This window comes from Rattus norvegicus, chromosome 17, assembly GCF_021556685.1.
Source record: "Rattus norvegicus strain SHRSP/BbbUtx chromosome 17, alternate assembly SHRSP_T2T, whole genome shotgun sequence".
Classification (NCBI taxonomy): Eukaryota; Metazoa; Chordata; class Mammalia; order Rodentia; family Muridae; genus Rattus; species Rattus norvegicus.
The window spans coordinates 3421690-3493778 of record NC_141550.1 but is presented as its reverse complement, the minus strand read 5'-3'; the positions used below and the strand labels follow the sequence as shown (position 1 = coordinate 3493778).

General features: G+C 37.9%; 2 protein-coding genes and 1 non-coding gene across 3 annotated transcripts in view; 1 reads left to right on the top strand and 2 right to left on the bottom strand.

Annotated features, from left to right (window-relative positions):
• Positions 1 to 10759, bottom strand: part of Cts8 (cathepsin 8) — a 12172-nt gene extending 1413 nt beyond the window's left edge. The window contains exons 1-5 of the mRNA NM_001128216.1: positions 10634 to 10759; positions 10241 to 10363; positions 10003 to 10149; positions 7800 to 8024; positions 7203 to 7365 (exon numbers count right to left, since the gene is read on the bottom strand). Coding sequence (NP_001121688.1) covers positions 7203 to 7365; positions 7800 to 8024; positions 10003 to 10149; positions 10241 to 10363; positions 10634 to 10759 — 784 coding nt within the window. The remainder of the gene's footprint in view (positions 1 to 7202; positions 7366 to 7799; positions 8025 to 10002; positions 10150 to 10240; positions 10364 to 10633) is intronic.
• A 16021-nt stretch (positions 10760 to 26780) lies between these two features.
• Cts8l1 (cathepsin 8-like 1) lies at positions 26781 to 34420 on the bottom strand. The gene is given in 8 exon segments (XM_087591637.1): positions 26781 to 26880; positions 27836 to 27953; positions 29374 to 29536; positions 29971 to 30195; positions 33651 to 33745; positions 33748 to 33796; positions 33889 to 34011; positions 34295 to 34420. Coding segments are annotated over 8 exon segments (999 nt in total).
• Positions 34421 to 49136: 14716 nt separating this feature from the next.
• On the top strand, positions 49137 to 49243 carry LOC120098046 (U6 spliceosomal RNA). Its single transcript, XR_015642082.1, has one exon. It is a non-coding gene; the product is annotated as a U6 spliceosomal RNA (small nuclear RNA).
• The last annotated feature ends 22846 nt before the right edge of the window (positions 49244 to 72089 follow it).

Below are 72089 nucleotides of genomic sequence, written 5' to 3'. Positions count from 1 at the left end.
CCCACAGGAACAGCTGAAGACTAGTAGACAGGAACAACTACACCACTGAAAGCAGAACACTCTGTCTTCATAACTGGCTGAAAAAAAAAACAGGAAAGCAGGACTACAGCACCCCTAACACACGGGCATATAGGATGGTCGAACAACTGTCAGAAAAGAACAGAACAAGGTAACACCAGAGACAACCTGATGGCAAGAGGCAAGTGCAGGAACCCAAGCAACAGAAACCAAGACTACATGGCATCATTCTCCCACAAAGCAAACACTGAATATCCAAACACACCAGAAAAGCAAGATCTATATTTAAAATCACATTTGATGTTGAAGGACTTCAAGAAAGACATAAAGAACTCTCTTAGAGAAATGCAGGAAACCAGAAATAAACAAGCAGAAGCCTATAGAGAGGAAACACAAAAATCCCTGAAAGAATTACAGGAAAACACAATCAAACAGGTGAAGGAATTAAAACTGGAAATAGAAGCAATAAAGAAAGCACAAAGGAATATTGAAAACAAAGGGAAGAGACAAGGAACTATAGATAAAAGCATCACCAACAGAATACAAGAGATAGAAGAGAGAATCTCAGGAGCAGAAGATTCCATAGAAAAATCAACAAAACTGTAAAAGATAATGTAAACAGAAAAAGCTACTGGCCCAAACATACAGGAAATCCAGGACTCAATGAGAAGACCAAACCTAAGGATAATGGGTATAAAAGAGAGTGAAGACTCCCAACTCAAAGGACCAGTAAATTTCTTCAATAAAATCATTCAAGAAAAGTTCCGTAACATAAAGAAAGAGATGCCCATAAACACAAGATGCCTACAGAACTCCGAACAGATTGGACCAGAAAAGGAACTCCTCCCATCACATAATACTCAAAACACCAAATGGAAAAAACAAAGAAAAATATTAAAATCGGTAAAGGAAAAAGGTCAAGTAACATATAAAGGCAGACCTATCAGAATTACACCAGACTTCTCACCAGAGACTTTAAAAACCAGAAGATCCTGGACAGATGTCATACAGGCCCTAAGAGAACACAAATGCCAGCCCAGGATACTGTATCCAGCAAAACTATCAATTAACATAGATGGAGAAATCAAGATATTCCATGACAAAACCAAATTTACACAACATCTTTCTACAAATCCAGACTACAAAGGATAATAAATGGTAAAGCCCAACACAAGGAGGCGAGCTACAACATAGAAAAAGCAAGAAACTAATCATTTTGCAACAAAACAAAGAGAAGACAAGCACACGAACATAATCTGACATCCAAACACGAATATAACAGGAAGCAACAATCACTATTCCTTAATATCTCTCAACATCAATGGATTCAATTCCCCAATAAAAAGGCACAGATTAACAAACTGGATACGCAATGAGGACCCAACATTTTGCTGCCTACAGGAAACACACTTCAGAGAAAAAGACAGACACTACCTCAGAATAAAAGGCTGGAAAACAACTTTCCAAGCAAATGGTCTGGAGAAGAAAGCTGGAGTAGCCATTCTACTATCAAATGAAATCGATTTTCCACCAAAAGTCATCACAAAAGATAAGGAAGGACACATCAAAGGAAAAATTCATCGAAGGAAAAATCCACCAAGATGAACTATCAATCCTAAATATCTATGCTCCAAATACAAGGGCACCTACATACATAAAAGAAACCTTACTAAAGCTCAAAGCACACATTGCACCTCACACAATAGTAGTAGGAGATTTCAACACTACACTCTCATCAGTGGACAGATCATGGAAACAGAAATTAAACAGAGACATAGACTAAGAGAAGTCATGAACCAAATGGACATAACAGATATTTATAGAACATTCTCTCCTAAAACAAAAAGATATACCTTCTTCTCACGACCTCATGGTACTTTCTCAAAAATTGACCATATATTTGGTCATAAAACAGGCCTCAACAGATATAGAAGGTAGAAATAATCCCAAGCATCCTGTCAAACCACCACAGGCTAAAGCTGGTCTTCAATTACAATATGGAAAGAATGTCCACATATACATGGAAGTTGAACAATGCTCTACTCAATGATAACCTGCTCGAGAAAGAAATAAAGAATGAAATTAAAGACTTCTTAGAATTTAATGAAAATGAAGGTAAAACATACCAAAACTTATGGGACACAATGAAACCTGTGCTAAGAGAAAAACTCATAGCTCTGAGTGCCTGCAGAAAGAAACAGGAGAGAACATATATCAGCAGCTTGACAGCACACCTAAAAGTTCTAGAACAAAAAGAAGCAAATACACCAAGGAGGAGTAGAAGTCAGGAATTAATCAGATTCAGAGCTGAAAACACCCAAGTAGAAACAAAAAGGACTATACAAAGAAACAACAGAACCAAAAGTTGGTTCTTTGAGAAAATCAACAAGATAGATAAACCATTAGCCACCCTAACCAGAGGACACAGAGAGTGTGTCCAAATTAATGAAATCAGATATGAAAAGGGAAACATAACAACAGAATCAGAGGAAATTCAAGAAATCATCAGATCTTACTACAAAAGCCTATATTCAAAAATACTTGAAAATGTGGAGGAAATGGAAATTTCCTAGACAGATACCAGTTACCAATGTTAAATCAGGAACAGATGAACCATTTAAACAACCCCATAACTCCTAAAGAAATATAAGCAGCCATTAAAAGTCTCCCAACCTAAAGGAGCCCAGGTCCAGATGGGTTCAGTGCAGAATTCTATTAGACTGTCATAGAAGATCTCATACCAATACTGTCCAAAATATTTCATAATATTGAAACAGATGAAGTGCAACTGAATTCCCTCTATGAAGCCACAATTACTCTTATACCTATACAACACAAAGGCCCAACAAAGAAAGAGAACTTCAGACCAATTTCCCATAAGAATATCAACACAAAAATACTCAATAAAATTCTGGCAAACTGAATCCAAGAGAACATCAAAACAATCATCCAACACAATCAAGTAGGCTTCATCCCACGCATGCAGGGATAGTTTAATATATGGAAAATAATCAACGTTATCCATTATATAAACAAACTGAAAGATAAAAACCACATGATTATTTCATTAGATGCTGAGAAAGCATTTGACAAAATTCAACACCCCTTCATCATGAGAGTCCTGGAAAGATCAGGAATTCAAGGCCCATACCTAAACATAGTAAAATCCAAATACAGCAAACCAGTTACTAACATTAAACTAAATGGAGAGAAACTTGAAGCAATCCCACTAAAATCAGGGACTAGACAAGGATGCCCACTCTCTCCCTACTGATTCAATATAGTTCGCAAAGTTCTAGCCAGATCAATCAGACAACAAAAGGAGATCAAATGGATACAGATTGGAAAGGAAGAAGTCAAAATGTCACTATTTGCAGATGATATGATAGTATATTTAAATGATCCTAAAAGTTCCACCAGAGAAATATTAAACCTGATAAACACCTTCAGCAAAGTGGCTGGGTATAAAATTAAGTCAAATAAATCAGTAGCCTTCCTCTACACAAAAGAAGAATAAGCCGAGAAAGAAATTAGGGAAATGACACCCTTCATAATAGTCCCAAATAATATAAAATACCTAGGTACGACTTCAACCAAGCAAGTGAAAGATCTGTTTGATAAGAACTTCAGGCCTCTGAAAAAAGAAATTGAAAATCTCAGAAGATGGAAAGATCTCCCATGCTCATGGATTGGCAGGATTAATATAGTAAAAATGGCCATTTTACCAACAGTCATCTACAGATTCAATGCAATCCCATCATAATTCCAATGCAATACTTCATAGAGTTAGACAGAACAATTTGCAAATTTATCTGAAATAACAAAAAACCCAGGATAGCTAAAACTATCCTCAACAATAAAAGGACTTCTGGGGGAATCACTATCCCTGAACTCAAGCAGTATTACAAAGCAATAGTGATAAAAACTGCATGGTATTTGTACAAAGACAGACAGATAGACCAGTGGAATAGAATTGAAGACCCAGAAATGAACCCACACACCTATGGTCACTTGATTTTTGACAAAGGAGCCAACACCATCCAATGGAAAAAAGATAGCATTTTCAGCAAATGGTGCTGGTTCAACTGGAGGTCAGTATGTAGAAGAATACAGATAGATCCATTCTTATCACCCTGTAAAAAGCTTAATTACAAGTGGATCAAGGACCTCCATATCAAACTAGATACAATCAAACTAATGGAAGAAAAAGTGGGGAAGAAACTCGAACACATTGGTACTGGAGAAAACTTCCTGAACAAAACAGCAATGGCTTATACTCTAAGATCAAGAATCGACAAATGGGATCTCATAAAACTGCAAAGCTTCTGTAAGGCAAAGGACACTGTTGTTAGGACAAAATGGCAACCAACAGATTGGGAAAAGATCTTTACCAATCCTACAACAGATAGAGGGCTTATATCCAAAATATACAAAGAACTCAAGAAGTTAGACTGCAGGGAGACAAATAACCCTATTAAAAATGGGGTTCATGGGGGCTGGGGATTTAGCTCAGTGGTAGAGCGCTTACCTAGGAAGCACAAGGCCCTGGGTTCGGTCCCCAGCTCCGAAAAAAAGAACCAAAAAAAATGGGGTTCATGAGAGTAGGACCCCATTGAAGGAATCAGAGAAAGAACTGGAAGAGCTCGAAGGGGCTCGAGACCCCTTATGAACAACAATGCTAAGCAACCAGAGCTTCCAGGGACTAAGTCACTACCTAAAGACTATACATGGACTGACCCTGGATTCTGACCTCATAGGAAGCAATGAATATCCTAGTAAGAGCACCAGTGGAAGGGGAAGCCCTGGGTCCTGCTAAGATTGAACCCCCAGTGAACTAGATTGTTGGGGGGAGGGCGGCAATGGGGGGAGGATGGGAAGGGGAACACCCATGAAGAAGGGGAGGGGGAGGGATTAGGGGGATGTTTGCCCGGAAACCGGGAAAGGGAATAACACTCGAAATGTAAATAAGAAATACTCAAGTTAATAAAAAAAATAAAAATTAAAAAATTAAAAAATTTTTAAAAATGGGGTTCAGAGCTAAACAAAGAATTCACAGCTGAGGAATGCCGAATGGCTGAGAAACACCTAAAGAAATGTTCAACATCTTTAGTCATAAGGGAAATGCAAATCAAAACAACCCTGAGATTCCACCTCACACCAGTGAGAATGGCTAAGTTCAAAATCTCTGGTGACAGCAGATGCTGGCGAGGATGTGGAGAAAAGGAACACTCCTCCACTGTTGGTGGGATTGCAGACTGGTACAACCATTCTGGAATTCAGTCTTGAAGTTCCTCAGAAAATTGGACATTGAACTACCTGAGGACCTAGCTATACCTCTCTTGGGCATATACCCATAAGATGCCCCAACATATAACAAAGACACATGCTCCACTATGTTCATTGCAGCCTTATTTATAATATCCAGAAGCTGGAAAGAACCCAGATGCCCTTCAACAGAGGAATGGATACAGAAAATTTGGTACATTTACACAGTGGACTACTACTCAGGTATCAAAAACAATGGCTTTATGAAGTTCATAGGCAAATGGATGGAACTGGAAAATATCATCCTAAGTGAGGTAACCCAATCACAGAAAAATACACATGGTATGCACCCATTGATAAGTGGACATTACCCCAAATGCTCGATTTACCCTAAATGCACAGAACACGTGAAACTCAAGGATGACCAAAATGCTCATGCTTCACTCCTTCTTTTAAAGGGGAACCAGAATACCCTTGGGAGGGAATAGAGAGACAAAGTTTAGAACAGAGGCTGAAGGGACGCCCATTCAGAACTTGCCCCACATGTGACCCATACATATACAGCCACCAAACTGGATAAGATGGATGAAGTAAAGAAGTGCAGGCTGACAGAGACCGGATGTAGATCTCTCCTGAGAGACACAGCCAGAATAAGGCAAATACATAGGCGAATGTCAGCAGCAAACCATGGAACTGAGAATGGTATTCCTTTTGAAGGATTCCGAGAAAGGTCTGAAAGAGCTTGAAGGGGCTTGAGACCCCATTTGAACAACAATGCCAACCAACCAGATCTTCCAGGACTAATCCACTACGCCAAGACTATACATTGACTGACCCTGGGCTCCAACTGCATAGGTAGCAATGAATAGCCTAGTAAGGGCACCAGTGGAAGGGGAACCACTTGGTCCTGCCAAGACTGAACCCCCAGTGAACGGGATTGTTGGGGAGAGGGTGGTAATGGGGGAGGATGTGGAGGGGAACACCCATAGAGAAGGGGAGGCGAAGGGGTTAGAAGGATGTTGGCCTCCAAACCGGGAAGGGGAATAACATTTGAAATGTAAATAAGAAATACCCAATTTAATAATGATGGAGGAAAAAAAGTGTGAGAGGTACCGGGAACCTAGTAATGATCATGGCCAATAGAAAAATGTAAGGCATTTTCTAATTGTAGAAAGAAATATCCAGTCAAAATAGTACCTATTTTTGATAGGAATCCTGATACAGGTTTTTCATCCAAATGCAAAGAGATACAACAAATATGAATTTGTTAGTAAACACTTCTCTACATACATACAAATTCTCTTCTTCTTCATTTTTACTGAGAACCCCATTTCAAGAACTGAACATAAATATTCAAGTCAAAGTACTCTTTAGAATTTAGTTCTAGAAAGACATTTTTTCCATGATTTAAGAAACATCTAGTGGAGGGAAGTTGAACAATTTAAGCATAATATTAATTATATATTATGAACTACTCACTTGCATGTAAATAACATGTCTCCCAATTTATTTCAATTTCTCAGATGATTGGGGGATGCTCAGTGAAAGTGCTCACATGTATGCGAACATATTATTACTACCTATTCATTAGTTACTTACATCAAATGTTATTGCTTATTATATCAAATATTATACACATTACCCTAGCAGAGGTGGCACAGGCATTCTTAATTATATTTAGAAGAGTGAATAACAGCAATCCTTAGATTCTTTAATATAGTCCTCATATTTTGATGACCTCGGCCATGAAATAATTCTTTATTAATTCATAACTGTAAACTTGCTACCATTATGAATCATAATGTAAATATATGACATGCAGGTTATCTGATATACAACCTCTCTGAAAGTGCCCTTTGACCTCCAATGGTGTTGCAACCTACAGGCAGAAAACCACTGAAGAACAAACACATGCTTACCTCTCCTATAGAACCTGAAAGATACATGTGAAGCATCAATTCCAACAGAGATGGGCCCTATAGTTGCTACAGCATGCATTAAGGCTTCCTCACTTCTTGCTACAGTAGAAAAGCCTGTGACTCTAGCAGCAGAACGTCTTGGGAGGTACCGGCAGGGTCCTTCCTATAAAATGTAAAAAGGAAAGAAAATAAGTTATTTCTGTCTATCTGCAAGGAAGCATCAGTTCAGTAGCTGAGTATCCCCAAGTCTGAGCTGTTACAGAACATCCCAGGAAGTGAAATGAACTGAAAGATTTGGAACAAAATATCAGACCTCATGTCTTTTATGACACCTCATAGTTCTTTCTGTCCATAAGAAACTTTCATAGGAAGAAATATCTATTATATGTGGAATGATTTCCATATTCTGTGTATGCAAAGAAGCAGGAATAGCTACATGGAACCACTGCATCATAAGGGTGTGCACAGGCTGATAATAAAACCTTGATGGTGTGCAGTGTTCTACCTTCCAATGTCAGTTCTTTGAATTGGATTATTTCTACACTATTCTCTTGCTTGAGATGGCTGAAATGAAAATATCATAGAAAATCCACTTACCTTTCCTTCATATGGATAAGTTGACTCAGCCTCCAGACCTCCATTACTCCATACATACTTTAAAGCATAGAGCGTACTGCCCATATGACAGCCATGATTCCCTTCAGGTCTAGAACAGTCCACTAGATTTTGTGGACTCAGTGAGACCAGTCTGCCAGTCTTCCGGAACATCTGTCCTTCTATGGCACCAGCCACAGAAAAAGCCCAACAAGAATTACATGTGCCCTAAGTACAGAAGAACAGTCATACACAAACAAGTCACAACCCCAAATCAGACAGCTAAATACTGTGACAAAGAATGAACTCTTAGCAGGCTATTCATATCAAGGGAGAAAGTTTCATTCTTCTTGGGACCTGGCTGTCTCCAACTTGCTTGTAACCAAATGAATAACTACATACACGTGCACATGTATGTGCATAAACATATGGGCAGGGCATGAAATTATCTGACTGCAATTACCAACAATAAATATGACACATATCTGGAGAGGGACTGGATAGAGTCCACTAGGTAGAGGTAGATAATTGTGGATGGACATGATCCATACACATTTTAAAACATCTGAAACATTCAAAATTTTAAAAATATATTATTAAAAGTGAATTGTGGTTATTATGAATAAAGCTGCTATGAACATAGTTGAGCAATTCTCTTTGTGAGATGTTGGAACATCTTTTTGGTATATGCCTGTAGGATGATGTCACAGGTGAGGCAGGTACAGGATAGAAGGAGGCCTGTCATTGGAGGAGAAAGAAGGATGGGCGGGAGAGAAGTTTGAAGGAAGAGGAGGAGACTAAGGGAGAGGAGAGGAGAAGAGGAGATGGAGAGAGGGGAGAATCCATGGCAGGTGATGTTAAGATTCTGCTCTGTGTATTTACAGGTTGTTATTAATGTTCTCAAGGGATTGATGGTACTGGGCTTTGTATGTTTAAGTGGGCAATTATATCTTACCAATTGGATCTAAGATTATTGTGTTGTGTGTTCTTTTATGTGAGGGTTTGAGTGTAGGAAAGTGTGCGGCTGGGCTGTGTTTCCGCCAAGATATCTAGCAGATATCTTGGGACAAAGAGGTGTGGACCTAGCGGGGTAAAAGACAATTACTCCCTTCTGTTTTATATATTTTTACAACAACATATGCCCAAGAGTGATATAGCTGGGTCTTAAGGTAGAGATATTCCAGTTTAATAAGAAAATGCCAAGTTCATTTCCAAAGTGGTTGTATTAGTTTGCACTTCCACCAACAATGAGGAAGTGTTTTCTTTACTCTGCATCCTCTCTAGCATGTGCCATCTCTTTGAGTTTTTTATCTTAGCCATAATGATGGGAGTAAGATGGAATGGCATAGTTGTTTGATTTGCATTTTCATGATGATTAAGGACTTTGAACATTTAAGTGCTTCTCAGCCATTCTAGATTCCTCTATTGAGAATTCTCTGGTTTTATCTCCCACTTTATAATTGGGTTATTTGTGTTGTTCTTGTGTCTAACTCTTTGGGTTATTTGCAATATTGGATATTAGCTCTTTTTCAGATGTATAGTCAGTGAAGATCACTTCCCAATCTGTGGACTCCCTATTTGTACTATTGGCAATGTTGTTTGCCTTATTAAAACTGCAGTTTCACAAGGTCCCATTACTCCAGAGGAAGACCATCTTGAGTCAAATAACCTGGACCCTTAGGCCTCTCAGAGACTGAACTACCAACCAAAGAACACTTGGGCTAGTCCTCAGCCTCCCCATACATATGTAGCAGATGCACAGCTTGACCTTTTTGTGTGTCCTGAACAACTAAACAGGGGCTATCCCAAAAGCTGTTGCCTGTATATGGGATATGTTCTACTAGCTGGACTGCCTTGTCAGGCCTCAATGAGAGAGAAAGTGCCTATCCTCACAGAGACTTAAAGTGCTGGCAAGGGGATATACCCATGGGCCCCCACCTGCTCAGATGAGAAGGGTAGAGAGATAGGAAAAGCATTGTGTGTGAGGTGACCAGGAAGGGAGATGCTGTACTAGATGTAAAGTGAATACACAAAAATTATTAATTAATTAATTAATTAAAGTTGAACAAAAAACAAATTGAATAAGTAAAAAATTAAATTGTTAAAAATAAACTGTGTGTTATTGTACAGTCAATACACACAGAGATATCAATGCTATTTTTTATCCATAGTGACGGAGCAAGACAGTCATGAGATACTGTAATACCTGATTCTTCACAGAAGTCACATAGCCTCTTCTTCTCCAGTCTACAAATTTCGGTAGATAACGAAAAATAGGTTGATGGATACTTTTCTTCTTCCTAAGATTCTGGACTGGGATATTAGTCATCATTTTCCTGAATTCCTCACCAGTCTTCAAGGAAAAGAACATGAACCATTAAAAAGCACAAGATTTCACATAAAGAATTGGGGAAAAAATGTGACCAAGTCTGTGTCAACCTCACCATGTCAGCAAATGCATTGAGTTCCATGGTAAAGTTTTTCTTTTCCTGATCATATTCAATATTATGCTGTTTGACCACTTTCATGTTTTCTTCCCATACTGCTCTCTTCTGTCCTTCTTCCTCCTGGATAAACATAATATGTGACATTTCTTTCTAATTAAACCTGTCAACAAGCTGACAAAGAATACTCACTGCCAGAGTTCATGAGAAAAATATCAGGACACTGCAGAAAAAGCCATACTTCACATACCTAAAACCAGAAACTGTATTTTTGGTGCATGGCATTGGGCAAGTCTTAACAAAAGATGGTCTCTATGACCTCTGTTGTATGCACAAATCTCAATAAGGGTCATTCTCCATGGGGGTCAGCAGAATAGTGTTCGTATTACTAACCAGGCTGTAGTTTTTCTCATACTTTGTCTTCCACTCCTGCCATTCAGAATCCAAACTGGGATCAGATGGTTGAGTAGCTCTGGCTACTCCCAAGCACAGGATGGCCAGCAGGACAACAGGACTCATGCCTCAAGCACGTAGGCAGTGAAGAAGGGAAATAAAGATGGCCAATTGCAACTCTTCCAAAATACCTGTCACTGTTTTCTGAGAAATAAAGACATGTGTTGGATAAAATTCCTTGAAATAACTATTTTCAAATATCTATGCACAGATTATAAAAATGAACAAATATTTACTTGGAGTTAAATATTCCATGGATTGTATTTTGTTGTGCCACCAAAATTCATCCCATGTATCCCAAATTCTAGGAGTAGAAACATCTTGTGTATTGCAAACTTACATTGCCATAAAAATATCCATGAACCTCAAAATTGAAATGTTAGGCAGTCGGTGATACAGGACATGGATTTGTATGAACTTTTGTGGTATCCGATTCTAAGCACAAGGTGACCCTTGGAGCTGTGGCCAATGACTTTCATATCCCTACCTAATAATCGATATGTGGGCTTGTCTTGAAAACTGCCATCTCAAATGAAAATTTTCTAATCTGTTATCCTTTGAAGATATGGAAAATATCAGTACTAATCCTTTGGTTCTGTCTTTGTAACTACACACCATAATCACTACTTTGGTGATAAAAACATCACAAGTAAAAGTCACTGGATACCAGTATAGGTGGGATACAAAAAGGAGCCATACATAGGATTCAAATCATGACTTACTGGGCCTCCTATATGACACTCGCTATAAGACCTAATAAGAGCTTTATCATCTGCTAATACTTTTGCACATGGCAATGAAGAATTGTAATTCACACAGTAATGTGCAAGGGGATGGAAATGATGCCTGAGGCACAAGGGACCAGCTATTGATCTCTGTAAAACCTCAGATTTTTACTTTAAGGGAAAAATGTCAAGTTAACCATATAGAATCTGTTCTTTCCCTTAGTTTTCTACTGTCAACCACCTTCTAACTATAAGACTATAGGTATTGAGAAGATAGTCCCTTTCCTGGAGATTATACCAGATTCTTCCAAGCAGTTTTCTTATCTAGTGTCACTTCCTGTTCTGTCATAGAAGAGATAGGACCTTACCAAGAAGACTTCCAATTCCTTTATGCACTCCACAACTCAAATCTTCAGATGTGGCTGAGATCCCAGGATCTGGGTCTCCTGTATTTCACTCGAGCTTTAAATACAGTTTCAGACCGGAAGTCAGTCTTGCCTTTTTTCTGATTTGCTATGCCGGTGGGTGACTGGGATTAGGCCTCCGGGTTCTTGAACACATAATAAGATCTGATCCCACCTATCCTGAAGGGCTGGGTGTGGAATGTCTCAATAGATGTCATGGAGCTGACCCTGTGGATCTTAACAGAGGAAGTCAGAAAACTAGCATTTCCTCCTCACATGACATTATATTTAATGCTTTCAGTCCTGAGTGGCTTAAGAAAAAAATGTTTCCCTTGTAAAGCTGTATGGAATTTCAGTCTAACAATGTCTTAATGTTATAATTTCTGTGATAAAACACCATGACAAAAAATTTGAGAAAGAAGGGTTCCTTCAATCTACTCTTCTACATTACAGTTCATCACCAAAGGAAGTCAGGACAGGAACTCAGTACTGCCATACCAGGAATGGCATCATCCATAATGGGATAATGCCTAAATCCCAATAAGTCACTTATTATGAATATGCCCTACAGGCTTGCCTACAGTCCAGTCTTATATATAAATGTTCTCAACTGAGCATCCTTCCTCTCTGATGACAAGCTTACGTCAAGTTGACGTAAAACTATCTAATACAAAGTTACTTTACAAAGTTACTTTATATTACAGTGGGATGCTTTGTTTGCCATCCATGGAATGGAATGAGTACGGTCTAGTCTAGTATTTCAAAATTAGTCCATAGCTGCAGGAGGATCCTTTGAGAATATAGACCATGGGATGGGTCTCCCTTTGTCAAGGTGCAATATAATTGTTCTCAAAAGAAGCTTAAGTGTGGGTGGCACAGAAACTGGAAAATGTTGCTCATAGTCAACTCCTAAGAGGGAATTGAATGCCCTGTTCTGGATCTCATGAGACTCTAGTGGTTTTTTTTATTTGAGATTGCATCAGATACTCATCAGCAAGCATAACTTGATGTTTGCATTATGTTGCATGTTTCTTACTTTGTGTGCATACAGTCATGTCCTTAGCTACTTGCCACTTTTTGTGCATCTATTTGCAAGTACCTCTATTAATGGGTTGCCACTTTTGGCAGGAAACTCTGAACTCAATAAACAATAATCCTCTTCTCCTTCCCCCCAGAACTCATCATCTACACTTTTATGTTCTCTGTATAATCTGGACAGCAGCACATGAATCTTGGTTATATAGCATTGGCCATTCTCAACAATCTGGATTCCTACTCTATCAAGCTGGAGGATGATGTACTTGGGTTGATTCCTGAATTCAGAAAAAGTTCTGTAACAATGACACTTTAGAGCCTAATATACACAATAGAAGAAAATCTGCAAGCACTCTTCACTTTTTACTCTATTTTACTGGCAGGTCACCTTCTGGAGAATTTAGGAGGAGACAGGAAATAATATTGCAATCCTTCAAAATGCGGAATAAATTGTAAAATGTGCAATCAAATCCCAGAAAATGTGGTCAATATGAAAGAGATGACTTGCTAGGTAGGTTTGACTCACCAGATGCTAGGATAGGGAGGAGCAAGTTTGATTGCATAATCACACATTATCAGACCTTTACTTTACCTGCAATTCTTGGGCACATCAATGGGACTAAATATTGATACAAATACCTCCTGTGATTAGTGAATATTCCAGGTAGAAAGGATAAAATGCTGAAGTGAGAAGTCATAGAGATTAAGATTTAAGAGGCAGCATGGCTGGTGAAGGAAATGACAGTTTTGTGCTGATGGCCCTTGTTGATCTTGAATCTTTGCTGTGTCAGGCTCTGTGCTGAGAGTCAGCATGAAAAAAATTGTTTTACATTCTGAGATTGAGAACTCACAGTCAGATCAAAGGTGGGGAGTAGAGACTCCCTTGCTGTGAAAAGAGTGTGTATGAATCTCTTCCTGATCATTGTTCTAAAATTCTGGCATGGATGTATTTTGAAGGACCTTGAACATGTCAAAGTTGCACACCACTGTCCCCATTGAAGGTACACTTCATGGAGTCAATCCCTGTTCTCCATCTTTTTTAGAAAATGAACTTGTGTTACTCATCATCTCTATAGACTTATGGCCAAGACTTCCTAGTATATCAATTGCTCATGAGGGGTGAATATTATCTGTTTCTTAGGTCTACCTAAACCATTAGAAAGTCTTATCACAACTCAGTTATTCCTTAAGTGGTCTGAACCTGGTCTTAACTCTCAAAAGGTGACATGCCTTCTGCCTCAGATGTCTGTAATCTAAGAATAGGTGTTGATCTCAAGGATAATAGTTAGGTTTTCATCTGAGAGAATAGGATACAATAGTTTTTCAAACTTGAAATCTTCAAGTTTATCACAGGTCTAACATCAGACTTTGAAGGGCTTTTTCAAAATATAAAATAATCACATTAGCATGTTGGTTATGGGACTTATGTTGTCCACATTAAGAAAGATACTCAAATATAGAATATCATCAAATTATTGAAATGATCTCTGAAATTATGACCTCCTTAATTTGTTCTTTGAGAAATTCATGAAATGTGCTGTTTTAATTGAAAATATTTTTCATAAATATTTTCTTATCATAGAACCCTTTCTCATCACTTCCTACATCCATAATTCCCATTTACCCAACCCCAGGCTGTCTTTCTCTCTTTTAGAAAACAAATAAGGAAATAAGAAAAACAAATCACAATTTAAAAAACAAAGCAAAGAAAAGCGCAAGAAATATACACATACACACACATACTCACAAATCGACACCATAAAAACACAAAATCTGAATTTATAGTCTTCAAGCCAAAGGGCAATAAGTTAAAAAAAATCACAAACTAAGCAATATGAGACAAGATTTCCCAAAACACCATTGAGTTTCCTTTTTCTTCACTACTGGCTTCTGGGCATAAAGCCAATTCTTAAGTATGGTTTATATGCTAAGTAAGACTCAATTAAGAACTATTTTTTCTTTGAAAATAGCCATCTATTAAAGAGGGCTTCTCAATTAGTGATCTGAGCTCATGTATACTTCCCCTACTCAGTGCTAGAACTCTATCGGTCTGAAACTTGTTCAGACCCTATAAATGCTGCCCCTGTATCTGTGAGTTTATATGTGTGTCAGATAACATCTGGAAGACACTCTTTCCTCTGTGTCATCCATTCCCTCTAGCTCTTATAATCATTCTTCTTTCTTTTCTGCAGAGCTTCCGGAGTCCAGAGGGGAAAGCTTTGGTTTAGACAACCCATTTAGAAGTGAGTATTCCAAGGTCTCTCACTCTCTGTTCTTTGTCAAGTTCTGGGCCTCTGTATTAGTCCCATCTCCTATTGGATAAGTTAAGATTTTTGTGATGATATCTGTGATACACAATGACCTATGAGTATAGTGGAATGTTGTTAGGAGGCATTTTAGTGCTATATTCCTTTAGCAGAAGAATAATATTCAGTTTCCCCCTAGACACATGGCCGTCTAGTCTCAGGTTCTTGGGCAGCTGAGCAGTGTCAGACATGAGTTCTATCTCACAGGATAGGTTGGTTTTCAAATTCAATGACATAGTGGTTAGAAACTCCAAAAATGTTTGTGCCACAATTGCACTAGCATATTATTTAGGCATACCAGTGTGGTACATTGAATAGTTTATAGCTGAGTTAGTGGTTACTAGTTTTATCTGCTAATATGTAGTGCACCTTCAAATACCATAAACACTAACCAGTAGGGATGAAGGATCTAGTTAGATGCCAGTTCTTTTCCTCTGTTCAGAGAGATACATGTGTTGTCTTCAGCAATACAGCCTTATCAAAAGTTGGTGCATAGCAACTAACCTTGGGGAATAATTTGAGTTGTTTGTTGGTGTGCTTGGACCCCTTTGGCCAATCACTTAATTAAATGTAATCTATCCCTGACACTGAAGTTTTCACTTATTGGTGAAACATATGTGGTTGACACTTTTCTATTCCATAAATATTTTAGGAAGCAAGGTTTCATACAGGCCCTCAAATGGCCATGAGTCCTGTTAGCTATCCTCCATCGTCCCTCATTTACCCATTTCTTTCATTCTTTCCCCCATTTAATCCTCCCACTATGGACTTCCATTCCATAACAATATTTCTTACTCCCTTTCTTGGTTATGCAAGAACCATATTTGAACCAATCATAATTTTGGACATGAAAAGAAAAGAAAAAAAGAGAAGGGGATGGGAGGGTAAGGAATAGGAGGGGAAAGGAGAGCAGAGAAGAGAAATGAAAAGTGCTAAATACATGGGCAATGAATAGCTACATTGAGAACTGGCACAGTAAATGCTGTCTACTAGGAACGAAATCTAAACCAGGGACATGTTTACATTCTGAACAGAAAGGCCATATGCAATGGGAGTACTCTCAGAAATAAGAGGCCTCTACTATGACACTATCCCATCTGTAAGATGAATAATTAGAATAATTGATGCCATCTACTTTATTCTGTATGATTATAAATGTTCCCATATTAGTGTGTTCAATGCCCATAAAAAGAGCAATTTTTGTTAAGAACCATCAAGCATAGGTTTGTAGGTGATTTTCCTGGAGATGGCCCCCTGTATTTCCAAGGCTTCGATAGGTAAACTCTGAACTTCAGGGCCTTTAGACATCTCATCTCAGTATTGATTTTTATTGGTCATATACATTTCCTGTATTATTATATATTCTAATGATTCCTGCATATTATCCCACACTATTGGGCAGATTTTCTGTAGACCAATAAAGATGTACTCTCTTTTAGCAATGCCATGTAGATAAATTGATGGTTTCATAATTGCTAAAAATAATTTTATAGAATTCATAAATGTATTCAAGTTATTTCCATGTCTTGATAGCATGAACACTGCATTTAGAATTCTATAAACCATCATGTTTCACAGACTAATTGAGCTAGTATAGAAAGGAACTAATTTATGATCAGGGAAAATATTCCTTCTGGGTTATCTGTGAAACCATTATCTGATAACTAAACACCATAAACTGCAAATGAATGATTTACTGTTAAATGCTAGGACAGAAAATAAAATATTTACTGGATTTATGTATAAAAAAGTTCAAAATTAATGAGACACAAGTCTGATGATTTGCCTTTTGAAAAACTGGGCTTATTTGTAACATAAAAATTATTGCTTTAAACTTTTTATGAACTTACAGAGCTAGAAAACAGACAATGAATATTTAGCTAGATACTAATTATAATGAAAACACATGTAAACATTTCTGCTGTAACACTCTGTCATTTTAGAACTAGAAGTAATATCTTAAACTTTGAACTTATGGAATGTAAAGGTACTTGAAAGGCTATGTGGCCTATTTTCCTGAGGAAGTATAAGAGCTGAGAACAACAATAAGGGAGAGGCTTTTTCTAACATAGGATTTGTCTTACTTAGGGGCTTTTTCATACTTTTATGAATATAATGTAGGAACATTTTTTGATTTTGAACAATGAAGTTTGGAGCTACTTTTTCATCCAAAATGAGTGAATTTTTGTTTATTCGTTGGTACATACATATTGGAACTTGAACGTGGTGGCTTTTGATCCATTCACCAAATGTATATATGCATATATATGTATAAATATATGTATGTTATTGGTCATGAACAATTGTGGAGTTGATGAGATAGGTAGTCGGGCCCAAAAAGTGTGTGTGTGTGTGTGTGTGTTTGTGTGTGTGTGTGTGTGTGTGTGTGTGTGTGTGTGCGTGCATTTTGCCTATGTAAAATAATGAATTTTTTGGTTCCTTTCTTCTTTGTTTCACAGAGTTAATGAATTTCGGGTGTCTCAGTGGGCCAGTGAGAAGTCCTTGAGCTTTGAGCAAGCAAGCAAAAAAGAAGTGCTTATTATCACAAAACAGTAAGAATAGTTGCAGTGAAAGAAATAAGTGCCCACTGAAGCCCAAATATTAGGATTACAATTTCATGTATCATTAGGCTTTAGCCTTCATCCAACTCTGTGTTTCTTCTCAGTCAGTTCCCAGCTGGAACAGGCCTCCAGCAAATTATAACAGTAGAATATATGAGTTTATTTGCATGATTGATAACAGAGCTTGACAGAGTGTTCTTTCCCTTTCTCCATGTTTACAGTTTACATGGCCTTGCGACTATATCAGTTTAGTCTCTGAGTTGTTCTTTTTCTTAGCCATTTTCCTAGCCATGGAGAAATCTCCATTTCTGTTTTTTCCAAGGGTTTTTCAATCCTCAACTTATTTTGCTTAACTTTAGTGAGAATTTTAGAGTTTTGGTTTCTTTACAAAACACAGAAATACTGTAAGAATATATTTTCATTTTAATTTCAGATATGGTTATGCTGATGCTTCAGATTGTCCATTGTACCTATGGTTTGGCTCATGCTCTAGCAGAGGCAAGATATTGCCATCTGCCAATACCTTCTGTTGTTATGTGATGTTTGTAATTCTGAGAATTTTTCAAAGGATAGATAAGTGCTAGAGTCCCAAGAGGATCTCTAGTGGCTTGTTGATTAGTTTTTAGTGTTTGTTGGTAGTTGTTCAATGCTATAAGTTGAGGTTTATAAAGTAATCTCGCATAAAAAAATTAAATATCCTGGTAGCAAAGTTCAAACTTTCCCTCAAGAATCTCACTGCCCCTAATCAGTTGCATAACATCTATAGCAGTAGTATAATGTTAATTTAACACCCTTTCCTAACCCTGATTCTATTCACAGAACTCTTTTCTTTCCTTTATAGTCTTTTTTTCTCTTATATCTATGGCTAAGGTGTTGGAAGTGTGGGGAAAGGATGGAGAGGGGTGGAAGGGGGAAGAATCCACAAACTAGCTAAATCCAGCTACTCTAAAGCCTTTCCTAAGTCATGTTGGAATGGATTCCCCTGGAAACAACCTAACCTACTATGCAAATGACTGCCTGTGTGGTTCTACCTAAGGGTATAATTCCTGAGGAAAAGAATACCTTCTTAGTTTCATAGCTGATAGAGGCTATTGTGTCATGGGAAGAGGCTCAAAGCCAAAAATACATATTCAGCCAGGTATTGTGGTTGTTATTTGGCATTGTTAATTTGGTTTGTTCATTCGTTTTTCCATTTTGTTGTTGTTGTTGTTTGGTTTTTTGGTTTTTTGGGGGGTTGTTTGTTTGGGGGTGTTGGGCTTTCTGTTTTTCAGAAAAGGAACTCAAGTATTACAATGAGGACATGAATGATCTCTTTCAGTTTTGCAACTTCTCAACACACTGAAGAAAAGAGAGCATGCTTAAAGTTACAGAATATTATAAATTTTAGATTCCTGGTTAACCATAAATGTCTATGTCTCTTTAACAGCTTCCCAGTGAAATCCAAAACTAAATGGTTCTCTTAAATTGAGTGGCATTTTGGGTTCCAACAGGCTCTCCAAAAATTCACAGAGCCCCTAAGATTTTTGTGAGGGACTTAGCTTCAGATTATTGATAATATATCACAAATGGGGGAAGACTTGAATCTTAAGTTTCACTTGAATCAAATTCTATTATTGTGTTGTCATAATTACTCCATTCAATGAGAGCCTGACACACATTTAAGCATTATAATAGCTGTCACAAATATGTCTGTATCATGGTCAATATGACAAATGTTCCCAAACAAAATCAGCTGTTCATGGTCACAGTCCACTGTAGCCTGGGACACAGTTCAGAAAATTCCCTGCCTCTGGGCCTGTAGAGTTGTAATCATGGAACTTGGAAAATGAAAACATCTCAGCTACTGAAAGTAGCCTGTAAGACATACTTACCATATGAATGGGCCATATCATTGAGGAGTCACATAGTGATACAGACACAGATATCCTCTAGTTAAAGCAGTGGGCATTGCCTTTAAACTTAATGCCCACTGCTTTAACTTTAAATGGGTAGTCTCCAGGTCCTGGCTTCATCAATTTAGTCATAACTGTACCTGGGCCATGACAATTCTAAGATAACAATTGTCCTGGTAGTTTTCCCTGAACTAACTCTTAGACACAAAGTGATAGAGAGCTACATACATATTCACTATCATAATCCACAATCCACAGCTTAAAACCCTGAGACAAACAATACAGAAGCCAATGTCCATATATAGTCTGCTATCTTTGAATCTCAGAGACATTCTGAATCTTCTGGCTGTACAAGAACAGTATTCCTTATAAGGATTTGGACTGGCCTGGGGTTCACTAAAAAGAGTGGATATATAGACAATCAAGAAATATATGACTTAGAAATGGGTTTTCTTTTTAGGATAGACCATAGGTTGATCAATTTTTCCAAACCAATGGAAATTGTCAAAAGGCCTTAACACCCCCCCCCGCAAAAACAAAAAAAACACTTAAGGATTACAAGAAAGGCTACAACTATGCCTCAGAGTTTGGTTGGGAAAGAACCTGCACACAGACTAAACAGCGCCTGCTGGAATATTTGACCAATGACCTACCATCTTTATTAAAATTACTTAGTCAAAAATTGTAGGAACAATAGAAAACTATGCAATATAGCTTCTCACAGAATAATATGCCTTCCTGTGTTGAGGTTTGGTCTGTTGCTGTGCACTATATGCTAAATTCTGTATCCTAAGGTCTATTTGTCTCAAGATAACTGAATTCTCACGTATGTCAGCTTTACTTGATCACTAATTTGAAACTCTTAGTTGAACACAGCGCCTAAAGTTTGAATCTGGGCAGAAGAAAGATAGGTAGGGCTTTGGTTCTGGGTCTTGTGATCTGAGGCAGAGACCACTACAAGGAAATGTAGAAGAAAGGAAGAGAGAAAAAGATTAAATGAGGTAGGTGGAGAGTGAGAACCTGGCCATAAAGGCCTGCCAGTTGGGATAGGAGAAGTCCAGAGAAAATATGGCAAGTTATGTATCTGGGGTTTTGACAATGAAGCAGACAAAATAGCATAGATTGATATTTGCCCACTTCTAGTGCTTTTAAGGGTTAATATAAATGTAAAGTTTTTGTGTTTTATTTGGAAATTTAATGATCTAAGATAGGGTGGAAAATATCAGTTAATGTTCAGCACAGCATTCCTTCACAAGAACCACCATTTTCCATGATTGACCAAGGCCTCCAGATAGCATGTTATCAGACTCAGGAAATGGGAACAAATTATGATACTCAAATTATGTTCATAGGAAATTATCAGATAGCACACAAACAAGGCCCAGTGGGATTACACTTCTGTCTGTGATCATCAGTTATATGCCAACATGTGTCTATTCCTTAATTAACAATGAAATTCATATTTTAAAGGAGTTTGGATATAGTCAACCCCTATCAGACATTATGTCTAGTACATGCATAGGGGCATCACTTGTTGGGTGAGAAGTGACAATGGAATGGTGGCTTTAAATAAGTTCTCTATTAAAATTTCCAGGCATGTGGCAATCTGGTATAATAAAGACAAAAGCACAATAATATTTTGATCTATCAAAAGTTGTCAACCTAGATGCTGAGAGAACCATTTTGCTGACCTCACCCTATGTATTCTCCATGTAGTGAGGGTCACTAGAAATAGTCAATAGTCTCTAAAGTGAAACTATTAGGTAGCTAAAATAAGAAAACTCTTGGCTTATCATCTATAATACATTCAGAAAAAATTTGAACACCCATACTAGATACTAGACTATAAAGTTGGTTCTAAGCCATCTGAGTGTTTGTTCGTGTGTGGTCCACTAGAGACATATATAAATGTACACACTCAAATTATGTGTATGTGTGTGCAATACTTTTCCATACATATATGTACATGGCAAAATTCAGTGCAACAGATGGGTAAATGCAAACATTAACAACATTAACATTAACAACAGAAACAATATAGTAGAACAGTGAATCCCGCATGTTTTATTAAAAAGACATTTCAATGCTCTTGCATGCTGAGACACTGAAACTTCTGAAAGTTTCACTTGAATAAAAAATCATGTACCTAAAGATTCAATTATGCTGATGAAGACGCTGCACATGACTGAGGTAAGGCAAAGGAGATTCACAATGATAATAGATACACAAATTCTTATTTAAACATACACACATACACACACACACGTACACATGCACATGTGCACACACAAACACTTATAAAGATAGAAAATTGACTAAAACAAAACTCTCACCCTCTCTTTCTCTAAGAACACCAACATCACAATATGCATGTTTTTATACTGAGTCACTTAAGTGAGTATAAGAAGTGACTGTATTAAGCCGAGAAAGAAATTAGGGAAACGACACCCTTCATAATAGACCCAAATAATATAAAGTACCTCGGTGTGACTTTAACCAAGCAAGTAAAAGATCTGTACAATAAGAACTTCAAGACACTGAAGAAGGAAATTGAAGAAGACCTCAGAAGATGGAAAGATCTCCCATGCTCATGGATTGGCAGGATTAATATAGTAAAAATGGCCATTTTACCAAAAGCAATCTACAGATTCAATGCAATCCCCATCAAAATACCAATCCAGTTCTTCAAAGAGTTAGACAGAACAATTTGCAAATTCATCTGGAATAACAAAAAACCCAGGATAGCTAAAGCTATCCTCAACAATAAAAGGACTTCAGGGGGAATCACTATCCCTGAACTCAAGCAGTATTACAGAGCAATAGTGATAAAAACTGCATGGTATTGGTACAGAGACGGACAGATAGACCAATGGAATAGAATTGAAGACCCAGAAATGAACCCACACACCTATGGTCACTTGATTTTTGACAAAGAAGCCAAAACCATCAAATGGAAAAAAGAGAGCATTTTCAGCAAATGGTGCTGGTTCAACTGGAGGTCAACATGTAGAAGAATGCAGATCGATCCATGCTTATCACCCTGTACAAAGCTTAAGTCCAAGTGGATCAAGGACCTCCACATCAAACCAGACACACTCAAACTATTAGAAGAAAAATTAGGGTAGCATCTGGAACACATGGGCACTGGAAAAAATTTCCTAAACAAAACACCAATGGCTTACGCTCTAAGATCAAGAATCAACAAATGGGATCTCATAAAACTGCAAAGCTTCTGTAAGGCAAAGGACACTGTGGTTAGGACAAAACGGCAACCAACAGATTGGGAAAAGATCTTTACCAATCCTACAACAGATAGAGGCCTTATATCCAAAATATACAAAGAACTCAAGAAGTTAGACCGCAGGGAAACAAATAACCCTATTAAAAATGGGGTTCAGAGTTAAACAAAGAATTCACAGCTGAGGAATGCAGAATGGCTGAGAAACAGCTAAAGAAATGTTCAACATCTTTAGTCATAATGGAAATGCAAATCAAAACAACCCTGAGATTTCACCTCACACCAGTGAGAATGGCTAAGATCAAAAACTCAGGGGACAGCAGATGCTGGCGAGGATGTGGAGAAAGAGGAACACTCCTCCATTGTTGATGGGATTGCATACTGGTACAACCATTCTGGAAATCAGTCTGGAGGATCCTCAGAAAATTGGACATTGAACTGCCTGAGGATCCAGCTATACCTCTCTTGGGCATATACCCAAAAGATGCCTCAACATATAAAAAAGACACGTGCTCCACTATGTTCATTGCAGCCTTATTTTAATAGCCAGAAGCTGGAAAGAACCCAGATGCCCTTCAACAGAGGAATGGATACAGAAAATGTGGTACATCTACACAATGGAATATTACTCAGCTATCAAAAACAACGAGTTTATGAAATTCGTAGGCAAATGGTTGGAACTGGAAAATATCATCCTGAGTGAGCTAACCCAATCACAGAAAGACATACATGGTATGCACTCATTGATAAGTGGCTATTAGCCCAAATGCTTGAAATACCCTAGATGCCTAGAACAAATGAAACTCAAGACGGATGATCAAAATGTGAATGCTTCACTCCTTCTTTAAAAAGGGAACAAGAATACCCTTGGCAGGGAAGAGAGAGGCAAAGATTAAAACAGAGATTGAAGGAACACGCATTCAGAGCCTGCCCCACCTGTGGCCCATACATATACAGCCTCCCAATTAGACAAGATGGATGAAGCAAAGAAGTGCAGACCGACAGGAGCCGGATGTAGATCGCTCCTGAGAGACACAGCCAGAATACAGCAAATACAGAGGCGAATGCCAGCAGCAAACCACTGAACTCAGAATAGGACCCCCGTTGAAGGAATCAGAGAAAGAACTGGAAGAGCTTGAAGGGGCTCGAGACCCCATATGTACAACAATGCCAAGTAACCAGAGCTTCCAGGGACTAAGCCACTACCTAAAGACTATACATGGACTGACCCTGGACTCTGACCTCATAGGTAGCAATGAATATCCTAGTAAGAGCACCAGTGGAAGGGGAAGCCCTGGGTCCTGCTAAGACTGAACCCCCAGTGAACTAGACTGGTGGGGGGAGGGCGGCAATGGGGAGAAGGTTGGGAGGGGAACACCCATAAGGAAGGGGAGGCGGGGGGATGTTTGCCCGGATACCGGGAAAGGGAATAACACTCGAAATGTATATAAGAAATACTCAAGTTAATAAAAAAAAAAGTAGGGCAACGTCCTCTGGTCCCTGGAGGCGTGCCTTCAAAGTGTGAGAGAGACACAGCCACTTGCTTTCCCACCCTTTTGCTCCTTGGCCCAGAGGTGAGTAACTTTAGTCTGCCACATTCTTCCACCATGCTTTGGTGTTTTACTATGAGCTCAAAATCAGTGAGATAAAATGGAGCCAAAATAGAACTTTTCTTTTTATAATTTGATTATTTCAAGTATCTACTATAGTAATAGTAATGTGGCTATAATAGATGGTTTAATAACAAGGGCTTTTCTATCTTATTTCTTGTCCAAAATTGATTAATAAAATTTTACCTTGATATTTTACTAAGTATTATATTGCAATAGACATATCCACATTCAGGGACATCCATCTGAACTTTACCTAATATTTAACCTTATCCCTGTAGGTGGTTATACTTTAATTCTCTAAGTCTAGCCATCCTTTGATTTTTAACTTTATTCACAGCTTAATGTCCTACATGATTTTACTCCTGGCCATTTCTGAATTCCAGCCTTTGTGGTTTGAATGAAAATGAGACTTACGGCCTCATATGTTTGAATACTTGGTTCCCAGATGGTGAAAGTGGGAAGGGTTAGTGGAACTGGATAGCTTTCTTGGAGGAAGTGTGTCTCTGTCTTGTCCTTGTGTATTGAAATGTGTTTTTTCTCTCTACCATCACAGACTCCAGACCTCTGAAATTACAGTAAATTAAATGCTTTCTTTAAAAAAAAAAGAAGTGACTGTATTAATTACCTGTAGCTTAATTCCTAAGGGTGGGACCTCTCAGGATGTTCCCCATTCCCAATTTGCAAATCCATTTATGTTGTCATTGTACATATAATACAGTTTCATTACAGACTTCATAATATTTCATGCAATTTTTAAAAACATGCTTCCATATTCTCAGGAGCTCTGCCTATACTCCAAGCTAGGCTCTGAGATCTGCCAATGCTGGTCCCACTCAGATCCACCAAAGCCAGGTTGACTCATTTTCTCAGGAGCTGTGATCCCTTCCAGGACCCCTCAGGACTGGCTTTGCCACACTTTCAAAAAGTGCCCTGACTGTCCTCTTTCTCCTTCTGGCCACCATAGCCCCAGGTATGTAAAGCACTAGACAGTTTTATTATTCAAAAACTAGTCAAATAACTAACGGGTTGTGTGAAGAATTTCCTGCCCTAATCTTATCAACTAGGTCCCTCTGTCCTCCTTGGTCTCAGCTCCGGTAGAATCTACAAACTCTAGGTGCCCCAAGACCCAAAAGACTACAGGTTCCTCTTTGTTCCAAAGGTTGGTCTGAATCCTCTTTCTCTGTGTCCAACCTTTCCTCCTGGGACCCAGAAGCCCCCTCATTTTCTCTTCATTCAGTAAATGGCTTCTGCCTCATTATTGACAGAATCAAGAACCAATTAGGGAATCAACATCTCCCTCTACATCTCACCCTTTTTGTCCACAAATCAAAAATTAAAAACAAACTCTGCTCCCAGATATTAATAGAACAAAACATAACCATCAAATGAATTACACTGTATGAAGTACAAATGGCTTCCAGTCCATCAATTTGTCAATTTAGATAAAGTACTATACCATATTTCTTAACTGAAAGAATTATGATTCCATCACTGAATAATGTTTAGAATTTTGGCCTGTAACATCACTTGAAAAACATGTCATCTACTGTATAAACTCTCAATACCTGGAAAATCATAATACACTGGCTCATATTCAGTCTAACCCTTCTTCCACAATGTTTCCTGAGCCTTAAATGCAGGAGTTGTAAACACTGAATGAACTGGAATGAGCACTCACATTGGCAAATCCTTAATCAACTACCCAATACAAAGTGATCAGTCCTGAACTCATGTGCACAGAAAAAAAATAGTCAGCATTAAAAAGGTTTTATTATATATCCATGCGTACATATATATATATATATATATATATATATATATATATATAATATGTATACATAGTGATAACCAAAAAAAAAGAAACAACCAATTGGAGAGAAAATGAGGGTATGTATATGAGGAGTTAGAGGGAGGAGATTTGGGAGGAGATGAAGAAGAAAATAAAGGGGATAATGTAATTACATTTTAACTAAAACATGCATGAAATAAAATGAACTACATTAAACTAAAAAGTTATTACTCTGAAAACAAAAGGAAGATAGTCACTACACTTGAACTTGAATGTTTTTAAGGTATTATTTTGTACAATAGTTAAACAAAAACAAAATTGAATTATTATGGGAATCAAAATCAAATCATTGAAGTGCTTAACTTCACAGTTGACATCATGGTTTACTGGAGTAATTAACATCACATCATGATCTATAGCAACTCATGTGCTCTCTCTATGCAGAAGCTAGGCATGTTAAAGAGAAGTATCTCTACTCTACAGGCTCTTTCCGCTCCAATCTTTTCTTGTTACCATCAGAGAGCTTACACTCTGGGATAAAAAGCACATGTAGCAATTCCACAGTGTTTGTTCCAGCCTCTGGCAAGCTTCATGTAGCCATTCATGCCCCATCCTACACCATGACTGAAAAGAACCATGTTTCCCATTTAGTAGAAAGAACACAGGACAGTGCATTCATTACAATAACTCCATGTGCCAACACTAATTCTGAAACCTACTTAACACAAAATCAGAAAATGGAGAACACCAACCTCTGAGAACCAAAACTTATCTGACATAGGACTGTGAAAATCACAGTAGTGAAAAATCTGGATTATTTTTTCTACCCACAGATGGCAGAGAACCAACATTATGCTAACTTTTAGAAAATCAAACACTGAAGGAAAACAGTGAGTAAATCTGAACAACTCACAACCATTAGTGGTGGCCCAGCCATAGTGTTCAAAGGGTCAAGTCAAGTACTGGTCACAAAAGAGAAAGGAAAGTATTTCAATTCCAGGATAACACTTAAAACTAGAATGAGGACTGGACTTGGATCTGTGCCTAAGAACAAGAGCTTTTTCCACAGACCAATTGCTTCTTTCCCAGCACCCAAGTCAATTAGCTACCAGCCTCCACCACATAAATTTCCAGACAATCTGATAATCCTCCTCAGACGTCCATGACCAACTCCTTACATGTAGAAGGAAAAGTCACAGAAACACCCTCACATGAAAATAATAATTTTTAAAAGTCAGGTTATCTTTGCAGCTTGCCTGAAATTCCATAAAGTGAAGATACACCTGGATAATCTAGCTAAGCAACTACATCAGATAGTAACCTATAGGATCAGTGAAATATCCTACCTCCATGTTAGACAGCTAAGGAAAACAACTGCTCTCAACACTGAAAATGCAAACATACACATTCACAGGCACAGATACACAAATAGGTGTACTGCACACTTACAATTGTTCACCAAGAAAAAGGTGGTTGTTTAATGTATGTTTGATAACATTTATGGGGACTCTTATCTTCATTCTGACTCTAAGCAAAAAACTCATTCAGAAACTTAAATATAAATATTTGCAGTTTCTACCTGTTCTTTATCAGCCAGTATTTCCTTCCATCTGACTCTCTTCCTTCATAGCCATAGCCAACTAACAGAACAGCATGGTTCACAGTTTTATTCCTACATTTTGGCTCATAATAAATACCTGGAAAATAAAATCAAAGTTGTGAGAAGTACCAGGGATATAATAATGACCATGGCCAATTAAAATAAGTAAGGCATTTCTGATTGGACAAAAAATACATCCAGTAAAAAAAGAAAGGCCATCCAGAGAGCACCTCAACAAGAAATCCATCCCATCTGCAGACACCAAATGCTGACTCTATTGCTGATGAGAAGTGCTTGCTGACAGGAGCTTAGCATGGTTGTTTCCTAAGGCATTCTATCAGTACCTAATTAATAGGGATGCAGATACTCACAAACAAACATTGGACTGAGGACTGGGATCCTAATGGAAGACCTAGGAAAAGGATTGAAGGAACTAAAGGTGTTTGCAACCCCATAGGAAGAACAAGGCCAACTAAAGTAACCACCTCAGAGCTCCCAAAGACTAAACCAGCAACCAAAGAGTATATGTGGAGAGATCGTGCCTAAAACTATATATGTAGAAGAAGATGGCCTTTTCTGACATCAGGAGGGGAGACCCCTGTCCTCTGGAAGCTTGATGCCCCAGGGTAGGGGATGCTAGAGCAATGAGGTGGGAGTGAATGAGTGGGTGGAGAAGCAACCTCATAGAGGCAAGGCAGAGCAGGGGAGAAAAAGGATGGGATGGAGGCATGTGTAGGGGTAACCAGGAAGTGGGTTATCATTTGAAATATAAACAAATAAAAGGATTAATAAAAAAATAGAACCCATTGTTGACAGGAATCCTGACACAGGTTTTCATCCAAATGCAAACAGATACAACAAACAAAACTTTGTTAATAAACATTTGCCTACATACATACAAATCATTTTCCCCTTGCAGTTTTACTAAGAGAACCCCATTTCAACATAACTCAATATGAAATTACTTAATTCATTGTACTATTTAGAATTTAGCTCTAATAAGACAAACTTTCCATAACTTACGATATACCAAGTGGAGGAAATGTGACTAATTTAAGCATAATAATAATTTTATACTAAGAAGTACTCGAGCATATGGATGATATGTGTCCCAGTTCATTTCACTCTCTGGGATGATTTAGGGATTTTCAGCTGTAAAGTGCTCACAGGCATGGGCACATGCTATTACTGGCTATATACTAGCTATGTGCATCAAATATTGTACACAGAAATGTGGCCCCACAACCTTCCAGGGTTTATACAAGCATTCTTAATTATATCAAGAAGAGTTGTTCTCAAACTTCTGAATGATCTTTTAATAGAATACTTCATGTTTAATGACTCTTAATCATGAAATTATTTTCATTACTTCATTACTAATTTTTCTACCATTATGAATTATAATGTAAATCTATAACGTGTAGAATATCTGATGTGCAACCACTTTGAAAGTGTCATTTAACTCCCAATGGGGTTATGACCTACAGGTTGGGAACCACTGAAGAACCCATGCTTACCTCCACTATAAAATGTGAAAGATTCATGTGAAGCATCAATTCCAACAGAAATGGGCCCTATAGTTGCTACAGCATTCATTAAAGCTTCCTCAGTGCTTGAGATAATTGAAAAACCTTTGATCCTAGCAGCAGAACGTTCAGGAAGGTACCGACAGTGTCCTTCCTATAAAAGGTAAAAAGGAAGAGATTCAGTTATTTCCATCCACTTGTGTGGAAGCATGAGTCAAAATCACAACACTGCATTTTGTAGCTGAAAATCCCCAAGTCTTGGCTGTTATAGAACATCTCAGGAAAAGAAATGAACTGAGAGATATGAAACAAATATTAGACTTCATATGTTCAATGACACCCCATAAGTTTTTCTGTCCATAAGAAATTTTCACAGGAAGAAATATCAATTGTATGTGGAATGGTTTCCATATTCTGTGTTTTCCCAGAAGCAGGAAAAGCTACATAAGGATGTGCGCAGACTGATAATCAGAACTTGATAGTGTACACTGTCTACCTTCCAATGTCAGTTCTGAGGACTGGATTATTTCTACAATGGTCTTTTGCCCTAGATGGCTGAAATGACAGTAGTATAGAAAATGCACTTACCCTTCCTTCATAAGGATAGGTTGACTCAGCCTCCAGACCTCCATTATTCCACACATACTTGAAAGTATAAAATGTGTGGCCTGAAATACAGCCACGATTTCCTTCAGGTCTAGAACAGTCCACTAGGTTTTGTGCACTCAGTGAGACCAGTCTGCCTGTTTTCCGGAACATCTGTCCCTCTATGGCACCAGCCACAGAAAAAGCCCAACAAGAATTACATCTGCCCTAAGTAGAGAAAAGACTGTCATACACAAACAAGTATCAATCCCAAATCAGACAACTGAATACTGTTCCAAAGAATAAACTATTAGGAGGTTATTGGTGCCAAAGGAGCAAGTTTCATTCTTCTTGGGAACCTGTCTGCTGCACACTTGCTTGTACCCCAATGAATGGCTACATACACATGCACATATCCATGAACATATGGGAAGGATATAATGTTGTCTGGTTGCTATTACCAGCAATAAATAAAACAGAACCTGGAGAGGGATTGGATGGAGGGCACTAGGTAGAGAGAGGTAGATAATGGTGGATGGCATGATCTATACATGTTGCACAAACAGATAAAACATTCAAATGTTCTTAAAATGTTATTAAAAGCAAATTGTAGATTTTATGAATAAAGTAGTAATGAGCATAGTTGAACAATTATCTTTGTGAGATATTGGAGCATCTTTTGTGTTTATGCCCCAAAATAGTATAGTTTAGTCTTGAGGTAGAAATATTATGTTTTTTAATAAAATGCCAATTGATTTGCAAAGTAGCTGTAAAAGTGTGTACTCCCACCAGCAATGAATAAGTGTTCCCCTTGCTCCACATCCTACACAGCATATGCCATCACTTTGAGTTTTATTGGATATTTTTTATTTACATGTCAATGTTATCCCCTTTCTCCCACCCAACAACACGTGCCTTCCTGCCTCCCTACCCTGAGAGTCCCTACAGTGGGGGTCTAGACTTGGCAAAACCAAGGGCTTCTCCTTCCTTTGGTCCCAACAAGGCCATCTTCTGCTTCATATGAAGATAGAGTCATGCATCTGTTCATGTGGACTCTTTGAACTGTGGTCTAGTCCCTGGTAACTCCGGTTAATTGGTATTGTTCTTATAGGGGTGCCAGCACCTTAAGCTCCTTCAATCTTTTCTCTAACTCCTCCAATGGGAACCCCATTCTCAGTCCAATGTTTGGCTCTGAACATTCTCCTCTGTATTTGTCATGCTCTAGCAGAGGCTCTCAGGAGACACCTATACCAGGCTCCTGCCAGCATGGACTTCTTGGCATCAGCAATGGTGTCTGGATTTGGTGGCGATATGTATATGGGCTGGATCTCAAAGTTGGGCGGGCTCTGAGTGACCATACCTTCAGTCTCTCTTACAAACTTTGTCTCCAAATCTCCTCCTATGAATATTTTTCTTTCCCCTTCTAAGAAGGACTGAAGCATCTGCACTCTGATTGTCCTTCTTCTTGAGCTTCATGTGATCTGTGGATTGTATCTTGGGTAATCTGAGCTTTGGGGCTAATATCATTGTCAGCGAGTACATACTATGTGTGTTTCTTTGTGATTGAGTTACCTCACTCAGGATATTTTCTAGTTTGATCCATTTGCCTATGATTTTAATTAAGTCATTGTTTTTAATAGCTGAGTAGTAATCCACTGTGTAGATGTACCACATTTTCTGTGTCTATTCCTCTGTTGAAGGGCGTCTGGATCTGGATTCTTTCCAGCTTCTGGCTATTGTAAATAAGGCTTCTATTGACATAGTGGAGCATGTGTAGTTTTTATATGTTGGAACAACTTTTGGGCATACACTCAGGAATGGTATGACTGGGTCCTCAAGTAGTACTATTTCCCATTTTCTGAGGAACCTCCAGACTGATTTCCATAAGTTGTAACATCTTGCAATCCCACCAAAATGGAGGAGTGGTCCACATTCTCTAAATCATTGCCAGCACCTGTTGTCACCTGAGTTTTTTATCTTAGCCATTCTGACCAGTGTGAGGCGGAATGTCAGGGTTTTTTTTTTGATTTGATGACTAATGATCTTGAACATTTCTTTGGGTACTTCTTAGCCATTTGATATTCCTCAGCTGAGAATTCTTTATTTAGCTCTGTATCCCATTTTTTAACTAAGATTATTTGATTCTCTGGTCTAACTTCTTGAGTTCTTTGTATATATTGGATATTATCTTTCTATCAGGTGTAGAATTAGTAAAGCTCTTTTCCCAATCTGTTAGTTTTCATTTTGTCCTAATGAAAGTAGATGCTGGCCAGGATGTGGAGAAATAGAAAGACCCCTCCATTGTTGGTGGGATTACCTGATAGTAAAATCACTATGGAAATCAGTCTGGAGGTTCCTCAGAAATTTAGACATAGTACTACCTCATGACACAGCTATACCGCTCCCAGGAATACACACCCCAAAAGATACTCCAACATATAAACAAGGACACTTGCTCCGCTATGTTAGTAGCAGCCTTATGTATGATAGGCAGAAGCTGGAAAGAACCTAGATACTCTTCAACCAAAGAATGTATACAAAATATGGTACATTTACACAATGGAGTGCTACTCAGCAATTCAAAACAATGACTACATGAAAATTTTAGGCAAATAGATAGAACTAGAAAATATCATCCTGAGTGAAGTACCAAGTCAGAAAACAGTACAGATGGTATGCACTCACTGATAAGTGTATATATGCACAAAAGCTTGACATACCTAAGAAAAAAATCACAGATCATATGAAGCTCAAGAAGAAGGAAGACCAAAATGGGGATGCTTCATTCCTTCTTAGAAGGGAGGACAAAATACTCATGGAAGGAAATACAGAGACAAGGAGTGAAGCAGGGACTGAAGAAAAGGTCATCCAGAGACTATCCCATATGCAGCCACCAAACCTAATCACTATTGCTGATTCCAAGACATACTTGCTGACAAGAGCCAGATATGGGTGTCACCTGAGAGCCTCTGCCAGAGTCCGACTGATACAAATGAGGATCCATGCAACTAATCATTGGACTAAACAAGGGTAAGCCACTGGAGGAGTTAGTGAAAAAAAACTGAACGAGCTGAAGGGGTTGGCAACACCATAGGAAGAACAACAGTATCAACAACCCAGACCACATCAGAGCTCTCAGGGATTAAACCACCCACCAATGAGTACACATGGAGGTACCCAGGACTCCAGCCATATATGTAGCAGAGGGTGGCACTGTCCAGCATCAATAGGAGGGGAATCCCTTTGTCCTGTGAAGACTTGTTTCCCCAATATAGAGGAATGCCAGGGCATTGAATTGGGACTGGGTGGGTGGGATTGGGAGCATCCTCATAGACGCAGGGTGAATGGGAAGGGAGGGGGGGGAAAGGGAATAACATTTGAATTATAAATATATAAAATATCGAAGTAAAATACAAAAGCTTTTAAAGAATGTAGCATAATGCTTTGTATAGGGACTTTTAATAAAACTTTGTGGATGTTGAACTAGATTTCAATATGCTTATATTAATAAAGATACAAAGGGAAATTTGACATTTCAAAAGTCTTATACTTATAAAATATATGTAAATATACCTATTTACATATATAATTTAATATATTATTTTTCCTTTTGTTAAAAAAAGGCATTTCAATGCCATTTTACCCCAGTGACTCAAAAAGATAGTGATGTGGTATTCTTATACCTGATTCTTCACAGAAGTCACATAACCTCTTCTTCTCCAGTCCACAAATTTCGGGAGATAACCACCAGTATGTGACTGGATACTTTTTTCTTCCTAAAACGCAGGACTGGAATATCAATCATCATTTTCCTGAATTCCTCACCAGTCTTCAAGAAAAGGAACAAGAATCAGTAAAAAGCAAAAGATTACACATAAAAAAATGAAATAAAATATGTGATGCAGTCTGTATTAAACTTACCATGTCACCAAAGGCATTGACCTTCATGGTGAAGTTATTCTTTCCCTGGTCATATTCAATATTATGTTGTTTTACCACTTTCATGTTTTCTTCCCATACTGCTCTCCTTTGTCCTTCTTCTTCCTAGAAATAAACATAATGCATGACATGTCTTTCTAATTAAACCTGTACACAAGCTAACCAAGGTAAGTCACTGCCTCAGGTCACGAGACAAATCTCAGGACACTGCAGAAAAAAAGCGACACTTCACATACTTAAGAACAGAAATTCTCACCAGCCTGTATACCTAGTGCATGGCTTTGAAGAATTCCTTAATAAAATATGGTCACTATGTCCTCTGTTTCACCATAAATCCCAACAAGGAATTCTCTTTAGGGTCTGACCGAATAGTGCTCGTATTACTAACCAGGCTGTAGTTTTTGTCATATTTTATCTTCCACTCCTGCCATTCAGAATCCAAACTGGGATCAGATGATTGAGTATCTCTGGCTACTGCCAAGCACAGGATGGTCAGCAGGACAAAAGGACTCATGCCTCAAGCACCTAGGCAGTGAAGAAGGGAAATAAAGACGGCCAACTGCAGCTCTTCCAAAATGCCTGTCACTCTTTTCTAAGAAATAAAGACATATGCATTGGACAAAATTATTTGAAGTACTCTTTTCAAATATCTACCAACAGATTTCAAAAATGGATAAATATTTACTTGTAGTTAAATCTACAAGTGGATGGTATTTAGGGGTGCCACCAAAATGCACCCCATGTGTCCCAAATTCTAGGAATAGAAACATCTTGTGTATTGAAAACTTACATTATCAGAAAAATATCCATGAACCTCAAAATCGAAATGTTAGACAGTCATTGATACAGGACATGGATTTGTATGAACTTCTGTGGTATCCGATTCTAAGCACAAGGTGACCCTTGGAGCTGTGGCCAAATGACTTTCAAATCCCTACCTAATAATCGATATGTGGACTTGTCTTGAAAACTACCATCTCAAATGAAAATATTGTAAGCTGTTGCCCTTTGAAAATATGGAAAAGATCAGTAATATTCCCTTGCTTCTGTCTTTATAGCTACACACCATAATCAGTACTTCTGTGATAAATGCATCATACACCAAAGCCACTGGATAACAGTGTATGTGGGATACAAAAGAGAGCCACACACAGGATTAAAATCATGACTTAATGTGCCTCTTAATACAACTCTCACTATAAGGCCTAATGATAGCTATGTCATCTGCTAATCCTTTTGCCCATGTCAATGAAGAATTGTAGTTTACCTTGCAGCAATGTGCAAGGGGATAGTAATGATACCTGAAGCACAAGGGACAGCTATTGCTTGTTGCAAAAAACTCAGATTTTTTACTTTAAGGGAACAAAGTTTGAGTTAACCATGCAGGATCTTTTAACCTCCTTAGTTTTTCTACTTTCTTTCACCTCCATAGGGTAAAACTATACATATTGAAAAGATAGTCTCATTTCTGGGGTTTATACCAGATTCTCACAGTTTTCTTATCTAATGTCAATTCCTGTTCTGCTTGAGAAGAGGAAGGACCTTACCAGGAAGACTTCTAAGGACTTTATCCACTTCTTAAACTCAGATCTTCAGATGTGGCTGAGATCCCAGGTCTGGCTCTGCTACATTTCATTTGAGGTATAAATACAGTTTCAGGCCAGGAAGTCAGTTTTACCCTTTTACTGATTTGCTATGCTGGTGACTGGATTAGGTCTCCAGGCTCTGAAATACATAAGATCTGATCACTCCTGTCCTGAAGGGCTGGGTGTATGAAACCTAAATAGGTGTTGTAGAGCCAAACCTGTGGATCTTAACAGAGAAAGGCAGAGAACCAGCCTATCCTCCTTGCATCACACGATGCTTGATACTTTTCACTCCTGACTGAGTTTTTGTAATAAAACACCATGAAAGAAGAATCGTAAGAAGAAAGGATTTGTTCCACTTAGGCTTCCACCTACCATTCATCACCAAAGGAAGTCAGGACAGGAACTCAAAAAGGGCAGACACCTGGAGGCAAAAGATGATGCAGAGCCCATGAAGGAGTTCTGACTATTAGTTTGCTCATCACGACTTATTCAGCTTACTTTCTAGTAAAGCCTAGTACAGCCTAGAAAGTGCTATCTACAGCCAAGGCCTAAGATACAAAATGAATGCCATGGCATTCTGGATCTCATGACACACTCAGGTGGTTTCTAAACTTGAGATTGCATCAGACGCTCATCAGCAACTATGACTTGAAGCTTGCATTGGTTTATATGTTTCTTCTTACTTAGTGTGCATAGGGCTTTAGGTACTTGCCACAGTACGTGCAGTTATGTACAAGTAACTCTATTGATGGGTTGCTACTTTTGCTAGGAAACTCTGGACTGAATAAAAATAATCCTCTACTCTTTCCCCCAAAACTCAGTCTCTGCAATTTTGTGTTCTCTGTGTAGAACTTTGTCTGTGTCTGTGGGTTGAGTGTTGTTACCATAGACTTGTTGAAAAAAAGAGTCCATTGTAGTTGTATTAAAAGGCATGACTCTTTACAGATAAATGAGTATCTAATAACTATTGTCAAAATCTCCTTTACACAATTTGTGTAGATTGATATTACATGGAAGCACCATATTTTGTTTGTTCATTGACTATTGCATATTTTTCTTCCTCAGATATAGGATGTATGTATTATACATGTCAACCTTAAAGCCTATAACAATATTGAAAAACTGAACTTAACCAAGAAATGTCTGAAAGTAGGAAAACATTGACGGCTATTTATGTAAGACTGAGTAATGCAATATCAAAGTTTTAATTAAGTTTTCAGATTAAGTCTTTCAAATAACCACTTTTTCGCTGTTTTTTAGTGGCACCTGTGTTGCTTCATTCTGAACACTAATTCTTCTAGTAATGTACATGTCTTTGAGTCACCCCACGTACAACATCAATCCTGGTAACTCAGGTAATAACAATCATTATTGCTATTTGATCACCCATCATATCTGAAGAGATATATTATCCTCCACTCCATACCAGGTGAAGTCTTTTCATCCTCCACAGTCTACAGCAAGGATCCTGAACTAGGCAGAGTCCTGCTCATGTAAGCTGACTGTGTTTCACTTAAATATATTTTATGTCTACAGAGTCCCATTCTACTCCTCAGCAAAATTTTTTTACATGACTGTATAGTCTGCTTAGTGTCTCTTCTTCAGGCAGGACCCCATTCATCATGCATTCTTATAGGCATACCCATGACCCTTACTGAAGGTATGTTATAATAAGCATCACAAATCAATGTTCTTATATACCTACATCTTCTATTTACAAACACTGTACTAGGTGAGTAGTCAGCTTAATCATAAAATTTGGATGCTCTTAAAAAGAGACTGAGAGTATCGACCCTAATTATAACCCTAAGAATCATACCATACCTCTCTTGATGTTATTAGGTTCTCAGGATTGTTTATCAACCGAATACCTGGACAGGGCAAAGGAATGAGGATGTGTGATCTAAAGCTTAACTCTCTAAGTCCTGTCTGTAACATGACATACATTGACATGACTGCCAAGCATTGCAATACTACCTGATAGCACCCCTGAATCTACACCAGAGTACAGTTATATCCTTCATGTTTAAAGTTGGTCTTGTAAAGCAGCCTATAAGTTCCATAAGGATTCATTAGTGTGACATCATGGTACTAGCAATGTCATCATTAGGAATTGGAAATGGAAACACATTTTTAAATCTAACACACACCTCCTGAGTCAGACTTCCAGGAAAATGCAACCAACCATGAAAATTTCTCAATGTCCCAGGGTGGTTCTGACCTCCTTTAAAATCTGGGAAAATCTGTTGTAAAGTTGTTTTCATAATGACAGGAGGTGAATGTATAAACTGTTTAGAACAATGTTGATAATTAGAATTTACCTTGGATCCCATATAAAAAATAAACAACATGGCAGAAGCTATTTCTTGTAGCTCTTTAATTTCCATGACTGCCCAGTCCCATTCCAGACACATGTAGGCCACTTACTTGCTGCTTCAATTTCTGTGACCCCCATAGGAGCCTGACTCAACTGATCTAATAGGCTCTGTTCTATTTGTGTCCTTTATCACCTCTGGGTCCTTCAAAATTTCCTTCCTTTCTTCTGTGGGATTCCCCAGGCTCTGATGATAGGAACCAATGGAGACCTCCAATTTAGTGTCTCTCTCTCTCTCTCTCTCTCTCTCTCTCTCTCTCTCTCTCTCTCTCTCTCTCTCTCTCTCTCCATAATATCTGGCTTTGTGTCTCTGCACCTGCTTCCATCTGCTACCAGAGTAAGTATTTTTTTGAAGACTTGATATGGCACTGATCTATCAGTGTAGCAGAATACCATTAGGAATCATGACAGTAATTATCTTGGTGAATTATGTTTGCTTTTACTCTTCATCTTGGGAGTATCCAGCCTCTGCTTTCTGGCCATCCAAGGAGAGTCAAGCATGAGATACTGCTCACGGAGTGGACCCCAAGTTCAGTCAAATATTGGTTGGCCACTCTAATAAACTCTGCACCACCATTGCCAGAGGGTATTTTGCATACAGGACAGAAATTTCGTAAGAGGTTTTGTGCCTGCATAGTTGTCTAACTCTCTCTTTTGCTAGGCAATGGAGGACCTCCTTACATCTAAGAGACTAGGCAGGCATCAACTTGACCTCTATATTTTCAAAGAGTTGTGTGGAAGCTATCCTTATCAATGGAGCTCTGCTGCCAGTTTCTGGAGAGCAACTACCTGTCCCACCATCAGCCTGGGATGTTTGGCAATCTTCTTGGACTACCCTCAGTTAACAACTCAATGCAGTTCAATCCAGTTTTTGCACTGAAATCCTGATCTGGCTGCAAAAGACGTCCAATTCGAATCCATGTCCTCCAGTACTGGAATCCTCAGTTGGGTTACTATCAGAGATTACTGGAATGTTCCACTACCCTACATTCTCACATTTTCCCCAAATGCTGGGCAATTCCAGCTGCCCTCCCAAACTCTCTCCTTTCTGTCCTCGCTCCTTTCACCCCACTACTTAATCCCTTACTACTCCTGTCTCAACTTGCCCTGGTCCACCAGCAAAGACATGTCTATTTCCCTTACATAGGGAGATCTGTGCATCTCCACTAGAGTATTCCTCTTTACCTAACCTCTCTGAACCTATGAATTATAGCTTACCATTTACATAACAACTAATATCTGCTTATAAGCAAATACATAGATGTTCCTATTTCTGTGTCTGAGTTACTTCACTCAGAATGACTTTTTTCTAATGGGGCCCACTTGCCTGCTCATTTCATGATGTTGTTTTTGTAAATAGTTTAGTAATAATCCTTTGTAAAAATTTACCGCATTTTCTGTATCAATTCTTCAGCTGAGAAACGTTTAAGTTGTTTACAATATCTAGTTATTATAAATAAAGCCGCAATGATCACAGCTGAGCAGGTGCCCCTATGTTAGAAAGGAGCATTCTTTGGGTATATGCCTAAAATTGGTATAGCTGGATCTTGAAGTAGATTAATTACCAGTTTTTTGAGGAACCAATAGGTTGATTTTCATTGTGGCTGTATGAGTTTGCACTCCTACCACTAATGAAAGAATTTTCATCTTCCTCTGCATTTTTGCCAGCATGAGCAAATAACATGTTATTTTTCTTAGCCTTTCTGACAGGTATGAGATAGAATCTCAAACTTGCTTTGATTTACATTTCTTTTTTTTTCAGTTACTACTGTACTTTATTGTGTTCAACCAAATCACCATGTTACAAAAATAGCAAGCTGCCATAATAAAAAATAAGACTCCTCTATCCAGCACCAGATAGCATCATTTTACTTTCAAGCCTAGAAATTGCACACTTGTATATAAACCAACTGAAGATGAGGATTGAGAGTTCATCTTGGTGGATTTTTCCTTTGATGAATATGAAGTGTCCTTCCTTATCTTTTTTGATGACTTTTAATTGAAAATTGATTTTATTTGATATTAGAATGGCTACTCCAGCTTGCTTCTTCTGACCATTTGCTTGGAAAGTTGTTTTCCAGCCTTTCACTCTGAGGTAGTGACTGTCTTTGTCTCTGAGGTGTGTTTCCTGTAGGCAGCAGAATGCAGGGTCCTCATTGCGTATCCAGTTTGTTAATCTATGTCTTTTTATTGGGGAGTTGAGGCCATTGATGTTGAGAGATATTAAGGAATAGTGATTATTGCTTCCTGTTATATTCATATTTGGGTGTAGGTTATGTTTGTGTGCTTTTCTTCTCTTTGTTTTGTTGCCAAGACGATTAGTTTCTTGCTTCTTCTAGGGTATAGCTTGCCTCCTTATGTTGGGCTTTACCCTTTATTATCCTTTGTAGTGCTGGATTTGTAGAAAGATATTCTGTAAATTTGGTTTTGTCATGGAATATCTTGGTTTCTCCATCTATGTTGATTGAGAGTTTTGCAGGATACAGTAACCTGGGCTGGCATTTGTGTTGTCTTAGGGTCTGTATGACATCAGTCCAGGATCTTCTGGCCTTCATAGTTTCTGGGGAAAAGTCTGGTGTGATTCTGATAGGTCTGCCTTTATATGTTACTTGACCTTTTTCCCTTACTGCTTTTAATATTCTTTCTTTATTTTGTGCGTTTGGTGTTTTGACAATTATGTGACGGGAGGTGTTTCTTTTCTGGTCCAATCTATTTGGAGTTCTGTAGGCTTCTTGTATGCCTATGGGTATCTCTTTTTTTAGGTTAGGGAAGTTTTCTTCTATGATTTTGTTGAAGATATTTACTGGTCCTTTGAGCTGGGAGTCTTCACTCTCTTCTATACCTATTATCCTTAGGTTTGATCGTCTCATTGAGTCCTGGATTTCCTGTATGTTTTGGACCAGTAGCTTTTTCCGCTTTACATTATCTTTGACAGTTGAGTCAATGATTTCTATGGAATCTTCTGCTCCCAAGATTCTCTCTTCCATCTCTTGTATTCTGTTGGTGAAGCTTGTATCTACAGCTCCTTGTCTTTTCTTTTGATTTTCTATGTCCATGGTTGTTTCCATGTGTTCTTTCTTGATTGCTTCTATTTCCATTTTTAATTCCTTCAACTGTTTGACTGTGTTTTCCTGGAATTCTTTCAGGGATTTTTGTGTCTCCTCTCTATGGGTTTCTACTTGTTTATTTATGTTTTCCTGGAATTCTTTCAGGCATTTTTGCGATTCCTCTCTGTAGGCTTCTACTTGTTCTCTAAGGGAGTTCTCCACGTCTTTCTTGAAGTCCTCCAGCATCGTGATCAAATACGATTTTGAAACTAGATCTTGCTTTTCTGGTGTGTTTGGATATTCCATGTTTATGTTGGTGGGAGAATTGGGCTCCGATGATGCCATGTAGTCTTGGTTTCTGTTGCTTGGGTTCCTGCGCTTGCCTCTCGCCATCAGATTATCTCTAGTGTTACTTTGTTCTGCTATTTCTGACAGTGGCTAGACTGTCCTATAAGCCTGTGTGTCAGGAGTGCTGTAGACCTGTTTTCCTGTTTTCTTTCAGCCAGTTATGGGGACAGAGTGTTCTGCTTTCAGGCGTGTAGTTTTTCCTCTCTACAGGTCTTCAGCTGTTCCTGTGGGCCTGTGTCTTGAGTTCACCAGGCAGGTTTCTTGCAGGGGAAAGTTGGTCCTACCTGTGGTTCCAAGGCTCAAGTTTGCTCGTGGGGTACTGCCTAAGTCCTCTCCGCGGTGGCAGCAACTGGGAAGATCTGCGCCGCTCTTTCCGGGAGCCTCCGTGCACCAGGGTTCCAGATGGTGTTTGGTGTTTTCCTCTGGCGTCTGGACGTGTGCAGAGTGCAGTCTCTTCTGGTTTCCCAGGCGTGTCTGCCTCTCTGAAGGTTCTGCTCTCCCTCCCACTGGATTTGGGTGCAGAGAACTGTTTATCCGGTCTGTTTCCTTCAGGTTCCGGCGGTGTCTCAGGCGCAGGGGTCCTGCCGCTCCTGGGCCCTCCCCTACGGGAACCCAGAGGCCTTATACAGTTGCCTCTTGGGCCAGGGATGTGGGCAGGGGTGGGCAGTGTTGGTGGTCTCTTCTGCTCTGCAGCCTCAGGAGTGCCCACCTGACCAGGTGGTGAGGTCTCTCTCCCACGGAGTTTTGATTTACATTTCTATTATGAGTACGGATGTTGAACATTTCTTTATGTTTTTCTCAGGCATTTGAGATATCATTGAGAATTCTGTTTATATCTGTGCTTCACATTATAATGGGATTATTTGGCTTGTTTTTTGATATCTAGTTTATTTACTTATTTATATATTTGGATTACAGCCTCAAATAATATGAAATATATATTGGTCACTCTAGCCAAACAAGTGAAAGATATGTTTGATAAAAACAAATTTCAAGTCTTTGAAGAAATAAATTAATAAAGATATAAGGAGATGGAAAGGTCTCCCATACTCATAAGTAGGAATATCATACTAAACAAGGACATCCAACCAAAAGCAATCTACATATTCAACAGAATCATCATCAAATTCCACTGCAAATTTTTACAAACCTTGATATGACAATTTTAAACTTCAAATAGAAAAACAAAACAAACAAAATCCCCTCCAGGGTAGTTAAAACAATCCTCAACAATAAAAGAACTGTTAAAAGTATTGTCAACCCTCATTTGTAGTTTAATTCAGAGTTATAGTAATAAAACCTGCATGGTGTTAGCATAAAGACAGACATTTTGACCAATGGATTCACACTGAAGACCCAAGTAAAATCTACACACCTATGGATAAGCAATATGCTGGCATGCCATGAAAAGATATCTCTTCTTCAAGTTTTATATTTACTCTTAGGCTTCTCTGTAGTATAAGATGTAAGGAAATATATTATGTTAACATTTCCACCTTAACTTCAATCAAATAAAGAAATTAAACTGTTTAAAATTAATGAGGATGTATTTTCTGGAAATTGAAATGTTTGGGAGAGTAATTTTAAGAATGTCCTAGAATTCTATTTATGTCCTTTCTATTATGCTATGTCTACATACATAAAATTAGGTAATGAAAAAATGAGGAGTCAATAAATAGAAACAATTAATATTCTATTTTTAATTTATTTTTTACACTTATAACTGTGCAACTGAAATTTAAAACTAAATAATTTTGATACTGAAATTTATATTAAGAAATCCATTTTCAATGGACGATCCATTCTTAATAATTTACATTTTAGCCAAAGGTAAACCATATCAACAACTGAAAACTCTCAAGGAGTGCTCACAAATCTTGGTTTAAGTATTGAACATTCTCAAATATCTAGAGTCTTACTGTATTGTGCTGGAGGATATTGGATTTGGGTTGATTCAGGAATTCACAAAAAAAGTCTTTCTAACAAAGACATGTTGCAGTGGAATACACCCAACAGAAAGAATTCTGCAAGCATTCTTCCCTTTTTCCTCAATTTTCCTGAAAGCTCGCCTTCCAGGGAAGTTAGGAGGAGGCAGGAAATAATAATGCAACCCTCTAAAATGTGAAATAAATTGTAAAATGTACATTCAAATCCTAGGAAATGTGAACTATGTAAGAGAGATGGTTTGTAATGTAAGCTTGATTCACCGAGGCTAGTTTAGGGAGGAGCAAGTCCAATTGCATAGTGACACATTAACAGACCTTTGACTTACATACAATCCCTGGGCACATCAATGGGACTAACTATTGGTACCAATACTTTGTGTGCAGTGATTCTCCACTGTTCCAAATAGAAAGTATAAAATGCTGAAGTGAGAAGTCATTAAGCTTAGGATTTAAAAGGCAGCATGGCTGGTGAAGGTAATGACAGTTCAGCATGGCTGGTGAAGGAAATGATAGTTTTGTGCTGGTGTTCCTTGGTGATATTCTTGACTTTCTATTAGATTAGGCTCTGTGATGAGGAATTAACATAAAACAAATGTTTTGCATTCTAAGATTAGAAACTCACAGTCGAATCAAAGGTGGGGGATAAAAAACTCCCTTGCTCCAAGCAGAATGTGTTTGAATTTCTTCCTGATACAATGATTTTTGGAACTCAGAATCTTCAAATCTATCACAGGTTTAACATCAGACTTTTAAGGGATTTCTCAAAATATACAATATTCATATTAGCATGACTTATGTTGTCTACATTAAGAAAGATACTTAAATCTAGAAGGTCATCAAATTGTAGAAATGACCTCTGAAATTATGCTCTTCTTAATTAGTTCTTTGAAAATTTCATGCAGTGTGTTTTGTAATTGAAATATTTTTCATAAATATATTCTAATCATGGTTTCCCTCCTTCATTACCATCTAGATCTACAATTCCCACCTACCCGACCCTGTCTGTCTTTTTCTTTTAGAAAACAAATAAGGATATATGGAAAACAAATCATAATTTAAAATAACAAAGCACAAAAAATATACAGATACAGGCACATATTCATACACTGATACCATAAAAACACAAAATTTGAAATTATAATATTCATGCAAATATCAATAAATTAAAAAAAACAAACAAAGCGATATGAGGCAAAGTTTCCCAAAACACCATTGGGTTTACTTTTTATTGACTACTCTGCTTCAGGGCATGAAGCTTATCATTAAGGATGGTCTATATGCCCAATAATACTATATTAAGAACTATTTTTTCCTTACAAATAGGCACATGCTAGAGAGGGCATCTAATTTAGGGATCAGACCTCATGTCTACTTTCCCCACTCAGTGCTAGAACACTCTGAAAAATTTGCAGACCCTGTGAATGCTGCCCCTGTATCAGTGAGTTCATATGTGTGCCAGTCCTGTAATGTCTGGAAGATGCTGTTCACTTCCTTTGTGTCATCCATCCCCTCTAACTCTTATAATTATTCTACTTCCTTTTCCACATAACTTCCTGAGACCTGAGGGGAGAGCTTTGATGAAGACATCCTTTTAGGGCTGAGTATTCCAAAGTCTCTCACTCTCTGTACTTTGTCAGGTCCTGGTCCTCTGTATTAGTCCCACCTCCTACAGGATTAATTTTTTTATGATGGTTGAGAGACAAACTGGCCTATGAGTATAGTAGAATATTGTTAGGAGTCATTTTAGTGATCTATTCCTTTAGGAGAAGAGTAATTTTCACCTAGGCACATGGTTGCCTACACTCATGTTCTTGGATACCTGACCAGTGTCAGGCATGAGTTCTTTCTCATAGAATGTGTCTCAAATACAATGAGGTAGTGGTTAGTAACTGCAACAATGTTTGTGCTAATATTTCACTAGTCTATTATTCAGGCAGGCCAGTATTGTAGATTGCATGGTTTATAACTGAGTTAGTGATTACTAGTCTTATCTGCTAATAGGAAGAGTATCTTCAAATACCATAAAAACTAGTCAGTATATACAAAGGCTCTAGTTAGACAACAGGCCATTTCCACCGTGTTCAGAGAGATATATAAGTGTTGTCTTCAGCAATAAAACCTTTCCATCCATTTGTGCAGAGCAACTAAAAACTTAGAAATAATTTGAGTTGTTTGTTGGTATCCTTGGGCCCCTTTTTCTAATCAATTAATTAAATGTAATATATTCCTGTCACTAGAGTTTGCATTTATTCATGAAAAATATATGGTTGTCATTGTCTCCTCCAGTATTTTATTACTCAATTTTTAGTCCAAATATATTATAGGAAGCATCTTTTCCTCTGGGCTCTCAAATACCCATTAGTGTTGCAAGCCATTCTACATAATCCATCCTTTACCCATTTCTTCCATCCCTTCCCCATTTAATTTTTCCACTATAGTCTTTCATAACAATATATTGCATCTCCTTTTTTGTGTTATTCTCTAGAATTTCACAATAAAACATATACATGTGTGACAGAAACAGAGAGAAATTCATAGAGTGTGTGAAAAAGGAAGAAAGAAGCTGTTCAGTGAAAGAATTTATTATCAATGCCTGAACACCATTTTATTTTTAGATAAATATTAAACCATTTAGCTGTTTCTGTTGCAGTTATGTTAAAAATGTTTTTCTATTCTCAAACACTAATTTCATGAATACATACCATGTTTGTCTTTATGAGCAAGGAAATCCAAATTAAGAAAGACAAACATGGTATGTACTCATTTATACGTGGTTATTAGCTGTTAAGTGAAAGATAATCAGTCTACAATTGGCAGGCACAGAGAGGGTAAATGACAAGGACAGCCGCATGGGGTGCACATGAATAACCCTGAGGAGGAGGAATAGAATTTAATTTTCCTGTGGCCAGGGGACAAAAAGGGACAGGAACTATAAGGGGTGGGAGGAAGAAATGGAGGGTGATTGAACAAGGACAGTTGACAGGAATAGGGAGCATTTGGAACGAAATGTGGAAACCTCAGCGCAGAGAAAACTTCCTGGTACCGATAAGGGTATTCAAAATGAGGAATTCTAGTAGAGAAGCATACATAGCCTGAATCAGCCATCTTTAGTAACTAAGCAAGTCTTTCATTGGTGAAACTGAGACATCAACTGAACCACAAACTCTCCTGCCTGCAAGTTGTGCTAATTGGTACACTATTGGCTCACAGCCTATGGGAATGACATGCCAATGGCTGGTCCAATGAGAGAGTTCATGACCAAACCTACCTGGATAGCCAAAAACCAGAAGCTGGATGACTCAGAGATGAAGAGTGGAAACAAACAAGACTGACCAAAAAATTATTCAATGATGTAAATGAAATGATTCCTAATTATATTTTGCTGTATGCTAAGAACAGGGTCTAGCCCAATTGTCACTAGGGAGGCTTCCTTTGGCAGCTGGGAGCTTCCTTTGAGAGCATATGCAGAGATCCAGAGGCAAAAATTATACCAAAACATAATTCTTAAATGTACCCAAGACCTACTGAACCAGAATTGTGGGAAATTGCTTTAGGATGTCTTAATTCTCTTATCCACCTAGATTAGTAAGTACTGACCTCCACTGAAGTCTCAGGAACCATGTGAATGGTGGCTGTAAAAATGTTAGGAATATCATGTATAAATATCTTACAAGACAGAGCAATTAACTGTTGTATTCTCTGTAAGTCCCATATTAAAAATAAGACATACCAGAAGAAATCATTTCTAGCAATGCTTCATGACCTTGACTACCAGGATTTACAAGGATTTCTATTCTCAGACAAAACTCAATGGCATGTATGTGCACATATGGATCTTTCAGTTTAAACATTTTAACTCTGTCTTACTTTGATCATATGAAGTCACCTGAATTGATAATTATTTGATTGTTTGTTAATTCATTCATTCATTTGTTCATTCATTTATAGAAGCAGTGTCTCACTATGAACACCAGGCTGATCTGGAACTGTTGTATAGACCAAATTTTCTAAATTACAACAATTTACCTATCTCTGTCTCCAAAGTGATGGATTAAAGACATACACCACCACACCAGTGTGCGTGTGTGTGTGTGTGTGTGTGTGTGCGTATTGTTGTTGTTGTTGTTGTTATTGTTGTTGTTGTAAAATTATAAAAATAGGTCTATCTTTTATCCCCCACTAGGTCCCGCACCACAGTGCCCCAAGATATCTCCTAAATATCTTGCCAGAGGCACACACCCCAACTCCATGGCATCCCTCACACTCTCCCAAATACAATTCTCCACATGAAAGAACACACAATACAATAACCTTTGATCCAAGATATAATTGCCCACCTAAACATATAAAGCCCTGTACACATTCATCCCTTAAGAGCATTCATAACAACCTGTACAGGTACAGCGTGGAATCTTAACGTCAGCTTCCATGTTCTCTCACGGCTGCTTCTCTGCCTTCTCCTCAATCGTCCTCTCCGTCCCAGTCTCCTCCCCCTCCTGCAAACTTTTCTACCGCCCATCCTTCCTTCTCGTCCAATGACAGGTCTTATTCTATCTTGTACCTGCCTCACCTGTGGCATCATCCCGTGGGGGGGGGTGGAGTGTTGAGTTTCATAAGAAACGTTTTCATATCAAGATGAACTTTCAGTATTCATATTTTTGTCTTTCTAAATATTATTTAATTTACCGTACATCTCATTGCAGCTTCCACTTACTCCTCCACTCCTCACTTGCTCTCCCAATTTACTCCCTTTCTACTTATAAAAGGGGAGGCCTCCAAAGATATCAACGATCTTTGGGATATCACATTGCAGTGAGTGTACAAACATCTTCCAGTATAAAAGCTAGTCTAGGTAGACCAATTAAGGAAAAGGAATCCAAAGACAAGCAATTGGTCTAGAGACATGTCCTGCTTTTGGATTTAAGACTCCTCAATTAAGGTCCAGCTGCACAAACGTTAAATAAATCTAGGCAGACGGCCTAAGTATGTCCAATGTATGTTCCCCGGTTGACAGTTCAGTCTCTATGAGGCCCTATGGGCACAGGTTAGTACATTCTGTAGTTTTTCTTGTGTTGTGATGGAACACTTTAACAAATGGAAGTGAGTTTGGGATCTATAATTAAGATTACATTGTTCCCACAAGATCATTTCTAATAATTATATCTTCCATACATACTTTGTTAGATATGAGCTATTATTCAGTTTTGGTTTTTAAGATACTTTATTTTATACTATGTACCACTTATATTTGCATACAAAAATCTCAAACCTACATCTGCATAAGTCATGTTATTTGTTCTCCTCCAAGGGTTTTTCAAAATCCCCAACTTATTTTGCTCAACTGTAGTCAGAATTTTGGAATTTTGGTCTATTTAAAAGCAAAAAAGGCTTCCAGTCTCCACCTGCACCAAAAACTAAGGCTGTCCCACAGCTCTCTATACACAAATCCTGCCCAGAGAGAGCTGGTCTCACAGATACTCTTACTCATAAGGCCCCATGTGGGACCACAACTTTTCCTCCAATAACTGTTGAGAGAGGGACCTGCCAGAACACAGGGCACGGGAACTGCAGATAAGCCTGGGAGAAGATACTTCTGTTCTTCAGCTGTCCCAAAGCCCTCTGTGCCCAAATCCAGCCTGTGAAAGCTAGTCTCTAAGGAATGCTCTCACTCCTAAGACTACAGGCTCACAGGCACATAAGAGGGTCAAACTCCAGTCAGAGACAGCAAGAGTAACTGACACCAAAGATAACCAGATGGCAAGAGGCAAGTACAAGAACCTAAGCAACAGAAATCAAGCTATGTGACATCATCAGAACACAATTCTCTCACCACAGCAAATACTAGATATCCCAAGACACCTGAAAAGCAAGATTTGTATTTAAAATCAGATCTCCTGATGAGGATAGAGGAAGAAGAACATAAATAGCGCTCACTTGAGCAGCACATGTACTAAAATAGGAACAATACAGAGAAGATTAGCATATCTGCTGCTCAAGGAAGACACACAAATTTGTAAAGCGTTCCATATTTTTACAGAATATGTTTGCATAAATCTAGCCTAAAAGAATAATAGGTAGAAAACTCCAACACAAGGAGGAAAACTACCCCATACAAAAAGCAGGAAAGTAATCTTCTTGCAACAAGCACAAAAGAAGAGAGACACACAAACATAATTCTATCTCTCACAACAAAAATAACAGGAAACAACAATCACTATTCCTTAATATCTCTTAAAATCAATGGATTCAATTACCCAATAAAAAGACATAGACTAACAGACTAGATATGGAAAGAGGACACCACATTTTGCTGCATATAGGAAACACACCTCAGTCACAAAGACAGACACTACCTCAGAGTAAATGGCTGGAAAAACAATTTTCCAAGCAAATGATCCCAAAAAAGGAGCTGGAGTCGCCATTCTAATATCGAATAAAATTGACTTTCACCAAAAAAAGTTAGTTAAAAAGATAAGGAAAGACACTTCATATTCATCAAAGGTAAAACCCACCAAGATGAAATCTCAGTCCTGAATATCTATGCTCCCAATGCAAAAACATCTATATTCATTAAAGGAACCTTACTAAAGCTCAAAGCAATGCACCTCACATAATAATAGTGGGAGACCTTAATACCCCACTCTCATCAATGGTCAAATCATAGAAAAAGAAACTAAATAGAAACATGGAGAAACTAACAAGTTATGAACCAAATGGATTTAACGTATATTTACAGAATATTTAATCCTAAAACAAAAGAACATACCTTCTTCTCAATTCATCATCTGAACATCACTTTAGAACATCACCTGTTCTAAAATTAAGCATATAATCAGTGACAAAACAGGCCTCAACAGATACAAGAAGATTGAAATAATCCTATGCTCCTATCAGATCACCATGAACTAAGGCTGTTCTTCAATAACAACAATAATGACAGAACGCCCATATATACATGGAAGTTGAAAAACACACTACTCAATGATAACTTGGTAAAGGAAAAATAAAGAAATTAAAGACTTCTTAGAATTTAATGAAAATGAAGGTACAACATACCTGACCTTATGGGACACACTGAAAGCAGTGCTAAGAGGAAAACTCATAGCTCTGAGTGCCTGACAAAAGAATCGGGAGAGAGCATACATCAACAGATTTACAGCACACCTAAAGGCTCTAGAACAAAAAAAGCAAATGCACCCAAGAAAGGTAGAAGGCAGGAAATAATCAAACTCGGGACTGAAATCAACCAAGTAAAAACAGAAAGAACTATACAAGAATCAACAAAAACAGGAACTGGTTCTTTGAGAAAATCAACAAGATAGATAAACTCTTAGCCACACTAACCAGAGGACACAGACAGTGTATCCAAATTAACAATGTCAGAAATGAAAAGGGAGACATAAAAACAGAATCTGAGGAAATTAAAATAATCATCAGATCCTACTACAAAAGCCAAACTGGAAAATCTGGAGGAAATGAACAATTTTCTAGACAAATACCAGGTACAAAAGTTAAATCAGGAAAAAATAAAACATTTAAACAACCCCATAGCTCCTAAATAGAAACAGTTATTAAAAGTTCCCCAACCAAAAACAACCCAGGACCACATGGGATTAGTGCAGAATTCTATAAGACCTCCATTTATTTTTAAATAAACGAGCATTATTACAATGAGTTCAAGAAAGATCTCTTCTTGTTTTTAACTTCTAACACATTCAAGAAGATGAGAGAAGGCTTAATAGTTACAGAATATTATAGATTTTAGATTGCTACTTATGCACAAATGGCTATGCCTCTTTATATGCCTGCTAAAGAAGCCTGAAACAGAGTGGTTCACTTATATGGAGTGGAATTTTGAGTCCCAAAAGACTCCAAAAATTCACAAAACTGGTAATCAATGATTCTACCTTAGGTATGCCCACTTGGCCCATCATCCAATTGTCATAACTGAGACACAGGGCACATTCCAAGTGGAAATTTCTCTATCCATAGGCCCCTCTGATATATATTTATGATACCTAAACAAGCTGTTTCAGTAGTCTAGTTCCAGAATTGAGTCTAGCTCCCCTGAGAAAACAATGCACTCCTAAAGTAATAGATCTTCCAGTTATTTCTGTGAGACAGACATAACTGAAAATTGCTTAGGAACTGCATTCCTCATTGCATAAGCCATGGTTCCTACTTAATATTTTTCTTGCCAATTACAGTCTGTGGGATCAAATTTATTCCAGGGTCTACTGGCTTCGGGTTCTAGTGAGGTGTTCCAAATGAATAATCCTGTACAATTAATGAGATCCCTATGCTTTGCTCAAAGACCCTTAAAATAGAATCCAATAAAGAAAGTCTATGAATTTGTTATTTCATCTCTGATACTGTTGGAGGAACTTACCCTCAAATTATTGATGAATAGATCAAAAATAGAAGAGAAGTAACCTGAAGCTTCATAAGGTCAAAATTATACTATGACTTGAATTACTGTATTCTTGTAATTACTCCATTCAAAGAAAGTATGACAGACCGTTATAAGCATTATAATAGCTGTCACAAACCTGTCAGTGTCATGGCCAATATGACAAATGCTCCCAAAAAATTTAGCTATTCATGGTCACAGTCCCTTATAGACTGGGTCACTGTTCAGAAAATACCCTGCCTCTGTGCCTATGGTGTAGTAATCCAGAACTTGGAAAATAAAAAAAATCTCAGCTACTGAAAGTAGACTGTCAGGCATACTTACTATATGAATGGGCCAAACCTTGGAGGAGCCACACAGGGACACAGATACAGATATTCATCTAGTTAAAGGCAATGCCAACCTCTTTAAATTTTGACGGGTGGTCCCCAGGTTCTGCATTCATCATATTAATCTGCATTATACCTGGGCCATGACAATCCTAAGAGAACAATTGTCCTGGGAATTTTCCCTGAACTGAATCTCAGACACATAATTATACTGAGAACCACGTACATATTCACTATCATAATACACAAGCCACAGCTTAAAACCCTGAGACAAACAATGCACAAGTTAATGTCCATAAATAGTCAGCTTTCCTTGATCATATCCAGAGACATTATACATCTTGAGGCTGTAGGAGAGCAGTGTTGCTTAGAAGAATACAGCTTGACCTCCAGCTCACTGCACACCATTCATATGTAGAAAATCAAGAAAAGTATGACTTAGAAATAGATTTTATTTTTAACTCGGGCCATAGATTGATCTATTTTTCCAAAAGAAAGGAAAGTGTCACAAGGTATTAGCCAGAGAAACTTCAGGATTACAAGAAATAATACAACCCACTAGTAAATCCTATAAAACTGTGCCTCAAAATTTGGTTGGGAAAGAGTCTGTACAAAGTCTTAACAGTGTCTGCTACTATGTTTAGCCAATGACCTATCAGCGTTTTTGAGACTACTTAGTCTAGAGTTTCATGGGTTGTCTAGAAAACTGCAATTCACCTTCTCACAACTCTAATACACCTTTCTGTGTTGAGGTCTGGTCTGTTGCTATACACTGTATGCTGGATCTGTATCCTACTGTCTAGTTACCTTAAGGTGACTGAATTCTCATGTTTGTCAGCTTTACTTCTGCAAACTTTGTTCCCTAATTTAAAACTATTGGCAGATCTCCTGCCGCCACTGGGGAGGCAACGTCCTGGGTCCTAAGTCTGTGGCTCGCATTGCCAAGCTGGAAAAGGCAAAGGCTAAAGAACTCGCCACTAAACTGGGTTAAATGTACACTTAAGTTTTCTGTTCATAAATATAATTACAAAATTTATAAAAAAAACTATTGGTGGAATGAAAATCTGTACAGCTTGTAGCCAGTCAGAAGAAAGGATTACACGGCTACAGTTCTGGGGCATGGAGTCTGAGGCAGAGACCACCAAGAGAAAAGGGAGAAGAGACGAAGAATGATAAAGACACTGTGATTTAGTTGATTAGTGAGAACGTGGCCATAAGATCCTGCCACTTAGAGTAGGAGATATCCATACATAACATGGCAATTTATGTATCTGGCTTTTTGACAATGAAGCAGATGAAATACCATAAAGGTTAATTTTGCCCAGGTCTAGCACTTTTAAAGTTCAATAAAGGTTTGTGTATCTTACGTGGAACTTAAATGATCTAAGATAAAGTAGAAAAACCTCAATTAATATTTAGCACAGCCTTCCTACACAAGAACCAGCACATTCCATGATTGAAAAAGTCTCTAGAAAGCATATTATTAGATTAACCAAATTGGAACAAAATATGATACTCAAATTAAATCCATGGGAAATTATCATCACAAAAAACAAGGCCAAGTGGGATTGTATTTCTGTCTGTGATCATAAATTATTTGTCAACATGTCTATTCCCTAATCTAGAATGAAATTAACAATTTAAAGGAATTTGGCTTATAGTCAATCTGCAGATTCCTCCTCATTCCAAAGCTTGGTCTGAATTCTCTTTCTCTGTATCTGTTTTTTCTGCCTGGGACCCAGAAGCCCCACTATTTTCCCTTTGTCCAGCAATTGGTTTCTACCTCATTATTGACAGAATCAAGAACCAATTAAGGAATCAAAATCTCACTCTACATCTCACATTTTCTGTCCAATAAAAAGTAAAAAATATCAGATATTAATTGAAAAACCATAATACTTATGTGAATTACGCAGTATGACATACAAATGATTTCCAGTCCGTCGATTTGTCAATTTAGATAAAATACTTTACCATATGTCCTAATGGAAAGAATTATGATTCTATCACTGGATTATATTTAGAATTTTGGCCTGTAACATTACTTGGAAACCATGTCATCTACTCTATATACTCTCGCTACCTGTAACTTATAATACACTCGCTCTTAGTCACTCTACCCTTTCTTGCCCAATGTTCCCTGAGCCTTAAATGCAGCAGTTATGAATACAGAGAGAAGGAGAATAAGCACTCCCATTGGAAAATTCCTAATCAGCTACCTACCCAATACAAAGTGATCAGTCCTGAAGTCATGTACACAAAAAGAACAAAAAATAATTCACCATTCAGCAGGTTTTATTATATATTCATGGATATATACATATGTACTCATGTATATATAATGATGATCAACAAAGAAAAAGAAACAGTTAATAGAGAGAAAATAAGGGGATGTATATAAGGAGTTAGAGAGAGGAAATTTGGGAGGAGTTTGAAGAAGAAACATGAAGGGGATAATGTAATTATATTTAAACTCAAATATATATCAAATAAAATGAACTACATAAACTTTAAATGTCACAATTTTCAAAACAGAAAGAAAACAGATAGTACATTTGAACTTAGACATTTTTAAAGTTATTATTAAACAAAAACATACTATCATATTATCATTAAACAAAAACAAAATCAAGTTATGGGAATCAAAATCAAATCATTGAAGTACTTAAGTTGCAGTAGCCATCATGTCTTACTGGAGTAAACATGTAACAGAATTCACATACATCATGTTCTATAGTAATTCATGTGCCTATCCATGCAGTAGTTGCTGGCCATGGTAAAGGGGAAGTTCCTTCACTTTATGGTCTTTCTCCACTCCAATCCTTGCTTGTTACCATTAGACAGCTTACACTATAGGATAAAGGGCATATGTAGCAATTCCACAGTCATTGTTCCTGCCTCTAGCAATCTTCATGTAGCCATTCATACCCCATCCTTCACCATGACTGAAAGGAACCATATTTTCCATTTAGTAAAAAGAACACAAGACAGTGCTTTCATTACAATCACTCCCAAGTGTAAATTCAACTTAAAACAATGATCAGAAAATGAAGAACATCAACAACTCAGAAGCAAAGTAACCTCACATATGACTATGAAAGTTATAGCAGGGAAAATCAGGATATTTTTTCCACCCAGAGATGTCACAGAACCAACAATATCCTAGCATTTAGAAAATCAATGTCACAAACATATTAGTACTCAAGGAAACCAGTGACTAAATCAGAACCACTCACATACTATCAGTTGGTTACCCAGCCATATTATTCAAAGGTAAAGTGCTGGTCACAAAAGAGAAAGAACTGTAGATCAAGCCCAGGATCCCACTTAAAACCATAATGGAGACTAGAGCTAGACCTGTGTTTTTTCCATGGAATGGTTGTTCCTTTCCCAGAACCCAATCAGCTCACAGACTCTTCTACCTACATTTTCAGACAATCTGATATCCCCTTCAGATCTCCATGACCAACTGTTCACATGTAGAATGAGAAGTCACCCAAACACACTCACATGAGTGAAAATAATAATTATTAAAAGTGAAGTTATCATTGCAGCTTGCCTGAAATCCCATAAAGTGAAGACACACCTGGAACCAACAATATCCTAGCATTTAGAGAATCAATGTCACAAACATATTAGTACTCAAGGAAACCAGTGACTAAATCAGAACCACTCACATACTATCAGTTGGCTACCCAGCCATATTATTCAAAGGTAAAGTGCTGGTCACAAAAGAGAAAGAACTGTAGAGCAACTAGCTAAGCAACTACACAAGACAGTAACCTATAAGGTCAGAGAAATATGCTACCTCCATGGTAGACAGCTAAGGAAAACAACTGCTCTCAACATTGAAAATGCAAACACACACACACACACACACACACGCACGCACACGCACACACACGCACGCGCACAGGTACAGGCACATAGGCACACAGGCACACAGGCACACAGGCACACAGGCATATACACACACAAATAGGTGTACTGCATGCATACGATTGGTCACCAAGAAAAAGGTAGTTGTTTAATGTATGTTTTAAATACATAAAATGGGGACTCTTATCCCCATTCTCACTCCAAGCAGTAAACTCATTCAGAAACTTAAATATAAATATTTGCAGTTTATACCTGTTCTTTATCAGCCAGTATTTCCTTCCATCTGACTCTCTTCCTTCATAGCCATAGCCAACTAAAAGAACACCATGGTTGATAATATTACTTCTGAAGGTTTGCGCATAATAAATACCTGGAAAATAAAAGCAAAGTTATGGGAAGTACCTGGAATGTAATAATAAACATGGCCAATTAAAACAAGTAAGGCATTTCTAATTGGACAAAAAAAATGTCCAGTACAAAAAGAAAAGGCAATCCAGAGAGCACCCCGACTAGAGATCCATCCCATGTGCAGACACCAAACCCTAACTCTGTTGCTGATGCCAAGAAGTGCTTGATGACAGGAACCTGGTACTGCTATTTTCTGAGAAGTTCTACCACCACCTAACTAATAGAGATGCAGATACTCACACTTAAACATAAGAATGAGCCCAGGGGCCCTAATGGAAGACCTAGGGGAAGGCCTGAAGGAGCTAAAGGTGACTGCAACCCTATAGGAAGAACAATGTCCACTAACAGAACCACCTAGAGCTCCCAGAGACTAAAAAAGCAACCAAAGAGTATACATGAAGGGAATCCATGGCTCCAGCTACATATGTAGCAGAGTATGGTCTTATCTGACAGCAATAGGAGGGGAGGCCCTTGGTCCTCTGGAAGCTTAATGCCTCAGTGTAGGGGGATGCTAGAGTGGTGAGGTGGAAGTGAGTGGGTGAAAGACCACCCTCATAGAGGCAAAGAGGAGGTGGGAATGGATGATGGGATGGGGGTTTGTGTAGGCATAACCACAACAGGAGATATCATTTGAAATGTAAACAAATAAAAGGATTAATAAAAAATAGGACCCATGGTTGACATCAATCCTGATACATGTTTTGATCCAAATGCAAAGAGATACAACAAAAAAATAATTAAACAAAAGATAAGTTTGTTAATTAATACTTGCCTACATATATACAAATCAATTTCTCCTTGCAGTTTTACTAAGAAAGTCATATTTCAAGGAACATAATTCAATATCAAATTATTTAATTCAAGGTACTCCTTAGAATTTAGTTCTAGAATGACAATCTTTCCATAACTTAACATATACCAAGTGGCTGAAGTAATTTAAGCATTATAATAATTATATGTTATGAAGTTCTCATGTACATGGGAATGATGTGTCCCAGGTCATTTCACTTTCTGGGATAATTAGGGGATTTTCAGCTGCAAAGTGATCACATGCACGGGAGCAGGTTATTACTAATTATTTTCATCAAATGTTATACACAGTAATGTGGCCCTCAACTTAGCAGGGTTCTCACAAATATTCTTTATTAGAAGAGTTGTTTTTGGCCTTCCTATATATCCTTTAATGAAGTTCCTCATGTCCTAATGTCTACGAACCATGTACTTATTTTCTTTGCTACTTCATAAGTGTAATTTTGCTACTGCTATGAATCATGATGTAAATATACAACATGCAGGACATCTAATATGCAACTGAAAGTGTCATTTCACTACCAATGGGGTTGCAACCTAAAGGTTAAAAACCACTGAAGAACATGTGTTTACCTTTCCTATAAAACCTGTACACAAGCTGACAAAAAGACTCACTGCAAAGGGTCATGAGACAGGTCTCAGGACACTGCAGAAAAAAGCCACTCTTCACATACATGAGAACAGAAATTTTGGCCATCCTGTATTCTTTGTGCTTGACTTTGGGAAATTCCTTAATAAAAGATGGTCACTATGACCTCTTTTGCTCCGATAAACTTCAACAAGGACCATTCTTCATGGGGTCTGGCTGAATAGTGTTCATATTACTAACCAGGCTGTAGTGTTTGTTATATTTTATCCTCCAATCCTGCCATTCAGAATCCAAACTAGGATCAGATGATTTTATAGTTCCAGCCAGCCCCAAGCACAGGATGGTTAGCAGGACAGCAGGACTCATGCCACAAACACCTAGACAGTGAGGAAGGGAAATAAAGATGGCCAACTGCAACTCTTTCAAAATGCCTTTCATTCCTTTCTAAGAAATAGAGACATTTGTGTTGGATAAAATTACTTGAAGTATTTTTGTGAAATATCTGCCCACAAATTTTGAAAATGGATAAATAGATACTTGTGGTTAAATATTCAATAGATGATACTTAGTTCCTCCACTAAAATGCACAACATGTGTCTCAAATTCTAGGAGCAGAAACAGCCTGTGTATTGCAAACTTACATTTTCAGAAAGATGTCCATGATCCTCAAAATTGAAATGTAGGAGAGTCAGTGATGAAGGACATGAATTTGTACAAACTTTTGTGGTATCTAATTCTAAGCACAAGGTAACCCTGAGAGCTGTGGCCAAATGACTTTCATATCCCCACCTAATAGTTGGTTGGTATGTAGGCTTGTCTTTAAAATCCCATCTTGAGTGAAAATTTTGTAATTTTGCCTTTGAAAATATTGAAAGGACGAATAGTATTCCCTTTGTTCTGTCTTTCTGACTCTACACCATAATCACTACTTCAGTGGTAAAGTTTCACAAGGGAAAGACACTGGGTATCAGTGTATGTGGGATACAAAAGAGAGGCACACACAAAATTCAAAACACAACTTAATGTACCTCTTATATGACACTCACTATAAAAACTAATGAGAGCTATGTCATCTGCTAATAATTTGCACATGTCAATGAAGAATTGTAATATATGAAGTGGCAATGTGCAAGGGGAAATAAATGATACTGAGACAGAAGGGACTAGCTATTACTCTCTACAATAAGACTCATGTTTTTACATTAAGGGAACAAATGTCACGTTAAACTTGCAGGATCTTTTTTTTCTCTTACTTTTTCTACCTTATTCAACCTCCTAAGAGTAAGACTATAGATATTGAGAAGATAGTCTCAATCCTGGAGTTTATGATGGATTCTCCCAAACAGTTTTCTTATCTAGTGTTAGTTCCTTTTCTAGCTTATATGAGGTAGGACCTTACCAGGAAGACTTCTAAGGTCTTTATTCACTCCATAAACTCAGATCTTCAGATGTGGCTGAGATCCCAGGATCGGACCCTGCTGTAGTTCACTTCAGCTTTAAATATCCTTTCAGGCCAGGAAGTCAGTCTTGCCATTCTTCTGATTTGCTATGCTGGTGACTGGATTAGGCCTCTAGGCTCTGGAACATGTAATAAGATCTGACCCCACCTGTCCCGAAGGGTTGTGTGTGAGCAGCTTCAATAGATGGTGTAGAGATGACCTTGTGAATCTTAACAGAGGAAGGCAGAGAACCATCCCTTCTTCCTTGCATCACATGATACTCAATGCTCTTCCCTCCTGAGTGGCTTAAGTAAAATGTGGTGAAGTTGTATGGAATTTTTGTCTAATACTGTATTATTGTTATTATTGCTGTGATAAAACAGCATAACAAAAGAAACTTCAGAAGGAAAGGGGTGATTCTGATTAGTCTTCCACCTTACAGTTCGTCACCAACGGAAGTCAGAATAGTCACTCCAGTAAGGCAGTATCCTGGAGGCAGGAGATGATGCAGAGCCCATGAAGGAGTGCTGATTATTGACTCATTCATCATGGCTTACTCAGCCTGCTTTCTAAAAAAAATGCTGGACTGCCATAAAGGAATGGTATCATCCGTAATGGGATGCCTCCTACTGCCACCTCAATAAGTCACTAATTAAGAAAAATGCCCTAAAGACTTGCCTATAGCCAAATCTTATAGATAATAAGTTTTCTTTGCTTAAGCTACCTCTTCTTTGATTATTAACATATGTTAACATAAAACTCTCCAGTATAAAGAGTTACTTTAGATCAAAGTGAAAGGCTTTGTTTGCCATCCATGGAATGGACTGAGTATGTTCTAGTCTAATTTTTCATGATATGTTCACAGCTGCAGTAGAATCCTATGAAAATACAGACCTTGGAATGGGTCTCCTTGGTCAAGGTGGAATATAACTTGTTCTCAAAAGAAGTTTAAGTGGGGGTGACATCCAATCTGGAAAGTGATGTTCGCAGCCAAGACCTAGGAGGGAAAATGAATGGCCTGGCATACTGAATCTCTGGTGGCTTTTGTAGTAGAAATTGCATCAGACACTCATCAGCAAGTATGACTTGATGTTTGCATTGTGTTGCAAGTTTCTTACTTTGTGTGAGTACAGTAGTGTCCTTAGGTACGTGCCACATTTTGTGCATCAATTTACAAGTACCTCTATTAATGGGTTTCCACATTTCACAGGAAAACTCTGGACTCAATAAACAATATTCTCTACTCCTTCCTCCAAAACTCAGCATCCACACTTCGTGTTCTCTGTAGAAATTTGTCAATGACTGTGGGTTGAGTGGTTTCTTACCAGAGTCCTAGTAAAGGAAATTTCCATTGTAGTTGTATTAAAAGGTGTGACTGTTCAGAAACAAATGAAACTCTAATCACTATTGTCAAAATCTCCTTTACTCAACTATGTAATTTGATGTTAAATGGAAGCATTTTATTTGATTTATCCATTGATTGACAAATTTCTAAAGAGAACACAAAGTGTGGGTGCTGAGTTTTGGAGGAAGTATAATGTGAGAATGAGTAATGCAATATTAAGGCTTTAAATCTTTAAATTAAGCCTTTAAAATACCTATTTATTCACTTTCTGTTGAGTGGTACCTGTGTTGATTCTGGACTAAAAGTCTTCTGATAATGTGTGGGTATTTTGAGTCATCCCACTTACAACATCAATCCTGGTAACTCAGGTCATCATAACCATTATTGTTATCTGATCTCCCGTCTTATCTGATGAGATATATATTCCTCTACTCCGTACCATGTGATGTCTTCTCATCCTCACTTCTCTACAGCAAGGATCCTGAACTAGGCAGAGTCCTGCACATGTAGGCTGATTTTTTTTCTTCTTTTATTGACTATTTTAATTTACATTTAAAATGTTATTCCCTTTCCTAGTTTCCTCTAGAGAAACCCACTATCCCATCCTCCCTCCCCCTGCTTCTATAAGGGTGCTCCCAACTATTCTATCCTGACTCTCCACTCAAACATTCCCCTACACCGGGGCATCCAGCCTTGTGAGGATCAAGTGCCTGTCCTCCTATTAATGCTTGACTAGGCCATCCTCTGCTACATATGCAGGTGGAGCCATAGGTCCACCCCTGTGTATTCTTTGAATGGTGGTTTAGTCCCCAGGAGCTCTGGGGGATCTGGTTGGTTGATATTGTTGTTCTTTTTATGGGGTTGCAAACCCCTTCATCTCCTTCATTCCTTTCTCTAACTCCTCCATTGGAGACCCTGTTCTCAGTTCAGTGGCTGGCTGCAAGCATCCGCCTCTGTATTTGCCAGGCTCTGGCAGAGCACTTTAGGAGACAGCTATGTCAGCTGATTCTATTTCTCTGAAATATGTTTTATGTCTACAGAGTCCCATTCTACTCCTCCGCAATACAATTTCCTATACATTACACTCTGCTTAGAGTCTCTTCTTCAGTGCAGGAACCCATTCATCATCCATCTTTATTAGCATATCCATGGCCTTTACTGATGTTATGTTGTAGTGTCACAACACAATTTTCCTATACACCTACATTTCCTCTTTTTAAACACTATTCTAGGAGAGTAGGCAGCTTTATCAAACAGTTAGGATGATCATACACAAAGACTGAAAGTCTCAACTCTGATCATAACCCTAAGCATTATAAACTCACATTTTTGGGGATTGTTGGGTTCTTACTATTGTTCTTCAAGCACATAACTGGAGAAGGGAAAGGGATGAAGTGGAGTGATCTAAAGCCCATTTCTCATCTCTAAGTGCTGTTTGTGACATGAAACACATTGAAGTGACTGCCAAGTTTTGAAGAGTTACCCAATAGCACCCCTGCATCTGCATCAAAGTACAGGTATATATTTCATGTTTAAAATTGACCTTATAATGCAGCTCATCAGCTACACAAGGATTCATTAGTACAACACTGTGGTCATAGCAATGTCAGCATTTAGAACAGAGGCTGAAGGAACACTCATTCAGAGCCTGCCCCACATGTGGCCCATACATATACAGCCACCTAACTAGATCAGATGGATGAAGCAAAGAAGTGCAGGCTGACAGGAACCAGATGTAGATCTCTCCTGAAAGACACAGCCAGAATACAGCAAATACATAGACGAATGCCAACAGCAAACCACAGAACTGAGAATGGGACCCCCATTGAAGGAATCAGAGAAAGGACTGAAAGAGCTTGAAGGGGCTGGAGACCCCATATGAACAACAATGCCAACCAACCAGAGCTTCCAGGGTGTAAGCCACTTCCCAAAGACTATACATGGAGTGACCCTGGGCTCCAACTGCATAGGTAGCAATGAATAGCCTAGTAAGGGCACCAGTGGAAGGGGAAACCCTTGGTCCTGCCAAAACTGAACCCCCAGTGAACTGGATTCTTGTGGTGAGGGTGGTAATGGGGGCAGGATGGGGAGGGGAACACCCATATATAAGGAGAGGGGGAGGGATGGGGGATGTTGGCCTGAAAACTGGGAAAGGGAATAACATTTGAAATGTAAATAAGAAATACCCAATTTAATAAAGATGGGGAAAAAATGAAATCCTTTCTGAAAGGTTAACCCATTCTTTATAAACTATATTTTATTCATAGGTAAGCCATATCAGCAACTGGAAGTTCTGGAGAACTGCATATTAATCTTGGTTATAACATTGGCCATTCTCTTTTCTTTTCTTTTTTTTTTCTTTTTCATTTTTTTTTCTCGGATCTGGGGACTGAACCCAGGGCCTTGCACTTGCTAGGCAAGTGCTCTACCACTGAGCTAAATCCTCAAACCCAGCATTGGCCATTCTCAACCATGTGGAATCCTACTGTATCATGCTGGGGGACTTTGGATTTGGGTTGATTCATGAATAGAAAAACGTCTCTGCAACAATGACATGTGGCTGTTGAATATACCCAACAGAAAGAACTCTTGTAGCATTCTTCCCTTATTACTCTGTTGTCCTGAAAGCTCACCTTCTAGGAAAGTTGGGAGAGTGTAGGAAATAATGCTGTAGCCCTCCAAAATGTGTGATAAACTGTGAAATGTGCTTATAAATCTGAAAGAGATGGTTTGGGATGTAGGTTTGATTCACCAGATGGTAGCTTAGGGAGGAACAAACCTGATTGCATATTGACACATTAGCACACCCTTGCTTTACCTCCAATTCTTGGGCAAATCAATGTGACAAAACATTGGTACCAAATTTCCCATGCAGTGATGTCGGCGCCTGCACGGACAAGGTACTGAGAATCAGGCGAAAGCCTGTGGGATGAAAGGAACACACACACACACACACACACACACACACACACACACACACACACACACACACACACACGTTATTCATGTCAAGCCAGAAGAGGAAGAGAGCCTCTGGTTTCTTTATTGACCAAACTATATATCCCAAGTACAGCACTTAGCAGGTATCTGTGAAGCACAGTGGGGAACCCTGGCTGAGACTTCGGTAACAAATTAGGAAAATAACTAGGAAGGCCAGCCTAATTCTGACTCAGGTGAGAAGTACCTGGCCAGACTGCCACTTGGGAACAAAAGGCTTCCACATGTAAGGGCAGGGCTCAGCAGGGGTCAAACCTTGCTGGAGACCCAGAAGGGTCTTGTTCCAGCTGGAAACATTCCATGAATGTAAACTTCTTGTGCCATAAATTACAGGGAGAGGCTTTTGATCCTACAATCTAAGACTAAGGCCAAACAGTGACAAGGCAACTAGGCCCAAATCTAATTCAGCTCCCACACAGTGATTCATCACTGTTCCAGCTAGAAAGGATAAAGTGCTGAAGTGAGAAGTCATAAAGCTTAGGATTGAAGAGGCAGCATGACTGGTGAAGGAAATGACAGTTTTGTACTGGTGTTCCTGGGTGCTCTTCTTGAATCTCTGTTAGATTAGACTCTGTGCTAAGGAATCAACATGAAGCAACTGTTTGGCATTCTAAGATTGGGAGGTCACAGTCAGATCAAAGGTGGGGAATAAAAACTTTTTTTGCTGTGAACAGACTGCGTATAAATCTCCTACAATCATTGTTCTAAAATTCTGGCAATGATTGTATTTTGAAGGACCTTGAACATGTCAAAATATCAGACCACTGTCCCTGTTGAAGGAATACCTAACAAAGCCAATCCCTCCTCTCTCTGGTTTTTAGACAAAGAACTTTGTGTTGCTTATCATCTCAAAAGACACTTTGGCCAAGACTTCTGAGTGCATCAATCATTCATGAGGAGTGACTGTTGCCTGTTTCTCAGGCTTACCTAGTCCATTAAAACTTCTTACTTGGACGCAATTATGTCTGAAGTAGCCTAAACCTGGTCTTAACTCTCAACATGTAACCTGCCTTATATTCTGCCACAGAGGTCTGTAATCTTAGAATAGAGGTTGATCGCAAGGATAATGGTTAAATTTTCATCTGGCAAAATAGGATAAAATAGCTTTTGGAATTTGGAATCTTCAGGACTATCACAGGTCTAATATCAGACTTTGGAAAGCTTTCTCAAAATTAAAATAATCACATTAGCATGTTGGTCATGGGGTCTTCTACTGTCTACACTAAGGAAAATACTTAAGTCTAGGTGGTATGGAAATTACCTCTGAAATTGTGCTCTTCTTTTTTAATTCTTTGAGAATTTCATGCAGTGTTTTCTAATTGAAAATTATTTTCATAAATATATTCTGATAATGGTTTCCCTCCCTCATCACCTCCTAGATCTACAATTCCCACGTCCCCAACCCTGGATGTCTTTTTCTTTTAGAAAATAAGAAAAACAAACAAATCATAATTTAAAAACAAAGCAAATAAAAAGCACAAGAGATATACCCATACACACATACTCACACATAAACACCATAAAAACACAAAATATTTAAGCAAAAGATCAATAAGTTAAAAACTCAAACAAAGCAATATGAGACAAAGTTTCCCAAAACACCACTTAGTTCTCTTTTTGTTGACTACTTTATTTCTAGGCATGGAGCCTATCTTTGAGTATGGTTTATGTGCCTAGTAAGACTCAACTAGGAACTATTTCTCCATACATATTGCCATTTGTTAGAGAGGGCTTTGAAATTAAGGGTCAGACCTATTAGTCTATTTCCCCTATTAGTGTTAAAACACACTCTGTCTGAAACTTGTGCAGACCCTGTGAATGTTGTCCCTGTATCTGTGAGTTCATATGTGTGTCTGTCCTGTAGTGTCTAGATGGCACTCTTTCCTTTGTGTCATCCCTCCCCTCTAGCTGTTATAATCATTCTACTTCCTTTTCCACATAGCTTCCTGAGCCCTGAAGGCAAAGCTTTGAAGAAGACATCCTTTTAGGACCGAGTATTCCTAGATCTCTCACTCTCTGTAATTTGTCAAGTTCTGGGTCTCTGTATTAGTCCCATCTCCTTCAGTATTAACCGTTTTTTGATTATGGCTGAGAGATACACTGACCTATGCGTATTGCAGAATATTGTTAGGAGTCATTTTAGTGATATGTTCCTTTAGCAGAAGAATAATATTCCACTGGGCTCATGGTTGTATACTCATGGATTCTTGGGCACGAGAGCAGTGTCAGGCATGAGTTCTATCCCATAGAGTGGATCTCAAATTCAATGAGATAGTGGTTAGTAACTCCAGCAATGTTTGTGCCATGATTGTACTAACATTTCATTCAGACAGGCCAGCATTGTAGATTGCATGGTTTGTAGCTGAGTTAGTGCTTACTCATCTCATATGCTAATATGAAGAGTACCTGCAAATACCATCAAAGGGGATGAAGGATCTAATTATACACCACATCATATCCTCTGTTTAGAGAGATATGTGCATTGTCTTCAATAATAGCGCCTTATTATCAGTTTGTTCAGAGCAAATAATGACCTTGGAAATTGTTTATTGGTATGCTCGGGCCCCTTTAGTCACGTATTTATTTTAACCTATTCTTGGCACTGAAGTTTGGACTTGTTGGTGAAATATATGTGGTTAGCCTTGCCTCCTCTAATATTTGATGGCTCCTTTTTTAGTCCATAAATATTTTAGGAACCAACTTTTCACATGGGCCCTCAAATGGCAATTAGCATTGTTATCCATCCTCTATAGTCCTTCCTTTTCCCATTTCTTTCATCCCTTCCCCATTTGATCCACCCAGTATAGTCTTCCATAACAATATCTCCCTTTCTTGGTTATCACCTAGAATTTAACAGTAAAACACATATGTGTGTAACACAGACAGAGAGAAACACACAGAGAGAGTGTGTGAGAAACAGACAAACTAGCTTCTACAATAGTAGTAGTAGTAATCCTAAATATCCAGTATAGTAAGAGATAACACATGATGTCAGTGTTCCTATTTCATAGCCAGTGTTCAGTGAAAGGCTTTATTTCCAATGCATGAACACTATTCCATTAATAGGCAAATCTTAAGCCATTTAAAATTTTCTTTTGCATTTATGATAAAAAAATTGTTGCTATTCTCAAACAATAGTTAATATATACCCTCACCTATGTATTTAGTGGTGTTTAGCAAATGATGTCATAAATTAGTTCCTAGGTGTTGAACATATTGCAAAATAATCCACCCATGCATGTAGTGACTTGAAATGTCTGTTCGTCACAATTTATAAAACAACACAATTCTTGAGACTTTATTTACATTTTATATTTTTATAATTTTACATGTATTATGTTTATACTGTTTTGACCCCTCTCTTCTTGCCAATGTCTTCTCTACTCCCTCTCAATTTGATGACCTTTTCTTATTATTTTTACATATATACATGCATATACTTTTGTTTACATGTTTAAATATATATTCCATATTTAGTTCATTTAGTGTTCTTTGATAAACATGTGGTTGAGGCTAGCCACTTCAGATTGAATAAACTACTAGGAAGATTGTTCCTGGAGAAAACTGATTTTCCATCTCTCAGTAAAAATTGGTTGCCTCTAACTTGGATGTAATGTTGGGGCTATTCTTATAGCCACATTGGCAAATCAGTAGGTGATGTCATTATACTGCTCTTGTTTACATAACTATATTGGTGAGATTACAATAGTGCAGCTTCAATGTCATGTCTGGAAATCACTATCTAACAACACAATTACAATTCTTGTGGCTCTTAACCATGTTCTTCGCCATTTTCTTTTTCAATGTTTACTTTTTATAGAAGAATGGATGGAGAAATTGCATTATAGATTCATTCACTGGAATTGTTCCATGGTCTCATACTCTCCATTTTGACTAGTGCAGCTGTCTATAATACTCTCCTTTTATGCCTAAAGAAGTTTCTTTGATAAATGGTGACAGTTAGTAATTCTCCGTATTTAGGAGAAAAACTATTTAGAGCAGAGTTATAGATTATATTGGTTTAGGAAAGTAGATATAGCAGATTCTCTTTTAGAATCTATGACCTTTCCAGCCATAAGTAGTTAGCTAGATTTACAATACCAAGTAAGAATTTCCTCATACTGATAAATTTTTAAGTCCAGTTAGACAGAAGTTGATTTTCACCATGATGAAAATGCCACTGTCATACTGTTGGTGCTATCTTACAAGGTCTGTTATTGTTACAATTTGTAGACATTATAGCTGATTGAAGCGATCTCTCTCTCTCTCTCTCTCTCTCTCTCTCTCTCTCTCTCTCTGTGTGTGTGTGTGTGTGTGTGTGTGTATGTTTGATTATGTAAGTGTTTAAATGGAGTAATTATGTCACCTAAAGTGACTCCCCCACAGCAGTCAAAGACTAACATAATCCTCAGTACCATATGAGGAAGATGTTTCTTTGAGTTGTTGATCAGGTGAAAACAAAAATTTTCAGAACAACCTAGAGCCTTGGGTTAGGGTAGGAGAACCAGTAAATAGAGGTCATAATATGACAAAGTAATATTTTATATTATAAGCATACTAAGATCTGATTTATTACTTTAATTTAAATATTTACCTGAAAGTTGTTTCAATGTGCAAACTATCATCCTTATACATTCAGAGTTATTATTTCTACCATCATGATTATTAGCACCCTGATCATTATCATTTAACTACTTCCACCAAATTGAGAGTATGTCTTCCTATCATTTCCAAAACACCTTCCTCAATATGAAAACATATTTCTATTTAAGTGGACTTACAGACCCCTCAGTATGAGGAAATTCTTGCTTCATATTGTAAATCCAGCTAACTATCTGTGACTGGAGAGGTCCTAGACTGTAGATATACTTTATTTTTATTGTACTCCTCACAGTAACTTCAAGAACTAAAGATTACATATATGGCTGAAAATCTCCACACAATATTCCCATTGTTTACGAGGCTGCTGGTCACTGAGATTTTAATTTCCAACAGAAAATGTTCATATCATATATTGTCTATACATTTCTATCTGGTATGTGAAGCACATGAAATATATAAAGCACTAAAAAGTGATGAAGATGATGATATCTGAGAAGAATGACCTTGTTTTGACATCAGTGACAACTTAAAACCTTTATTATTAAAATCAATTAAATCATCATCATTACTAGGGGCATTATGAAACCCCAAATTCTTAATAAATTATTCTAGGTGCTAGCTAATCAATCATACCTTTAGAGACATGGCAGTCACTCACTGACATTACAATAAATGATTCAGGAGAGTTCATTTCTTTGATTAAGAAAAGACCTTCCTCGTTTATAGTGAAGTATGCCAAAGTAATACTGAACCTTGCCTATTATTTTTACAGTGACTTCATATGTTTTCTTGTATTTCACAGCAAATGACCATCATAAGAATAAGGGTGAGTAGTGGTGAATTGTTTTTACTAATTGTGTGTGTGTGTGTGTGTGTGTGTGTGTGTGTGTGTGTGTGTGTGCTATAAGGCACAGTTAGTGGTTTTGTTTCTTATTGACATGAAGGAGCTTAAAGTGCTCCCTTTTCCATAATCCTTTGACCGCCTTACATTCTGTTAAGCAAGTATGGTATCATCCTCAAAGTGCTGTGACAAGGTTGATTAGTGAGTACCATGAGAATGATTCTCACAGATGGCCCAGAGCACATAGGACCTAGGAGCAACAGTTAAGTACTGTAGCATTCCCAAAGAGACAATGATTTTCTTCCTCAGCAGGTGATTCAGAAGCATTAGTCATTATTTCCGGACAGAACCCAAGAACATCTCTAAACACAGATCTTTAGAACTCACTGACCTGTATGCTTATGTTCGTTGTGATGAAGATAAGAATTTCCTTTAGTCCAGGTATAAAATCTCTTGCAACAAAACAAAAAGAAAATGCAAAATTCTCAGACACTATAAGAAAAAATATACTTGACAGACAATTTAATAGCTGATTGGTTCTAACGTAGAATCTGACCAGGAAATCAAAGGTATAAAGGGAAAATATAAAACAATAAACCAAAAAATATAGTTAAAGATAACTATAACAGCTTAAGTGCCATCTAATTCTTAAGTGTGGAATCAGTAGTCATAGGTGGGTTGCTATTAACAAAATATTTTCCTACTGACAAATTTGTACCATGACATATCAATCAAGTATCCACTGCAAAGTCACATTATGAAGAATATAATCCATGATTCATTGTTTCTGGCAAAATTGTGAGAATTAATATAAATCCTGCACCCTCCTAACTTATAATGTCTACCCTCTCTTAAGGAGTATTTAATACTCACTCCTTGAATAGAGCCTTTGATCTGCAGTCAAAGTTCCTCCACATTCATCATCTGTCTTCTTCCAGAATTTTCTTACAATCTGTCTAGAGCTTGAAAACACTAAATAAAAATGTCTCTACTATTCTCTCTTTGTCTGAGACTTCCATAATCTCTCCTTCCCACACTATTCAGCAGCTGGAGTAAGTACTTCATGAGGAATTGTGAGAGATTGCTGGTATAAGTGTAACTCAGAGACTAAAATCAGCTTCTGATAACATGGTGACCATGGGACAGACAGTTAAATTCTTCTGTGCAGTCAACTCTCAGATGCTGTGGGAAGAGAAAGTGTGCCAGAGTAACATGAACTCCTTGCTATTATGAAAAGATGGGAATGGTAAAGATACTCATGTAGCATCTATCTATACACAAACAGGACTGAATCCACAAGGTACCCTCATTTCTCTTGATGATATCTAAAGACATTTATCTTTATTTTGATATCTTCTTCATTTACAGACATATTTTTCAGCTCAAACACATTACAACCCAACCCAATCGATAGAAGTTATGAACTGTGGGTAAAGATTTACAGAATAAATAAAGACACACTTGAATAACAGTATTTTGGGCATACACAGAGAATACTAGCTTAGAGGATCTATAGAATAGTGATTTTCACATATTACCAGTGACCTATAAGCCTGGACCCTACAATGAGGTAATCTCTTATCTCTAAGAGATAGACACAATCAACAGGAAAATACAAGCAAAAAAAGTACTGACTGCAAAGTATAGTATAGTCATCCTGAGTTGGTAACCTACATATTCACTTCTACTGTTCATGGGGTTGGACAGTTTACATTTCTTTCACATCATCTCCTTAATCCCTCTACCATCTATATGCTTACTTATTGAAATGGCCTTTACCTGTCAAATGCAATAAGTGAAAAAATTGTCATCAGAGGTATTACACCAGATATATAGTTGTTCACTGAGAAGCCACAAGGAATTTCCTTGATTTTCTAAGATGCTGATCAGGCTACCTCACTGCCTGGACATATTAAACTGAGTTTATCACTGCTGCTCTGAAGTTTTGTTCATGAGGAGGCATTTTTTGTAAGAATAACCAAGCTGTTCTTTGACAATGAGGAGGCCTACCCATCAAAATGACATCCCTAGTGGAATGGAAAGCCCCAAGCCCAATGGGACAACCATGATGAGGGTTTCTTGCCGGAGGCATGGCTACTTTTCCCCCATTGGAGCACATATAGACAAAAGTCAAGAGACTTTTCACAACAGACATATCTACTCTAGGTGTATTCCATAGAATCTTTAGTCATTTTGAAAATTAAATATGTTGATTTTATAATTATCACTGCTAATAATTTATGTTTTGAACTAATGGTATAATACAGCAAAATATGTGGTAGGGAAATTCAGAAATTTCTGGTAATTCTTGCCCAATTGCAAGACAAAATTCATGAGACCTTTTTTTATAAAACACAAGAATGTCAGTCAAATGGCAGTTTGAAAAACTAATGATTCTCAACACAATTCAAAGTTGTATTTAGTGGATATTTGAATGACAATGGAGATAGGAATATATTAAAGAATCTGTTTGCCAAGATTAAGTCATTATGTTTCTATAAATGCTGGACACTTTCTGTGTAATGTAAAAAAATAACCATTAAGGGCACACAGAGTCTCTGAATATTCTCAGGTGTTTGGGTGTGTTGAATGAAAAAAGTTCATGTAAAAACAATCCACACTGGGTCTTCAGAAACAAGGATACAGAAGACTCATTATGGACGAAAGTTTTCAGAAACATGTAATGTTCACTTGGAATAAATTTTTGGTCATTACCCATTCAAAAACTTACTGTGGCCAATGTTTTCAGGATCTACTTATTATATTTTATATTTTTTATGAAACAGAGGCTATGAACATAGATTATGGGAAAATACAGGCAGAAATACCTATCTCTGGTGGAAAAGAAAACAATACAAATAATACAAAAATACACTTTATTCCAGTGACAGAAACACAAACACATAATCAGTTCCAATTCATGAAGTACATGAAAGGATAGTCAAGAAGCCATAAATATGTGAGATAAGGAAAAGTGTAGAAAACAGCATTGGCTACCAGGTTACTCGTCAGTGAAAAGAGGAAAAAAGAGCCAGAGGAAAGTATAATATTCAAAGTACAGTCTGATTTGTTAATTTAATTTTATATTCATTTAGATATTGTTTTAAAATGAAAACTATCATCCTGACAAATGGAGTACTACTCAGCTATTAAAAACAATGACTATAAAGCCCCTTGGGAGAGAGAGCTCACCGCCCAGACAGGTGGGCAATCCTGAGACTGCAGAGCAG